Source organism: Danio aesculapii, chromosome 8 (genome assembly GCF_903798145.1).
Source record: "Danio aesculapii chromosome 8, fDanAes4.1, whole genome shotgun sequence".
NCBI classification, from domain to species: Eukaryota; Metazoa; Chordata; class Actinopteri; order Cypriniformes; family Danionidae; genus Danio; species Danio aesculapii.
In genome coordinates this window covers 45,119,058-45,180,005 of record NC_079442.1, presented here as the reverse complement: position 1 = coordinate 45,180,005, position 60,948 = coordinate 45,119,058, and the positions used below count along the sequence as shown (strand labels likewise).

The window sequence follows — 60,948 nt, the reverse complement described above, 5'->3', positions numbered from 1 at the left end:
ATAACAGAGCAAGGAAATTTTCACAGTAATTCCTATAATATTTTTTTAACTTATTTGTTTTATTTCGGCTAGAATAAAAGCAGTTTTTAATTTATTTAAAGACATTTTAAGGTCAATATTATTAGCTCCCTTAAGAAGTTGTATATACAATGGCTTGAAAACTAGTGTCTTGAAAAATATCTAGTAAAATATTATATACTGCCATCATGGCAAAGATAAAAGAAATCGGTTATTAGAAATAGGTTATTAAAATTATTATTCTTTACAATGTGTTGTAAAAAGATCTCTCCGTAAAACAGAAATGTACAGTAAGACTAATAGTTCTGACTTCAACTGTATATCTCTTTCCACATTAGCCTCTATCGTGACCCATGACCATACATGTCTTTCAGCCCATATTGAAGCAAACCAGCCGAACAGGTTAGAAAGAGCCAACAGAAGAGGGAGGGCAGAGAGAGAGAGAGAGAGAAAAAAAAGAGAGAGAGAGTGGTGAGAGAGAGCAAGGCCATTGGGAAACCCTTTGTGAGAGAAAGGCATAAAGGCAGCGGAGTGAAAAGAAAAGGGAAGCTCATCTCTGTGTGTGTTTTGGTGAAGACGTCCACAAAAAAGGAAGTAAGATTATGGAAATCTTGTTTGGCACAATATTGCAACAGATTGTTCTTATGCTGGGCTTATGAAATTCAAAGCAACGCATGCTGTATTGTAAATATGTGTGTGCTTTCTTGCTTGCCGTCACACGTTGTGTTTATGTAACTGCATGCATCGAGCAATATTGTTTCACACTTCAATATTTATTCATAAGCAAAATCAGACTTGACACATCCCGCACATGGCATGCAAATGTGTGAATACTGTGCCTCGGTGTTAAAGGGACAGTTCACCCAAAATTGAAAATCATTTACTCAATCATTTACTTGTTCCAAAGCCTGTTTGAGTTTCTTTCTTCTGTTGAACACAAAAGAAGATATTTTGAAGAATGCTGAATGCCCTTGATGTCCATAGTGTTTGTTTTTCCTACTATGGAAGTTCAGCATTCTTTAAAATATCTTCTTTTCTTTCCTCTGTTGAACACAAAAGAAGATATTTTGAAGAATGCTGAATGCCACTGATGTCCACTGTATTTGTTTTTCCTACTATAAAAGTTAATGGTATTTAGCATTCTTCAAAATATCTTCTTCTTTTCTTTTCTCTGTTGAACACAAAAGAAGATATTTTGAAAAATGCTGAATACCACTGACGTCTATAGTATTATAGTACTATAGTGTTTTTCCTACTTTGGAAGTCAATGATATTCAGCATTTTTTAAAATATCTTTTTATTCATCTTCTACTTTACTTCTGTCAAACACAAAAGAAAATAGTTTAAAGAATGCTGAATGCCATTGACGTTCATTGTATTTGTTTTTCCTACTATGGAAGTTCAGCATTATTCAAAATATCTTATTTTTTAATCCTTTTCTTTCTTCTGTTGAACACAAAAGAAGACATTTTGAAGAATGCTGAATGCCACTGACGTCTATCGTATTTGTTTTCCCTACTATGGAAGCTAACGGTATTCAACATTCTTCAAAATATCTTCTTTTTATTTATCTTTTTATTTTCTTCTGTTGAACACAAAAGAAGATATTTCTAAGAATGCTGAATGTGATTGACGTCTTTCGTATTTGTTTTTCCTAGTATGGAAGTTCAGCATTCTTTAAAATATCTTCTTTTTTATTTTCTTCTTTTCTTTCCCTGTTGAACACAAAATAAGATATTTTAAAGAATGCTGAATGCCACTGACGTCTATCGTATTTGTTTTTTCTACTATGGAAGTTAATGGTATTCAACATACTTCAAAATATATTCTTTTTATTTATCTTTTTCTTTCCTTTCTACTGTTAAACACAAAGAAAGATATTTCGAAGAATGCTGAATGCCATTGACATCCATCGTATTTGTTTTTCCAGTTAATGGTATTCAGCATTCTTCAAAATATCTTCTTTTTCAAATGTTTTTCTTTTTTTTCCTCTGTTAAACGCAAAAGAAGATATTTTAAAGAATGCTGAATGCCATTGAGGTCCATCGTATTTGTTTTTCCTATTATGGAAGTTAATGATATTCAGCATTCTTCAAAATATCTTATTTTTATCTTTTTGTTTTCTTTCTTCTGTTAAACACAAAAGAAGATATTTTGAAGAATGCCACTGATGTCCACTGTATTTGTTTTTCCTACTATAAAAGTTAATGGTATTTAGCATTCTTCAAAATATCTTCTTCTTTTCTTTTCTCTGTTGAACACAAAAGAAGATATTTTGAAAAATGCTGAATACCACTGACGTCTATAGTATTATAGTACAATAGTGTTTTTCCTACTATGGAAGTCAATGGTATTCAGCATTTTTCAAAATATCTTTTTATTCATCTTCTACTTTACTTCTGTCAAACACAAAAGAAAATAGTTTGAAGAATGCTGAATGCTATTGACGTTCATTGTATTTGTTTTTCCTACTATGGAAGTTCAGCATTATTCAAAATATCCTATTTTTTAATCCTTTTCTTTCTTCTATTGAACACAAAAGAAGAAATTTTAAAGAATGCTGAATGCCATTGACGTCCATTGTATTTGTTTTTCCTACTATGGAAGTTAACGGTATTCAACATTCTTCAAAATATCTTCTTTTTATGTATCTTTTTCTTTTCTTCTGTTGAACACAAAAGAAGATATTTCTAAGAATGCTGAATGTGATTGACGTCTTTCGTATTTGTTTTTCCTACTATGGAAGTTCAGCATTCTTTAAAATATCTTCTTTTTTATTTTCTTCTTTTCTTTCCCTGTTGAACACAAAATAAGATATTTTAAAGAATGCTGAATGCCACTGACGTCTATCGTATTTGTTTTTCCTACTATGGAAGTTAATGGTATTCAGCATTCTTCAAAATATATTCTTTTTATTTATCTTTTTCTTTCCTTTCTACTGTTAAACACAAAGAAAGATATTTTGAAGAATGCTGAATGCCATTGACATCCATCGTATTTGTTTTTCCAGTTAATGGTATTCAACATTCTTCAAAATATCTTCTTTTTATTTTCTTCTTTTCTTTCCCTGTTGAACACATAATAAGATATTTTAAAGAATGCTGAATGCCATTGAGATCCATCGTATTTGTTTTTCCTACTATGGAAGTTAATGGTATTCAGCATTCTTCAAAATATCTTATTTTTATCTTTTTCTTTTCTTTCTTCTGTTAAACACAAAAGAAGATTTTTTGAAGAATGCTGAATGCCATTGACATCCATATTTGTTTTTCCAGTTAAAGGTATTCAGCATTCTTCAAAATATCTTCTTTTTATCTTCTTCTTTTCTTTCCTCTGTTGAACACAAAAGAAGATATTTCAATAAATGCTGAAGACCACTGATGTCCATAGATTTTGTTTTTTCTATTATGGAAGTCAATAGTTACCGGTTTCTAACATTCTTCAAAATATCTTCTTTAGTGCTCAACAACAAAAAACAAAAACAAACTAATAACTGTCTGAAAAAACTTGAGGGTGAGTAACTGTAGTAAACAGTAAGTGAGTAAATAAATGTTGAATTTTGGGTGAACTGTCCCTTTAAAGGCGCCCTCAGTTTACTCAAGTCTGACTGCAATCTATAATTAAGCAGTGACTTAAGTATTCATGTGGCCTAGTAAATGAGCGTTGAGTTTTCTGGCATGCCACGCGGTCGATAACACGTGTGGAGGAGAAAAAGAGAAGCTGTAAAACTGTCTGCTGAAGAGACACACTTGTGTTTTTAGTCTGGTTGTTGCACTTAAAAAAATGATTCATTGGATTTATTCAATTTTTTTAAGGTTAGTGGTTACAAGCAATTTAAATAGGTTGAATTTAAACAAACAAATTAAGTTGATCGTTACTAAATTGAATTTGTTTGTTTAAATTCAGCTCATATCAATTGTTTGCACCCATTTACTTTAAAAACATTGAGTAAATACAAAGAATCCAGTGTGCTTTTAAGATTTTTTTACGTTCAGCTGGAGATACCATCTTTAATTAAAGCTTGCTCTGACAGCGCACAGACTCTGACTGTCAGTGTGTGAGTCTCCAGTGGATCGTGCCTGGAGTTTATTATGAGCATCTCATTGTGTTCGCGCGGAGTCCTTTTCTGAGCTTCAGTAGTAGGAATGGATTAAGATTAACGTCATTTTGGCAGCTATATCCCCTACTTGGCAAAAAAATAAATAAATAAAAAATTGGAGAAAAGGTTTTTCGGTCAAAGTTCAGGAGATATTTTTTTCAACCCTTGCAATAAATATGAAATTCTGTCAGTATTTATTCCCCTTAGGATATTCTAAACCTGTATGACATTATCCCCCTTTTACAGCAGTAAATATCTGTAAAATTACCAGCACTGGTATTTTAAAAAAAGGCCTGTTCATGCTTGATCTTTTTTTCTGAGAACTTACTTATAATTTCTTTCTGGAAAGGTCTGTGTGTGAAAGGGGCTTTTATTTCTGTAGACCAAAGAGATGATATGTCCCTTTATTCATTCACTCATTCATTTAGCTTAGCCCCTTTATTCATCAGGGATCGCCACAGCGGAATGAACTGCCAACTTATCCAGCATATGTTTTACACAGCGGATGCCCTTCCAGCTGCAACCCTGTACTGGGAAACACCCATACACACTCTCATTCACACACATACACTACGAACAATTTAGTTTAGCCAATTCACCTATAGCGCATGTCTTTGGACTGTGGGGGAAACCGGAGCACCCGGAGGAAACTCCTCACAGAAATGCCAACTGACTCAGTCTGGACTCGAACCAGTGACCTTCTTGCTGTGAGGCTACAGTGCTAACCACTGAGCCACTGTGCGGCCTGTTTGAGAACATGTTTATTTATATTTAGATATAAATTTAAATATCTATCTAAATAATTTTGTTTTGTATAGATTTGGGTTTTATGGATGAGTGTGTATTAAATGTTTACAGTGCTGGACAGTTATGACAGTGCTAACCACTGAGCCACCGTGTCACCGGTGTGTGTGTTTTGTAAAAGAAATAATTTAGTAAATAAGTTTCGAATAAGGGGTTAAATAATTAAACAATTTTCATTGAGGGTTAAACTATCCCTTTAAAATCTTATTTTGACTGTGTTCTTAAGTTGCACTGTCACCTCAAAGAAAAAGGTTGCTGGTTTGAGTCTCGGCTGGGCAAGTTGGCATTTCTGTGTGGAGTTTGCATGTTCCCGTGTTGGCGTGGTTTTCCTCCGGGTGCTCCGGTGTCCCCCACAGTCCAAAGACATGCGCTATAGGTGAATTGAATAAACTAAATTGGCTGTAGTGTGTGTGTGAGTGTGTGAATGTAAGCATGTATGGATGCTTCCCAGAACTGGTTTGTAGCTGGAAGGGCATCCGCTGATTGAATAAAGGGACTAAGCCGAAGGAAAATTAATGAATGAATAATTAATTTCTATTCTATTTAGTATTTTAATAAAATTCCTAATGTCACTGTTGAAAATGTATAGGGTCAGTATAAGATTTTAAACAGTTTTAGTCAGAAATGTTGCATTAAACTGTTTAAAATTGAAAGTAAACGTCAAATAAATGCTGTTCTTTTTGAACTTTCAGATTTTCTGAGAATTTATATTAATATTGATATTGATTTTGATCATTGATATGCTTCATGAGCATTAAATCAGCATATAAGAGTGATTTCTGAAGGATTTTGTGACACTGAAGACTGAAGAAATAACATTCATTCATTCATTCATTCATTCATTCATTCAATCATTTTTCTTTCGGCATAGTCCCTTTTATTATCAGGGGTCGCCACAGCGGAATGAACCGCCAACTTATCCAGCATATGTTTTACACAGCGGATGCCCTTCCAGCTGCAACCCATTACTGGGAAACATCCATACACACTCATTCACACACATACGGCCTATTTAGTTTATTCAATTCACCTGTACCGCATGTGTTTGGACAGTGGGGGAAACCGGAGCACCCGCAGGAAACCCAGTACTGGGAAACACTCATACTCTCTCATTCACACACACACTCAAACACTATGGCCAATTTAGTTACCCAATTCACCTATAGCGCATGTCTTTGGAACCCAGCCAGGACTCGAACCAGTGACCTTCTTGCTGTGAGGCGACAGTGCTAACAACTGAGCCACCGTGTCACCAGGAGAAATAACAACTACAGAAATAAACACTTAAGAGTATATTAAAATAGAAGATGGTCATTTTAAATGCTATTTACATTCTATAATTATAAAATTTTTGCAAATACATGCAGTCATTAAAATGTCTTACCAACTGCAAGTGATTGCCACTGTGTAATAAGTTCTTTAGAGCAGTGTTTTGGTTCCTATAGAAAAGTTAAAAAGTTGTTTGTAATGCGCTACAGAATAAGTAATTTACAACACCAACCCACACAAAATATCACTTTAAACTATTAAAAATGTTAATAAAAGTTACTATTTACAATATTTTAACAATTAAAAGATGTTGTAACAAAGATCAAGGTCCTATAATGCAATTCAAAAGCATAAATAAATGGGGGAAAATAAAAAAACTGCTAATTTACCGATATTTTTTACAGTCTATATTTATGTATAAATCATTATAAACTTATAGGTATATGCTGACACGATACTAAAGCCTGAAAGACTATCAGAGTAAGAGCTGAACACAAACATCCAGCCAAAGAAAGCTGGCAGTTAAAAGAAAAACATAAAAAAGCTTCTGAATCACCATTCTGCAAGCCATTACAAGGCAAACTCTGTTCATGCAAGTGATAAATCAGCTGTGGCGATGAAGCTGCGCTAATTCATCTCCTTCTCCAGGCGTTTGGCCAAATCTTGCTCAGCACTGAAAAAGGAGCTCTGGCTGTTTTCTAGCACCACAGGACTGAAACAGGAGAGGCAATGAAGAGTTTGGCTTTCGACAGCAATGAAAGTCAACTTTTTTTAAAGTCGTGAACTATCTTTTGTCCTTTTTTTCCACATACTTCATGCAATATTTATAAGTGAGCAAACTGAATATTGCGGATCATTTGTGAACAATGTTGCAATGCTTCTGCACATGCACATCATGTGATCTTGCATCATTATATTGCTGCTAGAGCTGCTGTATTTGCTCAGGTGTGACCGAATGTCATAAAACACACAAGATAATCAATCATTTAGTCCAAAGGTGGCATCGCTTTGGGGTGAAAAGATAGTGAGTTTTGAGAAAAGTCTCATAAAGCCTGTTGAGTTTCTCTACAAAGATATATCGGTAAATGTTTATTAAAACTGAATATACAGTTGAAGTCAGAATTATTGACCCCCCTGTTTTGTTTTTCTCCAATATTGTTTAACGGAGAGAATCGTTCAACACATTTCTAAACATAATAGTTTTAATAACTCATTTCTAATAACTGATTTATTTTATCTTTGCCATGATGACAGTAAATAATATTTGACTAGCTATTTTTCAAGACACTTCTATACAGCTTAAAGTGACATTTAAAGGCTTAACTAGGTTAATTAGGTTAACTAGGCAGGTTAGGGTAATTAGGCAAGTCATTGTACAGTATAATGATGGTTTGTTCTGTAAACAGTCAAAAAAAATAGCTTGAAGGGCTAATAATTTTGACCTTAAAATGGATTTAAAAAAAAAGTAAAACATCATTTAACATCATATTCTATTTTGATTTATATATTTTTAATACAATAAATAAAATTAAGTAAAATCATAAATATATATATATATATATATATATATATATATATATATATATATATATATATATATATATATAATTACATTTCTTTTTATTATATATATATATATATATATATATATATATATATATATATATATATATATATATATATATATATATATATATATATATATATATATGTATATATATATACATACATGTAACTAAACCAAAGATTTAGAAAAATGAAAAATATATAAATAAAAATATATATTTTGAAATCATCAGTGGGATTATTTTGATCATAAAAGCATTTTTTATTACAGTCATATGAAAAATTGCATCCATGCAAATGGAAATTTACATTATAATATGAAAGAAAAAAATATATAATTTAGATTAAATTTATATTAGTTTATATTAATCAAAATAATATTTGTTGTGCTGCTTTTATGTTTTTTTTATAGAAATGGTTTATGTTAATGTTAATTGTTAATTAACATCTCAAGTCTAATAGGAATAATTATTTAGGCTACAATAAGGAGAAAAGGTGGCGCAGTTGGAAGCGCTGTTGCCTCACAGCAAGAAGGTCGCTGGTTTGAGTCCCGGCTGAGTTTGCATGTTCATGTGAGTTTCCTCGGGGTGCTCCGGTTTCCCCCACAAGTCCAAATGAGAGTGTATGGGTGTTTCCCAGTGATGAGTTGCAGCTGGAAGGGCATCCGCTGCGTAAAACATATGCTGGATAAGTTGGCAGTTCATCCCACTGTGCAATCCCTGATTAATAAAGGGATTAAGCTGAAAAGAAGAATAAGGAGAACACAAACATAACCAATGAATGAATGAATGACTAAATAAATAAAGAATAAAATATGTAAATGGAAATCTTACAGAGTTTAGAAAAATATTAATGAATGAAAATTATAACATTTATTCATTCATTTTCTTTCGGCTTAGTCCCTTTATTCATCAGGGGTCGCGAAAGCGGAATGAACCGCCAACTCGTCCAGTAAATGTTTTACACAGCGGATGCCCTTACAGCTGCAACTCAATACTGGGAATACGCATTCACACACATATACGGCCAATTACTTAATTCACCTATAGAGCATGTCTTTGGACTGTGGTTGAAACCGGAGCACCAAAAGGAAACCCACAAGAACACAGGGAGAACATGTAAACTCCACACAGAAATGCCAACTAAGCCAACTGGAGCTCGAACCAGCGAACTTATTGCTGTGAGGCGACAGTGCTGAGCCACCGTGTCACCATGAGCATTATAACACAAATACATAAATAAATAGATTTAAGATAGGCCTAGAATAGATGTTACCTTGTCATCATCCCCGTTTCAGTTATACGTTGTCAGTCGTTAATGTTGGGTCTGATTTTCCTGTTTCTGTGCTTTCTTTTTGTTCATCACTGCTTAATAAACCACACACAGCACTCTGATCCACACACAGCAACTCTTCCTGTTGTATTTCTCTCGAACCATTTCAAGCATGCAAACAGACAGACAGATAGATGGATAGTCACGAAAATCGATTTATTTCAACATGTAATAATTCACTCACTCACAAAATCGATTTATACAAATACACAATAATCCACTCACTCGCTATCCTTCAGCGTAGTCCCTGATTTATGCAGGGGTCCCCACATCAGAATGAACCGCCAAACCTGGTTATATGTTTTATGTGGCGGATGCCCTTCCAGTCGCAACCTAGGCCTAGTAATTAAATATTCAATGTTTCATTATCTTCCATAAGAATAATTTTTGATTAAACACGCTTTTCCTTGTGACTTTTAACCTGTGTTTTCCACTGACTGACACTGACGACGTCTTTAGTTTTCCTGTGAGGCAGCTTCCTGAATCGCGGTGCTGTCAGAGCTGTTGTCACTGCACTGGTTCATCTTCTGTGTCCATCAGGATGCTGTGGGTTGTGTTGGCAGCAGTGGTGGTGTTGGCATCTGTCCTGCTCCTCCTCCGCCAGAGCAGTGGTTTTCTGGCGCTTCTCTGGCACGATGTGGTCCATCAGCGGCTCCTGAACTTCATCACAGGACTATCACGACCACAGGTGACCCGCGCACTTTACTGCACTGTAAAAAATATCCGTAAATTCGCAGTTTTCCGGATTTTTAAATTCATTTTTAAATGTTTTTCCTGTTTATTTATGCTTTTGAATTGCATTATGAGATCCTGATCTTTCTTCCAACAGCTTTTAAACGGGAAAAGTAAAAAAAAAGTGACTTTTATTAATATTTTTAATAGTCTAAAGTGGTGTGTTGTATATTATGGTACAAAAACCTGCAAGTATAGGCCTGTTTTCTGTTATTTTACAGACTTATTTCTCACTATATATAATTTCTTATACATTATATTATTTTAACTAACTAAAATGTTAATAAACGTCACTTTGTTTTTTAATATTTGAAAACCTTAGGTCTATTAACCCTAGAGCTTTTGTTCATGATTTATTATTAAAAGCTAACCTTAACCAACAGTGTGATATATTTTGCTGACTTATTACGTTACCCTAAATGTTTCAAATGCCCAAATTCCAGAAAAATTTGCCATTTTACCACACACTCTAAAGGATTTTTGTAAATTACAGTGTATTTAACTGTAAAATGAACTGTATTTTACTGTAAGATTGTTATCCGGTATGTTACTGCATTTTTAAGTTGGATTGTGAAAATGACTATTTTACAGTAAAGAAAAACAATACTGTAAATGCATAGAGCAAGATAAATGATGCTATAAATGTAAACATTATAAAAGTATTCTTGCTGATTTGCAGTAAGTTACTTTAGATTCTACAGGAAAGTTTTAACAGTGTAACACAATTTAACCATAGAAATTAGTTAAGAGAGCACAAACTCTCACATAAGTGTGAATGGTCTTCATCCATGCTTCTTTTGAACATGTATTTCTGTCGTCGCTGTGCTGAAATTTGTTGCTTATGTGTTATCTGTGTTAACGCAGCGCATATTGAAAGCAGTCCAGAAAAACGCCACTAAAGGAAACCCAGAGAGCGTCATCTCCGCCATTGACCACTATTGCAGACACAGCGAATGGGCCATGAATGTGGGAGACGAGAAAGGTATAGTAGGTCTGCTTTTCATTTTCTTGTCATTTGCTTGATTTTCCTCATCATTATTCTCTCGCTCTCCTTTTTTTGAGTAAATGGCCTTAAGGCTGCTCACGGTTGCCTGTTCTGAATGAGAAGTGATGGCAGTTTCCTGTCTACTGGCTCAATAGACATGTTCTGCATGGCTGCACACTAGTTGCACATACAGTCGAAGACAAAATTATTAGCCCTTCAGTAACATTTCTATTCTTTTTAATTCTTGCAGTATTTTCACAGTATTTCCTTTTCTTTCTCCTCCTGGGGAACATCTTATTTCTTTTAGTTTGGCTGGAATAAAAGGAGTCTTTAATTCTTTAACAATCATTTTTAAGGTCAATATTATTAGCCTCCTATAAGATTATTTTTTGTATTGGTCACAGAACAGACGACACGGTGGCTCAGTGGTTAGCACTGTCACCTCACAGCAAGAAGGTCACTGGTTCAAGTCCCAGGCCAGTTGGCACTTCTGTGTGAAGTTTGCATGCACTCCCTGTGTTGGCGTGGTTTTTCTCCGGGTGCTCCAGTTTCCCCCACAAGTCCAAAGACATGCGCTATAGGTCAATTGAATAAACTAAATTGGCCATAGTGTATGTGTGTGAATGAGTGTGTATCGGTGTTTCCCAGTACCGGGTTGCAGCTTGAGGGGTATCCGCTATGTAAAACATATGCTGGATAAGTTGGCAGTTCAATCCACTGTGGCGACCCCTGATGAATAAAGAGACTAAGCCAAAGGAAGATGGATGAATGAATGAATGGTTATAGTAATTAACTTCTAACAATTTCCTGTATAAACTACAGTAACTTACTGTAAATCCTTTACGCAAAAACACTGTATTTACATTTAGTTTATTTGTATAGTGCTTTTTATAATAATTATTCATTCAAAGGAGCTTCACAAAAGGTGCACATTATTGTATTACAGTCACATTTTGAAAAGTTAAGGTTATTATATAATTTTTTTAGTAACTAATAACTAACTAATTAACTAGTAACTAATAACTTTTAACAGTTAAAGTTATTTTATATATATATATATATATATATATATATATATATATATATATATATATATATATATATATATATATATATATATATATATATACATGCATACACACACAGTTAAGGTGCAGTTATATTTACAGCACCATTTATCTGGTTGTATATGTATTTACAGTTTCTTTACTGTAAAATATACAGTCATGTTCACAATGCAACGTTAGAATACAGTAACATACTTCCTTACTGTCCTACAGTAAAGTACTGTTTATATTACAGTTAAATATTATGTCATTAACAAAAATAGTTAATAGTGTAGTTAAGTTTAAATTACTATTTATATATATAAATATATATATGTTTTTTTTTTTTTACATTAATGGAAGTTTATGATTTCAAGTAATAAATATATTAATTACAAATATCACGCTGTATACATAATGCAAATAAAGCAAAAATGTAATAAGAAATATAAACAATTTAGATTAAAAACATTTTTGACTTATTTCTGTAAACAAAACATTATTTTTTACTATTTTTTTATCTATAAAATGCTTCTCGATAGAGGAATTTTTAGATGTTTGGACTAGAAACATTTTTTTCAGTGAGGGTGGATTATTGGCTAAATTTTTCTTTTTCAGTGTATAAATAAATATATATATATATATATATATATATATATATATATATATATATATATATATATATATATATATATTTTTTTTTTTTTTTCGTTTTCTTAAAGCAAGAAAAATGTCTGCCAATGGCAAAAGAAATATAAACATAATTTTGAAGATGTTTTTCCCCTATTGGCAGATATTTTCTCATTTTAAGCAAATTTTAAAACTTTAAGTTTTTAAGTTTTTGTTCAAATTCAAATTACGGACATACAGTTGAAGTCAGAATTATTAGCCCCCCTTTTGAATTTTTTTTCTTTTTCAAATATTTCCCAAATGATGTTTAACAAAGCAAGGACATTTACACAGTATGTCTGATAATATTTTTTCTTCTGGAGAAAGTCTTATTTCGGCTAGAATAAAATCAGTTTTTAATTTAAAAAAAAAACATTTTAAGATCAATATTATTAGCCCCTTTAAGCTATATATATTTTTCAACTGTCTACAGAACAAACCATCGTTATACAATAACTTGCCTAATTACCCTAACCTGCCTAGCTACCCTAATTAAGCCTTTAAATGTCACTTTAAGCTGTATAGAAGTGTCTTGAATATCTAGTCAAATATTATTTACTCTCATCATGGCAAAGATAAAAGAAATCAGTTATTAGAAATGAGTTATTGAAACTATTATGTTTAGAAATGTGTTGAAATAATCAGCATTGTTGCCAGTAACTGCCCCTTTACAGTAACCTACATGTAGCAGGGTCCTACCACAATTTCATTTGATAGTGAAACAGCTATACCACAAAATATTTTATGGCAAATTTCCTTTTACCCCATTTTAATTTTATAGTATGAACATTTTTTGACAGTTCTTTCACTGTAATTTATTAACACTACACTAGCAGTACAACACCTTTAATTATAGTACTTACTACTGAATTTAATATTATTCATTGTTATTATATCCATTTGAAATGGTTTACAAAAGTAATTTTCATTCATCAGTCGATTTTGATTTCATTTTGTGATACAAGATGTTAAATATTTTTTTCATTACCTGTCATTTTTGTCTTCAACTACAGTAAGAGCCCTTGATTACTATCATTACAGTAGAGTACCGCAAATTCCTATTATGCCAAAGTTTTAAATTACCCATAATGCAGCGCATATTACAGCGGTGAACCGAAAAGAATGTATATGTGGCATTTTACTGGCCATTTTTGCAGTAAATAACAGTAAAATTGCAGCAAAGTTTAACAGTGTGTGTTATTGTGCCTATTAGCAGCTCAATTTCGTGTGACAACAGAACTGATGCATAAACGATAGCACAGAGCTGCTAATGAGGCATTATGGATTTTTTCTCCAGTCATTATCCACCTCATTGCGTGTCACTGTGTGTATCTGAAGGACTCATACTGGATTCAGTCGTGACTGAGGTGAATCCCAGCACGGCTCTGGAGCTCGGCACATACTGCGGATACTCTACTGTTCGCATCGCTCGCCTGCTCTCTCCTGGAGCGAAACTCATCACACTCGAATTCAACCCAGACTATGCTGCTATTGCACGTCAGATCATCGCCTATGCTGGCCTTCAGGACAAGGTGAGGAAAGTATTAGTAGTGAACATTTGGATCAAAATAAATAAAAAGTACTATGGAGCTAATAATATGCCAAAACAATCACAATTTCAATTGTGTTAATTTGAATTATTGACAATTGTATTGTAATAAATCAGAATTTTTACATAAATTAAAAATTGTTTGAATTAGAATTTCTTATTTTGAATTTGAATTTCTTGTTTTGAATATTGAACATCTGAAATTTAGACAACTGAATTTTTCAAGGCTGAATTTTTATAGACATATTTTCAAACTTCAGATTGGTTCTGATTTCCTAGACTGCAGAAGTTTTCAAGATGAAGAAATTCAGAACATCAAATTCAATATTTTAAAATTCAAAGCTAGAAATTCAGATCGTGAAATTCAGATTTAGCAGAAAGTAGACCAGGGGTGATCAACAGGTGAGAGTAGACGATCACCGAAAAGCGATGGAAATGGTCTGGTCTGGAAATACATATAGCCTAATGAAAAATTAAACTATGTTTTTTTTTTTTGTGTAGGAAGGCTGCTATCGGTTTCGGGTCACATAATACAAACATTGTGTTGAAAACTCATCAAGTGGCTTTCCCTGTACTCCATTCACAACAATATACACTTTTAACACCTCTTATGTTGTTACCATTTGAAACAAAGTTAAGCACTTAAACGAGGTTAACAAGAAATATCTGAGCGAGTCATTCATAGTGAGTCACTTAATTCAAATGAGCCGATTCGAACGAATCTGAATGAACAATTAAGTGACAAAGATAGAGATTTGGTGCCACCTGATGGACACCTGTTTTGTTTTCAATGTATTTTAGCCAAAAATAATGTTTATATATATATATATATATATATATATATATATATATATATATATATATATATATATATATATATATATATATATATATATATATATATATATATATATGGCAAATCAGATCATTCAAATAAATATAACTGTAAGGTTAAATATGACATCTTATATGTGAATAGATATATATTTAAAAGAGGCAGCATTTCAGCGTTGATAATGAGCTTTGGGCAAACATAATTAAACGTTTCCTTAAAATACTATACTATATGCTATGCTGTACTATAGAATATAGTAATAAATAGCATCTTGCATAATTTGATGAAGAAGTGTGTGCATGCAAATGTCATTTACCACAGTTGTAAAATGCTGGGACGGTTGAAAATGCACCTGGAAAGAGCTTGAAAAGTAGTCCTTAAATGTGACTTTGGTAAAGGTGTAAGAGGCCTGTTTCTGCTGAAATAACCCATTAGAGGTTACAGGTCAGAATCAGCTCTTTATCCCTCAAAACACCAAAAACATAAATAAAATTGATTTCATGAACCAAATAGACAAATTAATCAATGAGATGTAACTGAATTAAACATATGAATTTGGTTCACTGAAGCATGTATACATTTATTACACATACTACTGAAAATAGCTGACCCCCGATAGTCAGTTTGCAGAAGAACTCTTCCTGAGCCCTACATACGCCAGTAAACTCACGCAGCTCTGTGATTGGGCAAAATGCTTGGTTTGACTTTTCGGTGATCGTCTACTTTTTGCTGAATCTGAATTTCTGGTTTTGAATTTTAGAATATTGAATTTGATGTTGTCAATTTCTTCATCTTGAAAACTTGACACTGTATTTTTACAAACTTGATATCTGCAACTTAGGAATTCAGAACACAAAAATCTGAAGTTTGATTCAGTGGTCTTAAATTTCAGATGTTCAATATTCAGGTTATGAAATTCAAATTTAAAACGATTTTTAACATATAAATGTTCGCATATAAAAATTCAGATTTATTAAATTACAATTGTCAATAATTCAAATGAACACAATTCAAATTCAGATTGTTTTAAGGGTGTTGCTAAAAGTCAACACGAAATCAAAACTAACCATATTGATTTTGTTAGCTCACATCGCTATTTTTGTGGTGAACAATTCATCTGTGCATGTCATTAAGAAACAAATATTGTTCGCACTTGTAATCTTTAATAGGGTATATGTCGAAGCATGCTAGTAGGACTTTGAATTAGCCAGTAACCTGGGTTAAGCGCTTCCGGTCAACTGTATGCCAATGCAAAAATCGGCGCATTTAAGGTCAGTTTTCTTTAAAAATCAGCGATCTCCACTGGCTTAGCGATATCCGATATTAAGTGGGTCTCAGATTGTACAAGAAGCACTGCATTAAATTACATTCCCCCCACCATGTCTTTTTAATATGAGCATTTATTTTACTCCATTATATTCAATAGAGCTTCTGCGCTAGCCTGCCGATTCTGACGGGCGCATGCGAGTAAACGGCTTTTTGTCTCGTTTTACGCTTGAACAACTAAATGAATGCCAAAGTTTATTTAACTGATTGTATTTTAATTACATTACAACATCGATGCTGTAAAAGGAACCGTATAAAATGGAAAAAAAAAAAAATCACAATAACAGGTCACTGGAAATTTATCAGTATGGGAACAACACTAGCTCAGCATATACCCTATTGAAGTCTGAAATTGCACTTCCTGTTTGTTTTAAGATAAATTCAAAGATTACATCTGTCTAAGGTATTGGGCGTGGCTAACATATGTAACCACGCCCCTCTAATGGTCAGTGTTGACAACAAACAGAAATGGTGAGGAGGAATCTGTAATGACTCTCCCCAAACCCATTTCCCGATCTTTCTGAATGAAATGCCTACTTTACTACATCCAATCAGCTTGCAGTATAAAAAACAAGCCACGCCCACTGTTCTCATTTAATATTCCATTTCACTAGGAACTGCGTGATAATACCAAGAAAAATTACGGTCGTCGTTTCTGGTTCATGAGAATTTCAATAGTTTTAGGACAACTTTCCTAAAAAGTTCAAATTTTAATGACTGTATAGTCAAATCAAAAATGGTTTCCCCCACAGTCCAAAGATGTGCTATAGGTGAACTGAGTAAACAAAATTGGCCGTAGTGTTTGTGTGTGAATAAACGAGTGTATTGGTGTTTCCCAGTGCTGGGTTGCGGCTGGAAGGGCATTCACTGTGTAAACCTAATATGCCGGAATAGTTGGCGGTTCATTCCGCTGTGGCGACCCCTGATAAATTAGGGACTGAGCTGAAGGAAAATGAATGAATGAAATTTCTTCATACAGTGGACTAAAAATCAAAAAGAAAGGAACTGAAGGAGCTGCTGAAGTGAGTCAGGGAAAATAAATACTGAAGTGAATCTGGCCGACAGCAGAAACCACAGGCTGTTATTGACGCCCAACAAAGTACTGATAGTTGTGAAATATTATCAGACCAACTGTTGTCTGAATTATTTTTGGTTGACTGTAATCCATTACATGCTGTGCCTTTCTGTCATTTGACATTGATATCAATATATTTTTTGTCATTAAAATTATAAAAGTCTTGTATGAACGCCACCACAAAGTCCTTATTAAGAGTGGGAAACTCGATATTTTCTTCAAACTGTGTTTCAGAGTGTTTACTATTTAAATAAATAAATAAATAAATATGACAATTCATATTTAGCGATTTATTTATTCCATATTATAATTCTCTATAATAGAGAATTATATATCATAATTACATGTATATATAGATCAGTAGGTGGAATTTTAGATGAATATAATTTGTCTGGCTTAATAAAATAAACTTATTTCAAACCTAAAACATGACTATTTTACTTACCCCTCTGGCAGATTGTTTTGATTGTTTTAAGGAAAAACTCACTTAATTTCGACATTTCTGAAAACAAAAATATATATATTTTACTCGTCTATAAAATGCATCTTCATTTACATTTTTTTAGATATTTGGACTAGTAACAAGACAAAAACTTTAAGCAGGATAAGCATTTTGTTTGGACAATTTCTTTGTAATTAATTATGAAATTCACTAGCAAGTTTTAAAAGTATATATATTGCAGTGTATAAACTGAACACATGAAAAATAACAATTTTGTCAGAGTTAAATTTGGTCACATGAGCAACCTAATTTCTCAATTGTGCGACTAAAAAAAAAATCTGAGGTCACACCAGTGTGACCAGTCATTTGAGGGGAAATAAGGCCCATGGCATGGTTTAACCAATCAGAGATTGTGCAGGGCAATAGTAAGTAACATTTCTTGTAGACTTGTCCTTTAAATAAAGAACTTTGTTGACCAGATAGTAGGTTAATCATTTACAAGTCAATATTGAGACAACACGGTGGCTCAGTGGTTAGCACAGTCGCCTCACAGCAAGAAGGTCGCTGGTTCGAGTCCTGGCTGGGTTAGTTGGCATTTCTGTGTGGAGTTTGCATGTTCTCCCCATGTTGCCGTGGGTTTCTTCCGGGTGCTCCAGTTTTCAGTACAAGACATGCGCTATAGGTGAATTGTATAAACTGAATTATAGTGTGTGAATATGAGAGTGTATGGATGTTTCCCAGTACTGGGTTGCAGCTGGAAGGGCATCTGCTGTGTAAAACATGCTGGATGAGTTGGCGGTTCATTCCACTGTGGCGACTTTTGAAATAGAGACTAAGCAGAAGGAAAATGAATGAACGAATGAAAAAAAAAATCTCTCAACACGCATTAGGCCCATGTCATGGTTTAACCCAGGGGTCACCAATCTCAGTCCTGGAGGGCCGGTGTCCCTGCAGGGTTTAGCTCTAACTTGCCTCAACACACCTGGCTGGGTGTTTCAAGTATACCTAGTAAGACCTTGATTAGCTCATTCAGGTGTGTTTGATTAGGGTTGGAGCTAAAATCTGCAGGACACCGGCCCTCCAGGAACAAGTTTGGTGACCCCTGGTTTAACCAATCAGAGATAGTGAAGGGTGGTAGTTTGTTACCTTTCATGTAGAATTGTGCTTTAAATAAAGAACTTTGTTCGTCAGATTGTTAGTTAATCAGTTCTAAGGCAATACTGCCGACATGGATGCCTATTTTAAAAAAAATTGTAAAATTGCAGCGTTAAATGCAACGTGGTCGAAAATTTGGGGGCACATAACTTGTTTTGGCACACCACTGCAAAAAGTTAGTCTAGAGCCATGTTGGTTGTAGGCATGGGCCGGTATAAAAACTAAAACCAAATAAAATGGTTGCAAAAAAACATGTAAAAAAAACCTGTACATATACCATAGGAACAGTATATCAGAAAATTCTGGCAGTTTTAAAACCTTGACTTTTCAAAAACCGTGGTAAACCTTGAAACTAATTGTTTAGTATGCTTGTCACTAATCAAATTTCACAGGACTAAAGATGTATTTTGAAGGTAAATGTTGTTGTTTTTTGTTCTTTTTCTAAAGGTTATTCTAGTTGAGGGACCCTCAGGTGACTTGATCCCCAAAATGAAGCAACAACATGGAATAAAATCTTTCGATTTTGTGTTTTTGGATCACTGGAAAGACCGTTACGTTCCAGACACCAAACTTCTTGAGGTAAAAACCCCAAAATACACATACTGTTAACTTTAACTCAAGGAATGTTTCTAACACAAGAAACGTTTTCAAAAATTGCAGGACTGTGGTTTACTCAGAAAAGGCACCGTCCTTTTGGCAGATAACGTCATTTGTCCTGGAACTCCAGAGTATCTGAAATACGTAAGAAACGACCCACGCTATGAAAGCCGATACTTCAAGTCCAACCTGGAGTACACCAAAGTAGAAGACGGCCTGGAGAAATCAGTCTTCTTAGGATGAACATCTCACTTCATGAAGCTGATGCAATGAATGGCTCTGTAAAACTGGGTTGACACCAGCAAAAGAGGAACATGCAGATTCCTCCAAAACGTTTGTGTCTCAAGATGCCAAGTATCAAACAAACTGATCTCTTTGTCCTTAACACGCAGTCACAATAATCAACATATCGACTTATCGTGCAATACTTGGAGATGACCTTAATCATTTTTACCATTGAAATATATATTTACAAATTACAAACAACATTAAAGCCATTATAGCAATGACATTTACATTCTACCTCATCGGTGTCAAAGTTTATAATTGAACATTTACCTAATAGGACATTTAATAGTACATATAAGAAGACATTTACCTAATATCAAATTATAGAATCTAAATAATCTTAAGAATGAGGTTATTATTATAAGGTTAAGGTTAAATAGTCATTATATAATCAGCGGCATAAAATGATCAAGTTAATAATATCGCTTATTGACAATATATTGCACAACAAAAATCTCCCTTTACACCATATCTGCTGTGCTGTGTTTGAAGATATTTGATATGTTTTACAAAATGATGTGCCGATATCTTATACAATTCAAGAAAGATTGTTTGATAAAGCTGCAAAGCACTTCTTTTTCTATTCAGTGTTTATAAAAAAGCATTCACTGCAAATTATTTAATCAACTTGAGTTTAGCCCCTAACTGAGCCAATTGAAAATTGAAAATAGTTTGTCAAGGTAAGTTCAGGTTTAGACAAAATGTACTGAAAAACGTCCCACATTCGGGGAAGTTAAACACTCAATAGCGGAGTGTGTGAATGTGCAATTTAAAGTAGCACATAAAAACGAGTGATGGAAAAATGCCCAATTTGAAATAAACATCCCCTAATTTCATTTTAAAAGAAAGTTTTTACACTCACTTCAGTTTGGTTTTAATCTTTTATGAAACAGTGTTAATTTCAATAATTTAATAGGAGACAAAAATGCATTTGCTGAATAAACACTGATGTAGTAAAAATTACTGGTAACACTTTATTTTGATGGTCCATTTGAGTATTAGACTGTCTGCTTAATATCTGTTGATACTGCTCCTTTAACAGACATTTAACTGACTATAAGAAACTTTGCAAGTATGTCAACTTTCCCTAATCCTAACCTAACAGTCTACTTATAATCAAATGAGAATTCGTTGCAATGTAACTTAAATTCAACAAACGGACCATCAAAATAAAGTCTGACCAAAAACTCCCATCTGACCAACCAGCCGTCTCCATTATGCCTGCATTGTTTACTGTCGGTTGCTAGGTTACCAATACTACAGTGAGCCACTCTAAAGGCCCGTACACACAAAGCATGATAACGATAAATATAACCAGTGCTGGGCGTACTGTTATACTGGGCGTACTGTCAGGATACTGGAATTCCGATACCAATTGGTACTGAAATTTCCCGCTAACATTTGAGTGCTGTTGGGCGCATTCTTAAACAGCTCTGATTTGCTATTGTGTTCACATGCTCAACAGAAATTACTGTGAATGGCCGTGAAGGTCATTAGTTTACCGAACTCATCGCTGTTACTCAGTGCTTCATTTGTGAATTGCGAGGTCCCGGAACATCGTCGGTTGTCGCGGACGATAGTGAAGAGCAGGGGGACGGGGGATTTGTTTGTTTAAATTCAGCCCAAATAAATTGTTTAAAACCACTTAACGTAAAAAAATTGAGTAAATCCAAGGAGTCATCTTTGAAATTTTTATTTCAGTGTATGTCTTTATCATTATATTTATAGTGATCATGCTTGGTGTGAACGGGCCTAAACAACTTGATGAAAACCCACTTAATTCATAATTGGGATTTTAGTAATTTTTTAAATAATGATGAAAATTTAGCCTTGTTTATCCACACAATTACTTTGGCATGACAGAATCAGTGTATAAAATTATGAATGAACAATCTAATATTCCTTCAGAAGACATTAAACCTTTTTTCATGGGAAAATAAAGACTTTTCCAGAATGATGGTGCAGCGTTTTTACTGTTAAGATATGAAATCAGAACAATCTCCATGTGGTTTATGTCTGTTCGGTCAAAAATGCAGCAAAACATTGGTTCAGAATCTGTACGTTGCAAAATCTCCCCAAAAAGTCTGAAAAATGCAATGCTGCTAATGACAGATATTTAGCTTTGTTTATCAACACAATTACTTTGTGTGAAACAGGCATGAAACATAACCAGTGTAGAAATTCATGAACGAGCAATCTATTATTCTTTCAGAATACATTAAGCCTGTTTTCAAGGGGAAATAAAGACTTTTCCAGAATGATGGTCCAGCGTTTTTTACTGTTAAGCTATGAAATCAGAACAATCTACATGTGATTTAAATCTGTTCTGTCAAAAATACTGCAAAACAGTTCAGAATCTGTATGTTGCCAAATAACCTGAAAAATGCATCTGCTATAGACAAGAAAACTCCCGGATTATGCTATGTTGTGTCAAAAAAAAAAGCTGAAAGCAACCTGAATGTTCTGAGCGCATCAATCCCGGGCTTTACCACTGAAGATCTTGGCCAGGAGGGAGACGTTGGATTGCGCTTTGTCCTGGATGCTTTTGCTCTTCTCTTGCGCCTTCTGGAGGCTCTTCTTGGAAATGCCTTTGCTCTTAAAGCGTTTCAGGTGGATCTCCTCCTCTGTGGGATGCTGTTTGTAGTCCCACATCTTCTCCTCCACGACCTCTCCCTTCTTCGCCCTCTTCTTCCGGAGTTTCTCCAGGCTCTGGCTCTTTTCCACGCTGGCCAGGTAGAAGTTGGTCTCCTTCTTGGCCTGGGAGATTTCGGTCCTCATGCGCTGGTGATAAACAGTCTGTTCGTAGGCCAAACGCTCGCTGAGATGACACCACTGGAAACGGTGCAGATACTTGACGGAAAAGAAAGAGAGCGAGAGACACCACTGTTAGATAACATCATAAGTTTTTGAAAGAAGTGTCTTTTGCTCAGGATGAGTGCATTTAATTGTTCGGAAATGCAGTGAAAACATTAAAACTGTGAATTGTGTTAATTTTCAAAGGATTCTGACGGGCTTTTGGGATTTTATTATTCATTAGCTAGGAAAAATCATTGTGAAAATGATCCCAAAGATATGATTGCTCTACCTTTTTTGTTGAAGTTGTGGTGCACTGTAAAAAATGCAAGGTTCCACACACACTTCATTCATGTTGTCCTAACACAAATCTTTTAAGTTTTGACAAATTTAAGTAAATTGAACAAAGCAATTAAGTTGTCCCAAAAAATTGTGTTATTTCAGCTCATTCTAAATACATAGTTTTAACAATTGTTTTTTTTTTTTTAAACGACTTTTAGGACGAGATGTTTATTGTTATATTTGTAGTTATAATATGTTTTAGAAACAAGTGTGTTTTACTCAGCATGGGTGCATTTAATTGCCACAAGGTTGCCACAGCCAAATCACCCTGCAGCTCAAGACCGGTTACTCATTGAAGCTAAGCAGGGCTGAGCCTGGTTAGTACCTTATTATAATATGTTTTTAAAGTTCAAGATGAGTGCATTTTATTGGTCGAAAATGCAGTATAAAACATAAAAATTGTGAAATGTATTAATTTTCAATAGATTCTGACTGGCTGTGAGGATGTTATCGTTCATTAGCTAGGAAAAATCGTTATGAAGGTGATCCTGATGATCTCATTCCTCTTTACTGTTGTGGAGTAAACTAAGCTATTCTTGAACACTGTGAACAATTCTTTATTTTTATATTTATAGTTTTAAAATGTTTTTGTAAACAAGTGTGTTTTACTCCACATTGGTGCATTTAATTGCCACAAGGTTGCCACAGCCAAATCACCCTGCAGCTTAAGACCGGTTACCCACTGAAGCTAAGCAGAGCTGAGCCTGGTCAGTACCTGGATGGGAGACCACATGGGAAAACTAGTTTGCTGTTGGAAAAGGTCTCAAGAATGATCAGGGGAAACAGAATGTACCTGAGCTCAATTTAGAGCTTCACGGCAAAGGCTGTGAATACTGATGTACATGTGATTTCTCAGCTTTTTTATTTTTAATAAATTTGCAATCTTTTTTCACATTGTCATTATGGGGTCTCGTGTGTAGAATTTTGATCTGCATCTTCTTATAAATAAATGCATCTTTGAGAATTAAAGTGTTAATTTCCTTTAAAAGACTTCTGAACAATATGGTATCTCTTGCGTACTTTGATGGACCACAGGTCACTGCTGAAGCGGCTCCTCTTCCGGTTGGCCATGGGTGTGTTGTGAAGACTGGCTGCAACTCTCTTAGCGACCCGTTTGTCTCTGAACTCCACCCAGCCCTCTGTAAAACTGGATGATTTGCAGCCGGCCTTCTTTTTCTTTCTTTTCACACATCGATCTAGAAAGAGAGTCACAAATAAATAGCTGGACGGAAAGTTGGTCAAACATTAAAACCACGCAAAAAACAAAAAAAAAAAAAAAAAAAATTTTCACCCAAAAGTGAAAATTCTGTCGTGTTGTTTACTCAACTTTTAAACATTTCAAACCCATCTTCTATTGAACACGAAAGAAGACATTTTAAAGAAACCTGTAACCATTGACTTCCATAGTATTTGTTTTTCTTATGGAGGTCAATGGTTACAGCTTTCTTCAAAATATCTTCTTTTGTGTTCGACAGAATAAAGAAACTCATGCAGGTTTGGAACCACTGGATGACTTTAAAGAGTAAACCGTGAGTAAATTTTCATTTTTGAGTGAACTATCCATTTAACTTCAGCTCATGTATGTGTTTTTATATTGCTGCATATGCCAAAATTAACTGCACATTTCATTTAATGAAATGCTTTAAGGGATAGTTCACCCAAACATGAAACAATAATCACCATTTACTCACACTCAAGTGGTTCCTCTGTTGAAGACAAAACAAGATATTCTGAAAATGCTGGAGGGAAACAAATCTGCCATAGATATAATATATAGAAGGAGAATATATAGGATATAGTATTTATAGTAGGAACAAAAATGTTTTTCTTCAGTATATCTTCCTTTGTGTTCAATATAAGAAAGAAACTGGATAAGATGAGACTGAGTAAATGATGAGAATTTTCGCTTTTAGGGAAACCTTCCCTTTAAAACACTTATATTTTTTTGAAAAATAACATGTAAATAGTTCTGGTTATATACACACTATACAATTTAAAATGTGAAGTTTGAATAAACTTTTTTTACAATGTGTTTGAATAAAATGTCTTATTTTATTCTGTAAAGTACTGAAATTATTTCTTCTGATTTTAAAACACAAATGTCATTTTGAAAAATGTTTGCATATAGGTTTTTACAAAAAATGTTTTCAAAACTCATTCATTTTTTTAAAGAGAATATTAATGTTTTAACTTTACAATTCATAATTTTATCAAACAGTTTCACATCAAATGAAAACATTTGTAATACTGACAAATTTTCATTTTGATGGAAAAATAAAAAAATAAGGTAATACTTTGCAATAAGGTTGTATTGGTTGTATTTACTAACATGAACAAACAATGAACAGTACATTTATTACAGTATATATTCATGCAAGTCAACAGAAATAAAGTTATTCATTCAAGTCGTTAGTTCATGTTATCTCATGGTGCATTAACTAATGTTAACGATGTATTTGGATTTTAATAATGTATGAGTAAATGTTGAACGATGGTTAACAAATGATGTACAAGTATTGATTATTATTAGTTCATGCCAGTATAAAATATATTAACTAGTATTAACAAATGAAACCTTATTGTATAGTGCACAGGTGTCAAACTCAGTACTTCAGTCTTCTTTGAAACCTGCAGGTAAGTGAGTTGAAGCAGGGTTGGAACTAAGCTGTGCAGAGCTACGGCCCCTCGAGCAACAGAGTTTGACACCCCTGGTATGGTGTGACCGAAAATAAAATCCATTACTAAATGTCTAGCAGAAGGGGCAGATTTAACCAATAAGGGAGGTAAGTGGCCTCCTAGCACCACAGTTGTACCTATAAACTATATATATAACATCATTTTCTATCATATTTTGTATGTTAAGGGTCAAATTAATAAAATATTATTGTAATTAAATATTTATTATACAATAAAATATAATATTATTTTAATAATGTAATGTTATGTAATAATAATAATAATATTATTATAAAATAAAATATTTTTATTGTTACATCTGCACAAATTTGTCTGTCCTCCTAATCATGGAGTAGTCAAATTTATGAAAAAAAAAACATACATTTTAAAATAATTTCTTATTGTAGATTAATTTTTCGAAAACTAATAATTTAAAATGTAAAAAAAAAAAAAGATTGAGTGATATTTTAACAGCAAAATAATACTTAAATAAATAATAATTAAGTAAAAGTAGAAAGGGTGCATTTTAGGACTGTTGGGCCCAAAACTTGAATTGTCCAAATCCGCCCCTGATTATCAGTCAGATTCACAAGCCATTCTGTATTCGTTTCTGCGGTTTTACCTTCAGGCTGTAAGAAGATCCTCCCGATCTCTCCATACGCACTCAGGATATTCCGCATGTGTTTCGGTCTCATCCTGGGAGGAATGTGTCCCAAATACACGATACCTGGAAGACATTTCTTGCCCTTTGGCTTCTCAGACTCTTCTTCTTCATCATCTTCAATCTCCAAGTGAAAAGCTTCACCATCATTACTGTCATCCTCAGAGTTCATCTCCTGCTCATCATCTTCTTCAGCACTGTCTGCTTTCTTCTCTTCGTGTTTCTCTGGTTTACAGTCTTTTAACCTGTCTTCACTGACCACAGGTTGTGTTTTACCTTCATTCGTCTCCGGAAGAGACATTATTGGATGTAGCAACGATTAGAGACTGAAATAATGAAGGAAGGATGTTAAAAAGCCATTAAAATCTCACATAACCGAGAGTTCCGCTTATAAAATAATGTAAATAAGAGGTAATATCTGCGCGCGTACTTCTCAAATCAATAACTTTTCAAAAACACTTGTATTTAAAGTGGTTCTTACTTTAAAAATGTAACCAGGCTATTTCCATTCACAAAGCTTTCTTCGTCCATAAAGAAGTCAATCCTTTCTCAGATGTTTTATAGGGAAATTGTTGCGATAAATCGACTCTTTCAACACATGTGGCAGTGGTACTGAAAGCGGCTGTGACGTCAAAATCAAGCGTCAAGGCTTTCTTAAAGAGACAGAACTGAGAAGGTGCTCGTCAAATCCGTTGTACTATAATTCGTTAATATCGAAACATATATATTTGTTTTACTAATCTGCCAAGTTGACTTGTATATTTAAACATGCTTAAATAGAATATATATATCAATTTATTTCTAAAATGCACGATTATTTAAAACACTTTAATTATAGTCTTTGTTTTGAACAGCAGAGGACGACAAAACACAAGGAACAATTTGAGCACTTTGAACTGAATTGTTTTACAGTTTTTCTTTATTGGTTTGGCTCATTTCTTGAAACAGGAATTACATTCTCAAAACAACATGGACAAACCTCCAAACCACTTGGCAATTGTTCACAACAGACTTGATTTTCTCATTCATTTAATCAAAATGCAAATGTCTAAGTACATCTTTGCAAATGATTAAGTACAAGTAGCCGACATTAAGCACAATTTCCAAGTGAATAGATTTGGTTGATCTAAACTGATTGTTAATTTTCAGTTCAATGGTTGTTCGCGCCAAAATATGTCAGCGTCATTTCGTTGTATAAGTCATCACATGCACAATAGTCTGTTCAATAGTCAAAATTAGTCAAGAACATAATACCATGAATACCATATATGAATCCGTGGAACATTTGATATATTTATTACAGCAATTGACAGTCAGGTGAAACTATAACTTGACTAACAAAGGAGGAATTTCACACACCTCAGGTGACCAATCAAGCACTGTAGGCTGCATATAATTTTCATTGTTTTTTATTTGTGTGTTTATATTACAGTATATTTTGTTTTATTCTGATGTATGGAAATTACTGTATGTGTGTGATTGACAATGGTTACAATTTCCTTGGCAGTATGAGTGTAATGTGTGATGTCAAACCTTGAAGGCTACTCAAACTAAAATCCTTTTTATAAATTTTATAAATCTTATAAATTTATTTTATTTAGTTTTATACACAATTGCAGTCTGTCAAAAGACAAAAAGCAGTAGAGTAACCATTTTCAAACACTGGGCTAAGACTGAAAGGTGGACATGAGGGATATTTCAATGGTCCTCAACTAAACATTTTGACTTGCAGTGCTTACATAATGCCAAAGGGACAAAGGATTTTGGGGGCACTGACTGTTTAATGAGAAGGAAATTTAGTTTTGACACACGAGTGAACAGTTTTGGGAAATATATGAGCTTTTGCAAGTGAGCTATAGTGTTGTGCTGAACTGTAAGACTGTTTTACAAAACAACCTTATAGTGTTGAGACTGTAATTCCTGTTGCAAGAAATGAGCCAAACCAAATGAGAAAAACTGTAAAAGGTACCACATTCATTCATTTTCTTTTCGGCTTAGTCCCTTTATTAATCAGGGGTCGCCAAAGTGGAATAAACCGCCAATTTATCCAGCATATGTTTTGCACAGTGGATGCCCTTCCAGCTGTAACCCATCACTAGGGAACACCCATACGCTCCCATTCAAACACATACACTACAGACAGTTTTAGCGTACCCAACTCACCTACAGCGCATGTCTTTGGACTGTGGGGGAAACTGGAGCACCCGGAGGAAACCCACGCCAACACGGGGAGAACATGCAAACTCCACACAGAAATGCCAGCTGACCCAGCCGAGGCTCGAATCAGCGACCTTCTTGCTGTGAGGCGATTGTACTACCCACTGCGCCACCGTGTCGCCCAACATACAAACAAAGAAAAACTGTTAAAGCGTTATGTCCATGGCATGAACACACAATCTATGAAGAGATTTACAGCATTACAAACCTGGAAAGAGAAGGGAAATGAATAACAATCATTGTGAATGCTTTTTTATATTTTTTTTACTGTTTTTATTATTATTTACATTCTATCACCCTGGCATTACAGTATATTGTTTGTTCTATTGTCGTGCATCTGTTGTTTAATGCATAATAACAATTTTATCAGTCATTGTGAATTACAATAAATTAAGTTTTTCTAATGAAGCAGCAATCATATTTCCTTTTTAGACACTGAGAAGTCTTAACAGGTGTCATGACATTTTATCCTGCCCATCAGATTATGCTACCAACACTGTAATTGGATGGTTCTGAGGTTGGGGTTAGGGATTAGGTATGTTATGGCGATATTACAGCTTCATATCACACTACTCCACATTAAAACGTACACTGGTAGCAAAATCTGATAGGTTGTATTTATTTCGGCATCAAATTGTGCTACCTACTTTTTGCATGGGGGGTACAACAATCTGACAAAGTAGGCCAAATCGACAGAACACCGGGCCTCTGCTGAATAATAGTAAACACATTGTATTTCTACATCATGCTCTAACATAAGAAGAGAGATTTTCAATTCTTTTTTGTAATTAATTTTTCAGCTGTTGGAATGGCTAAATCTCTCCATAATAGCAAACCCTGAGAACTGTTATGGAATTTCATGATACAAGACCAGAAGAATTGCTATGCAATAACACAATAAACTTTCTAGTCTGAGTAGCAGACCTGCAAAAGAGCAAGTTGCCTCAGTTACCCATCATGTGCCCCTCTCTCTGCCACCCCCTTAACTTCTTCACTCAGAGCTCAGGTCACTGACATTCCACACCTAATCTTCATCCTCTTCATATGGTGTATCTTGCGTGTTTGGTATCATTAGTAAATAGTCTCAATTTTGCAGTAGTCACTTGTATTGTGATAATTATTCTCTGAGTTTGGGAAAAGTCCTACTGAAGTGTGAAATTGTCTGTCAATTATGAACTTTCTACTCCAGGTGTTGATTAGTTTTTAGGTTAACATATGACCAGACAGAAGTCCCGGTGAATCTTTTATTACCTTTTATTTATGGTTCTTTGTTCTGAGTTGAGTGTTTACAGGAAATGTGCAAACATATTATTGGGATCTTGTAGCCAAGACTCCCTGTTGCAGCATCTCTGAGACTTATATGCTGCAACGTACTTCTCGGGTCAGGTATGCATCTCTAACTCTTTGATTTATCTTAGAGAAATGGATGTTGTATTTGAACAATATCACCTCTGATTTGGCTTTCTGATTGTTTTATTGTGTAATTGGCATTATACAGTTTTACCTGACAAATAAAATGTTATATTTGATTTATTCAGAATTCTCCTGAAAACTTTTATATCCACTAGATTAAGTGGAGTCTGCGGTACCATTATGATGCAACATAGTTAGATTTGAATAAAGACGCATTTGACTGTATGGAACTGTTTTGGCACGACAGCATGAAAATCTTTTAATCATCTAATCACCAGAGATGTATAAAGTACTAGAGACCCAGACTTGAGTAGAAGTACAAGTGCTCTATCAAAAAAGTGACTTAAGTAAAAGTTGAAGTGCTCTTTAAGCACCATACGTAAGTGGAAGTACTAGAGTTTTCAACATGTTTTGTACTTAAGTATTGCAAGTAGTTTATTTAAAAATTGACTACTCAAATACTGAAAGTAAAAAGTACAAGTGTTGTGTAATGTAGTTATTAAAGAAAGCAGTCAAAAGACATCATATTGTATTGTTTATTTTAAATATCTTTTTGGGGGCACGTGATTAAGCAGAACAAAAAAAAAAAAAAAAAAACGGTTTACGATATATATATATATAAAACACCATGAATTTTTGAAGGCCATTATTTCGCAATCTTTCGGGAGGCTGAGTATGCACTTCATTCTATATGAATTGTCTTTCACTCCGATAAATGCAAACATGGACTCTAAATAGGGCCATGGGTGGTCTTCTTTCTCATTGCCATGAACAGTTGAAAATAAAGGAGTTGAAGGTGGAATTTCTTAATTTTCCATGTCAAAAACAAACTAAAGTGCTCTCCATGCAGGCAGGCAGGCAGCATAGTCTACTTTGATCGTCTGAATGATGACTAGCCAGCTTATTCAAACCTGTGAGAGCCATCTACTGCTCTGGTACCTATTGATAATGTGGGTTTGGAATGATTCGTTACATTTTTATAATTGTAACGAGTACCTAGCAGCACATAAAAAATCTATTGGTGTAAAAGTATTAAACTCATCGAAAATATGTATTGAAATAAAGCCCTAGTAGGAGAAAAAAAACTATACTCCAGTAGAGTACAGATACAGCCTTTTAGTACTTAAGTACAGTAGTGAAGTAGCTCTACTTCGTTACTATACATCCCTGCTAATCACTGATATTAGCAAGTTGTATGGAAATGACTAAATCAACTACTCTTTTAGGATGAGTGAGCAGTTGGCAACCAGACTATTTGAGTATTAGTTAACCCTGCACCCTCTGACTAATATTAGAATGTCGAGATGATGTCCGTGAGAAGACATGCAAACCTGAGGCGAGACAACTCTGAGCAGAGTCTGGTAACTAATGAACGTATAACTGAAGAATATGGGATCAGATATAAACCAAACTCTAATTTGAGTCATAAATGATAAATGTGATCCGTTCTTACAATTAGAAATGCATAAATTTGACGCTTAAAATTGGAGTCAGATTAAATTCGGAGCTGAAAAACAAATATAAATAAATTCTAATAAATAACACAATTCTTTTCAGAAGCACTAGAATTAGGCTAATAGATGGACTTCTACACAGCTATTGGTCACGATGTGGGCTACATGACATCATCCTGAAATGTATGCTAAAAAGTGCGTTCTACATTTTAGGATTAACAGTTACTAATTTTAGTTGGTAATAGAGCTGAAACATACAGACCTATTTGATTCCAATCAAATAGAAAAATAAAATCCAATCCAATAGTAGCACTGCCACCTCACAGCAAGAAGGTTGCTGGTTCGAGTCCCAGCTGGGCCACTTGGCGTTTCTGTGTGGAGTTTGCATGTTCTCCCTATGTTGGTGTGGGTTTCCTCCTGGTGCTTCGGTTTCTCCCACAGTCTAAAGACATGCGCTATAGGTGAATTGAATAAACTAAATTGGCTGTAGTTTATGAGTATGTGTATAAATGCAAGAGCGTATGTGTTTCCCAGTACTGGGGTGCAGCTGGAAGGGCATCTTCTGCTTAAAACATATGCTGGAATATTTGGTGGCACGTTCCACTGTGGAGACCCCTGATAAATACTATGTGATGCAATGTCAGACACAATGCACTCATTGGAGTGAGTGACCTCACTGTGATAGGGTTAGGGGTGGGGTTAGGTGAGCGCATGAAAAATCATTGGATGCAGCTCAGATTGCACTGCACCAGGTCTGCATCCAGAGCGTTCTCGATAAATAAGGGACTAAGCCGAAGGAATGAAGGAACTTTTCTAGTCATCTCAACTTACATCAATCAAGCTGACTAGAAATATTAAGTTAAACTTTGCATAACTTATGAAATTGAGTTAAATTCATTAACGTATTAAAATAAGTTAAAGCAGCAAACAAATATTGTGTTGTCTTAATTACATTTTTTACATTGTAGAAAACGTGTTTATGAAAAAAAGTATAAAGATGCCACAGTTGCCTCAGGTCTCATCTACTAATTTATCTTTTAACCACAGCAAACTTCAAACCAATCATCAAATATTCATAAGTGCATGGCTGATCTAAATAAAGATGTTTAATAAAGGCTTGATTTAAAAAAAACGGCATTCAGAGGCATTCAGAGGACATGTAGACAGGCTCGTCCTCCATTATTATCCCCAGGAGTGTTTGTTGGTGTGTGTCGGTCCTGCAGGAACGCTCTGCTGTTTGCGTGGCCATGTGCATGTGGGCTCCTGCATTATTGAAGAGGAGGACTTGGGTTTACAGCGAGCTCTGCAGCAGCATCTGTCTATTCACATTTAACCCTGAACACCAGGGCCACAGAAGCTCAAGGGGTTCAGGAGATCACAGGCTCAAGGGACTCACAAATAGCATCCTGGCTGAGCAGAGGAAGAGCACATTTCTTCTTCTAAACACACACACTTCCTGTCTGAACTTTGATTCTGTGCCCACAAGGAGAGGAGAATTTATTTTTGCTTGAGTATGTGGAAGACACAGGGTCAGGGTGGATTGAGTCTTGATGGACAAAGACACAGTAAATCTATCTATCTATCTATCTATCTATCTATCTATCTATCTATCTATCTATCTATCTATCTATCTATCTATCTATCTATCTATCTATCTATCTATCTATCTATCTATCTATCTATCTATCTATCTATCTATCTATCTATCTATCTATCTATCTATCTATCTATCCCATCATTCCACCCGTCATTCCATTCCATCATTCCATCCATCATTCCCACCATAAATTTAATCATTCCATCCTTCATTCCATCAATCCTTTCATTGTCCCATCAATCATTTCATCATCCCATCCATCATTCCATCCATCATTCCATCATTCCAACCATCATTTCATCATCCCATCTATCATTTCATCATCCCATCCATCATTCCATCCATAAATTTACCATTCCTTTCATCATTTCATCATTCCATCCATCATTTCATCATCCCATCCACCATTTCACCCATCATTTCATTGTCCCATCCATCATTCCATCATTCCAACCATCATTTCATCATACCATCCATCATTCCGTCCATCATTCCATTCTATTATCCCATCCATTATTCCATCCATAATTCCACCATTTCATCATTCTAACCATCATTTTATCATCCCATCTATCATTCCATCCATCATTCCATTCCATCATTCCATCCATCATTCCCATCCCACATTCCATCCATAATTCCATCATTACATCAATTATTCCATCCATCATCCCATTATTCCAACCATCATTTCATCATCCCATCCATCATTCCATCCATCTATCCATTCCATTCCATCATTCCATCCATCCATTCATCGTCTTATCCATCATTCCACCATTATTTAGTCATCCCATCTATCATTCCATCCATCATTCCATCAATCCCGTCATTCCCATCCATCATTCCATCCATCATTCCATCAATCCCATCATTCCATCCATCATTCCAACCATCATTTCATCCATCATTCCATCCATCATTCCATCAATCCCATCATTCCATCAATCCCATCATTCCATCAATCCAACCATCATTTCATCCATCATTCCATCCATCATTCCATCAATCCCATCATTCCCATCCATCATTACATCCATCATTCCATCATTCCAACCATCATTTCATCATCCCAGGCATCATTCCATCCATCATTCTATCCATCTCATCATTCCCATCCATTATTCCATTCCATCATTCCCATCCATTATTCCATCCATAATTCCATCATTCCATCCATCATTCCATTACATTTCATCATTCCATCCATAATTCCATCATTCCATCATTCCATCCTTCCAACCATTATTTCATCATCCCATCCATTATTGCATCCATCATTCTATCCATCATTCCATCCATCTCTTAATTCCATTCCATCATTCCATCCATCATCCCATCCATCATCCCATTCATCATCCCATCCATCATTCCGTCCATCATTCCCATCCATCATTCTATCCATCATTCCATCAATCTTTCCATTCCATTCCATCATTCCATCCATCATTCCAACCATCATCCCGTCCATCATTCCGTCTATCATTCCCATCCATCATTCTATCATTCCATCCATCATTTCATCATCTTATCCATCATTCCATCATTCCAACCATCATTTCATCATCCCATTTATCATTCCATCCATCATTCCATCCATCATTTCATCATTTTATCCATCATTCCATAATTACAACACTCATTTCATCATCCCATCTATCATTCCATCCATCATTTCATTCCATCATTCCCATCCATCACTCCATCCATCATTTCATCCATCATTCCATCATCATTCTATCCATCATTTCATTGTTTCATCATTTTATCTGTCTATCCATCTTTCCAACCATCATTTCATCATCCCATCCATCATTCCATCCATCATTTCATTCCATCATTCCCATCCATCACTCCATCCATCATTTCATCCATCATTCCATCATCATTCTATCCATCATTTCATTGTTTCATCATTCTATCTGTCTATCCATCTTTCCAACCATCATTTCATCATCCCATCCATCATTCCATCCATCATTTCATTCCATCATTCCCATCCATCACTCCATCCATCATTTCATCCATCATTCCATCATTCCATCATCATTCTATCCATCATTTCATTGTTTCATCATTCTATCTATCATTCCATCCATCATTCCCTCCATAATTCCATCCATCATTCCATTGTTTTATCTTTCTAACTATCATTCCGTCCATTATTCCCTCTATCATTTATTTGTCCCATCCATCATTCCATCATTCCATCCATCATTCCAACCATCCTTTCATCATCTCATCAATCATTCCATTGTTTCATTGTTCTATCTATCATTCCATCCATCATTCTATCCATCATCCCATCCATCATTCCATCCCTATTTCAATCATTGTTTTATCATTATATCTATCATTCCATCATTCCATCACTATATCTATCCTTTTATCCATCCATCCATCTATCTATCTTTTTCTGAGGTAAAAAACTTTCATTCGTCAATAAAAAAGTAGGTGTAGACTTTCATCCTATTCCTTTTGAAATCCTTTGATTCTGCAACTTTTTAGCCCCAAACCTAACTGCTATAATTTATACTGCTTTGCTCATAAAAACAGCTGGATATTTTGATGAATATTCCAGACTCTGTCAATTGTTTCGAGTGCAGGTATTGAGGAAACGATATAATGTACAGAGTGGAGAGTCTGCATTGTTTGATCAAACCATTGCACATGAGGATCACTAATATGGGGAAGCAGATTAATAGAGAGGATGCGACACTCAAAAGGACAAAATAAATAACCTAACCTGACATTTTCAAAGTTTGATTTTATATAACACGTCATCTTCATGATCCGTTTGGGTCCTGGCCACCTGAAACACAAAGAGCTGCATGACAGATGTGAAATCCTTTGAGGACCCTATTTGCGCGTGTTTGTTTTACGCCAAGGTTGACTGACAACTAAAGACATGTTTCTGACAGTACACTGTCCGCCAGATTTACACGCACACAAACCGGCTCATGGTTCATGATGGTGTGGACAGATTGCGACGGGCAACAAAAACAACAACGCTGAACAAAGAAAATAATATTTGCAGCTCCATCCCCCAGTGTTTGTTTGATACATCATGTATAAAAGTCCTGCTTCTGTTGCACGAATGAAAAATACAACAAACGGTTTAGGTCAATTTGTCAAAGACATTTCTTTTAGTATATTATGCCCGTTTAATAGGTCTATCTTCAGAACATGGTCTTGTAAATGTCCCAAAGAAACCAAAGTAGAACATGTTATTTTTGGGAAAGGCTAATGAAACAGGCTATGATTTTGTTACCACAAACTTCAAACAGCATCCATTCAGAACCACAGGGAATAAAAAACATATTGTATGATACCTCATGTATAAAAGTCCTCTTTCCTGTTTTACATCATATACATATAAACCCAGCAGACACACAATTTCATAAGATGTTAACCTAAGAATAGGTTAGATTTAGGTCATCAGTGTCTAAGGAAAATGTTATTTTGACATCCAACAACGACATGAAATGACGTTGATATTTTATTGATTTTAGGTTATGTTGGAAAGTGACCAAAATCTAACGTCGAGCCACCCAAAGAAATGTCCCAAAGAAACCAAAGTAAAACATGTCATTTTTTGAAGGGTTAATGAAATGGGAAGGCTGCAAACTTTAAACAGCATCCATAAACATAATAAAACATGATATATCATACATAAAAGGCCAATTTCAGTTGCATGGATTAATTTTACATCATCGGTTTAGGCCAATTTGTCAAAGACATTTATTTTTGTAATGTAATGTAATGTGTATTTATATAGCGCATTTATTGTCTATGGCCATACACCAAAAGAGCTTTACAATCATGAGGAGGGTCTCTCCACGCATCTACTTGGATGACGTGACAGCACCCACAGGACAACGGCGCCAGTGCGCTCACCACACCCCATCTATTGGTGGAGTGGAGAGACAGTGGTAGAGCCAATTCAGTGCATGGGATGATTGGGAGGCCATGATGGTTAAGGGCAGAGAGGCAATTTAGCCAGGACACTGGGGCTGCATCCCTACTCCTTACAAGAAGTGCCATGGGATTTTTAATGACCACAGAGAGTCAGGACCTCGGTTTAACGTCTCATCAGAAACACTGCACCCACTGACAGAAAAGTGCCCCCTTTATTTTACTGGGGCATTAGGACAGATTGCATACACAGATTGCAGGTTGAGCCCCCCTTGCTGGCCTCACTAATACCACTTCCAACAACAACCTAGTTTTCCCATGTGGTCTCCCATTCAGGTACTGACAAGGCTCAGCCCTGCTTAGCTTCAGTGAGTAAGCGGTCCTGGGCTGCAGGGTGATATGGCTGTGGCGCAGGGTGATATAGCTGGGGCCATGTTTTTGTATATTACAATCATCTAATAGGTCTATCTTCTTTACAGTGTCATGTAAAAGTCCCCAAACCCCAAAAGTAGATGATGTAGTTTTTTGGGAAGGTTAATGAAACAGTATACGCAAACTAAAATGTTATTACCTTAAACCTCTAACAGCATGCATAACTGCATTTAGAGCCACAGATAATAAAACACATAGTGTATGATACATAATATTTACAGTAAAAACCCTCTTCCTTGTTTTAAATAATATATAAAAGTACCATTTCTGTTGCACAAATGAAAAATACAACAAACGGTTTAGGCTAATTTGCCAAAAACATTTATTTTTGTACAGTATACTCAACTAATATGTATATCTACTGTACAATGTCATGTAAATGTCCTAAAACCCCAAAGTAGACCATGTCATTTTTGAGAAGGTTAATGAAATTGGAATGCAAGCTACAAATTAGATACCGCAAACTTCAAACTGCACCCATAATCATATAAAACATACGATAAATCATGTATAAGAGTCCTGTTTCCTGTTTTACATAATATAAAAGTCCCATTTCTGTTGCACAAATGAAAAATACAACTAATGCTTTAGGATAATTAGACAAAGACATTTCTTCTCATGTATTATTCTAATCTAATATGTCGATCTTCTGTACAAGGTCTTGTAAACGTCTCAAAGAAACCATAGTAGATCATGTTATGTTTGGGAAGGTTAATAAAATGGGATTTGCAAGCTATAGGTTTGTTACCTCAACAGCATCCATAACTGCATTCAAAACGACAGAGAATAAAACACATACTCTATGATAACATACTCTCGTTTCTGTTGCACGAATGAAAAATACAACAAACGGTTTAGGCCAATTTGCCAAAAACATTTATTTTTGTACAGTATACTCAACTAATATGTATATCTACTGTACAATGTCATGTAAATGTCCTAAAACCCCAAAGCAGACCATGTCATTTTTGGGAAGGTTAATGAAATTGGAATGCAAGCTACAAATTAGATACCACAAACTTCAAACTGCACCCATAATCATAAAGAAACATATGATAAATCATCTATAAGAGTCCTGTTTCCTGTTTTACATAATATAAAAGTCCCATTTCTGTTGCATGAATGAAAAATACAACTAATGCTTTAGGATAATTAGACAAAGACATTTCTTCTTATGTATTATTCTCATCTAATATGTCGATCTTCTGTACAAGGTCTTGTAAACGTCTCAAAGAAACCAAAGTAGATCATGTTATGTTTGGGAAGGTTAATAAAATGGGATTTGCAAGCTATGGGTTTGTTACTTCAACAGCATCCATAACTGCATTCAAAACGACAGAGAAAAAAACACATACTCTATGATAACATACTCTCGTTTCTGTTGCACGAATGAAAAATACAACAAACGGTTTAGGCCAATCTGTCAAAGACATTTCTTTTTGTATATTATATTCTGATTGGTCTATCTTCTCTACAAATTCTTGTAATTGTCCCGAAATCCCAAAGTAGACCATGTTATTTTTGGGGGAAGGCTAATGAAATGGAATTGCGAGCGATGACTTTGTTACCGCAAACTTCAAACAGCATCCATAACTGCATTGAGAAGCAGAGAGAATAAAACACAGAGCCATCTGTCTGGGCCCCAGTGACAACACTAGTTAGAGTCACACACAATAATCAAAGCCCCGGCGCACGGCACATACCTCAAGGTGCATTAACCTTTTAAACACACGCAAAGGTAAAAGTCGTGAAGCAGCACAAACACAAACGCGGACAATAACAACATGACTAAATGAACTCTCCCTTACCTGAGGGGCTTCGTACGGTAATGATTTATTTACACATTTTAAATATTGATCAGGCGGAGGGGGGAAAGCAAATGTGCAATTGAACTGCAGGAGACTCTGTTCACTCTGAGATAAATGCGAAATGTGGCACGACATGAGGTTTTATCTCAGTGTGGGTCGAACTCGCATGCTTTAAATGGCAGCTGATCGCAGGCCTCGCATGCTTTGCATTTTTAATAGGCTCAAATAATGTGCTGTGTCTTAGTTGTTCCTTTATTAAACGCAATTGAGAAACCAACAAATGCATCGCCTGCGGGCTACAGCTGGTCATTCTTGTGGCACTCATTGATTTCTCAACATTGGTTTGTGATTTATTTAGTTAGTTCTGTGCAATGAACAAAAGTCAGAGAGAATGCAATCCTAGGCTACATGCAAAAGAATACATTAACCCAGCTATTAGTGTAATTAGGCTATGTGTTGTTAGGATTGCAAATAAATATTGATTTTCCCATACTGTTTTCCAATTTGGCTCATTCTTTTCCACACTGAGTGCTTGAGAATTAACGATTGATAATGAAAGCATTGATGATTATTATTGGATGTTTGTCAAGATGCAGTCACAAAAAGCACATGGAATAAACAGCTAGTGAAAGGCTCTTTTAACTCTTTAACAGGAATATTAACTGCTTGGTTGACCTTTTGTGCATTGGCTCAATCATTTGTCCAATCATTAAAGGGGTGGTCCACTACAATATCATATTTTAAACTTTAGTTCATGTGCAGGGACAGATTAAGAACACATTGGGCTGTGGGGCTAAAGCAAATCCAAGGGCCCCCTTTTATTTTTTTACCTCCCAAAAGTACATATATCTATATGTTGTTGTTGTTGTTGTTGTTAATTATTTACAAATTAAAATTATTAATTATAAATTAAGAATTATTATTATCATTTGATTTATATTTGATTATTATATATTTAATAGTGCTAATAGAGGAGTGAAGCTTTTCCTGGTGACGTGGAGCCGATCCACAAATCACAGCACATTATGTTAGCTGACCAATCAGAGCCTCTTGAGGGCGGGAGATTCTTTGTTTCAAATTAAGATGCTGAGTTTCACAATATATTTATCTAAAAAGTCAACATCTTAAGTTGAAACAAAGAATCTTTCTTAAGTTGAGTTGACTCACATTTTCAAGGCAGCTGGTGAACTTGAGTTTGTAAGTTTAACCAAGGGAAACGTTTACAGATATTTCTGTCCAAACAGCTTCCAAAAGTTGATTTTCATCATAGGTGCCCTTTAATAAAGCCCTGTAGACAAAGGTCAGTAACGACTGCTGTAAGGTGTACATCATGGATTACATCACAAAAAGTGTCTGCTACTGGCAGACATTTGAATGGGTTTAAATGGAATGCCCTAAATCCCCAAACTCTTTAAATCTACTCTACACTGTGAAAGCAGTTCTGTTGTGATATCAAAATCGCATTGCATTGTGGGACACTGAAGTGTACATCTGTAGTAAAGTTGAAATCGAGGGGTGGAGGGTATGTCCATGTAAGCTTTCTTTATTTACTTGACGTCCCATTTATTATGCCACAGTCCACTATTCTGTTTTTTTGTTCATCATCACACAGAGAAAAAGCCAACACAGGTTCATTGTGGATACGTACCCCGTCTACATTTCTGGAGAGTGCGTATTATGTAGCCAGATTATGTAGTAAAGTTGAAATCGAGGGATGGAGGGTATGCACATGTAGGTTTTCTTCATTTACTTGACGTCACATTTGTTATGCCACAGTCCACTATTCTCTTTTTTCTGTTCATCATCACACAGAGAAAAAGCCAACACAGGTTCATTGTGGATAGGTACCCCGTCTACATTTCTGGAGAGTGCGTATTATGTAGTCAGAGGTATGTGTGGCTGCATTTCATTTTTAAAATGGTAGTACGACACCACCGATGACTTCTGTTCCTTTTTCGTGTTACGTGCTGACCGCTTACCTCTGTTTGGACAGCTTTTCTGCTGTTATTAGTTTGCCCAGTAACTCGCCGTGATTTGAAATGCAGAATGGAGATGACTGTGACAATGGGGTTCGAGTCCAGTGAAGAATGGTTTCAGAAATGAGGTCAAATAAAATAAATAAACATAAAATAATGCAGCCACGACAGCAATTTTTTTTTAGATTGCTTTTGAAAACTGTTGGGTTTAGGAACGAGGGTGGGTGGGTCAGTTGGTCAGTCACTCAGTTAACAGCAAGTTGACCTGGTTGGCTGAAGTGTATAGTGCGCCCTCTAGTGGATTTACAGGAGAAAAGGAAGTGTGAGAAAAATTTGAGATCATCAATAAACACAAACAGTGAAAAGAAAAGAAAAACTGCAAGCAGACGCACCTCCAGTTACATATTTTGCTGTTCCCAGAAATGTAGACAGGGGTACGTATCCACAATGAGCCTGGGTTCCAATAAGATATTTATCATACTAAGATTTTAGGCTTTTGTTATAATGCTGTTATAAATAAGTTAAACTGTTATCTGTTATAATGCTGCGCTGTTTTCTTTAAAATCAAACCGTAAATAAAGGGTGTGTGACGTTAACATGAACACACATGACATGCTCAACATAGGCTCATTCTGAAAATGTAGCCCTATATACGTTTCTGAAGATCGCAAATTATGTAGCCAGAGCTACGTATGGCTGCATTTCATCTTTAAAATGAACACTACAGGGCGGTATGATGTTGTTTCTTTTCTCACTTACCAGCTGACCGATTACCTGTATGTGGTCGGCTTTTCAGCTGTTACCAGTTTGTCCGTTAGCTCAACACGTATGTCGGCATACTTGAGAAGCAGAGAGAAGTTGACCGTGATGACTGAGCTCGGTGAAGAACGGGGGCAGAAAGCAGGTAAGACAAAAATAGAATCCAAAAAATAAAATAAACAAGTAAATAACAGGATCAGAATGTGGTAAAATCTGAAAATGCGATAAAATTCAGGTGAGGGTCTTTTTCTGCATTGCTTCTCAAAACACTGCGGTTGCGTTTAGGTTGGGTTTAGGGATAGGGGTGAGCGGGTGAATCGGTGCTTTTTAAAATACTAGTAGTTGGGTTTAGGGAAGGAGGAGGGTAGGGGATCGATAGGATGGTCAGTCAGTCAGTCAGTGGACAGCGGCCTCTGGTGGACTTATGCGAGGAGAGCAGGCACAAATGGCACTCGCAAGAGAAATTTGAGATCTGAAAAAGCGTACGCAGTGGCTTCTGGCCATACCTGTCAACATTCGGATGTGAAAATAAGGGATATGCCAACCATAATAAGGGATACCCCCCTCTCCTGAAAAAAACCTTCCAAGATCTTTAGATGTTATTATTATTAATTATGTGTATATGTCTGTTCAAGCATGCACCCAAAACCCAGACTTTCTCTCCGCTTCAAATCACGTGTACAGAATCCGTTTGGGAAACAGCGTGTCTTCTGACAGTCACGCACCGCTATATGACTATTTTGAGGATTGCACAGAAGGGGCGATGACACCTGTAATGAAAAGGAAAGGGAATCCTGCCGTTTACATGTTTATTTCAAAGTGTTTTCATGCCTAAATGAAATATAAACACAGAACAGACTCACATTTAAGAGCAAGGGGCGGCCCCTGGTGGTTCGGCGGTATGGGTTGCACATAGGGAGGATCATCTCTCTAATTTCTATTGCCACCCTTCTGAGAAAGACTGAAAATACGGAAAATACCTTTATAGGATGATAGCAGGATAGGACTGTAAAATATGGGAGAATCATGGAAAAAATGGGAGAGTTGACAGCAAAAAAAAAAACGTAGCTTCTGGGATGTATTTGGTGCTCTCCAGAAATGTATATAGGGGTACGTAATCAAAATGAGCCTAGGATAGACATGCTTCGTCTCACTAGTTAAAATTGATTATTATTTTTATGAACTTTTCGAACAATGTCAATACATAAGTCAGCTGAATATTTAACACTGTTCTAGTGTTTTTTTTCTGTGGAAATTTAAGCTATAATATAGAGAATTTCCCTAGCTGGTCTCAAAGCTTTTAGCAGCATGCCAGATGTTGTGTAAATGGGATCTGTTTTTTTTATTTCAGGCACTGGTTATCAATGAAAATAAAGAGCGTGAACTGAGCCTGCTCTTTTTCAGCACTGGTTTGATGCTCTAATCGTCACTGAATAATTAAGACACTTCTAGCTGGCTGTTCAGAGAGATGAAGGTTAACGTCTTGAGCCCTAAACTGAACCCAGTGCCTCGCCATTTGCTGGAATGGCCACATTTTAGATTCAGAAGATGTTCCTTTAAACACACTTCATGTGCTCATTCATTAGGTCTGATGCACAGCAGCCTCAAAACATTTCTGGACACTGAAGCCGCATGTTTAAAAATGTATAAATGTTAAATTATTCTGCTAGAACTTTCCTCAGAAGAGTTTTCTCTTTTTGTTTTTACCATAATTGTTCGCTTGTTTTTAAGGCATGAATGAATTCGGTTCCCCTCAAGTTTAGACAGTTGCAGAGGAAGCACAGGTGTTGTTCATCACATTACACAAACACATTTGAAATCTTTTTAAATCTATTTTTGGACATATATTTGCTTGAAAAGTGTGTGTGCTATATTACAGCAATGTTTTTATTCATTGAGAACAATGATCAGATGCTTCCGTGTTAAGCAGGCGGTTCCAGGTCTTTGAACATCCCCCAGGAGTTTATGCAACTTTAATGTTTTTAAACCTGCACAGTTTCCCTATTGCACTAAAAATACAATGCTTGAATCACTTATGCATGGACTCACAGAGGACTGCTGATCTCTGCTTTAACCCTAAAATGCATGCATGATCTTTCACTGTAAATTTTCATATGTGGATATGAAATCATATATATATATATATATATATATAGTATTTATATTATATATTCATTCATTCATTTTCTTGTCGGCTTAGTCCCTTTGTTAATCTGGGGTCGCCACAGCAGAATGAACCGCCAACTTATCCAGCATTTGTTTTACGCAGCGGATGCCCTTCCAGCTGCAACCGATCTCTGGGAAACATCCACACACACTTATACACTACAGACAATTTAGCCTACCCAATTCACCTGTACCACATGTCTTTGGACTGTGGGGGAAACCGGAGCACCCGGAGGAAACCCACGCAAATGCAGGGAGAACATGGAAACTCCACACAGAAATGCCAACTGACCCAGCCGAGACTCGAACCAGCAACCTTCTTGCTGTGAGGCGACAGCACTACCTACTGCGCCACTGCGTCGCTTATATTATATATATATTGTTTTTTATTTTTAGATTATATTTAACTATTATATATGTACACTTTACTAGTACCGAGTTGGACCCACTTTTGCCTTCAGAGCTGCCTTAGTCCTTCGTGGCATAGATTCAACAAGGTACTGGAAATATTCCTTATAGATTTTGGTCCATATTGACATGATAGCATCACGCAGTTGCTGCAGATTTGTCAGCTGCACATCCATGATGCGAATCTCCCATTCCACCACATCCCAAAGGTGCTCTACTGGATTGAGTTCTGGTGACTGTGGAGGCCATTTGAGTACAGTGAACTCATTGTCATGTTCAAGAAACCAGTCTGAAATGATTTGTGCTTTTTTCTCTTTTTTGGACCATTTTCAGTAAACCCTAAAGATGGTTGTGCATGAAAATCCCAGTAGATTCTGAAATACTCGGATCAGCCCGTCTGGCACCAACAACCATGCCATGTTCAAAGTCACTTAAATCACCTTTCTTCCCCATTCTGATGCTCATTTTGAACTGCAGCAGATCGTCTTGACCATGTCTACATGCCTAAATGCATTGTATTGCTATATATATATATTGCTATATATATATATTGCTATATATATATATTGCTATGTATATATATATATGAAACTGGCAATGCAAGCTACAACTTCTGGGTTAACATTTATATTAGGAAAATAAACAGCAAAAAGCCATTTACAAAGTGTATTTTTCTAAATGGAATTACAGTGAACGTAGCGCAGCAGCCTGAGGTTATACACACCTTCATGTTTTCTTAACAATCTAAATGTGTGTGTGCCACTGGCAAAAAAAATAATGAAAAGAAAACCTTTTGCATTTTTTAAATCTTCAAGAGAATTGTTTAATTTTTAATAATTCTTCCAAACACGTCACAAAATTTTTATTTTATGTATATTTCACATGAAATATCCAAAATTCAGATCTGATTTGTGTCTTTTGCAGAATTTCTACTCAGCATTTACACCTCAAATCAGTTTTTGTAAATCAGTTTTTGCATGACAAAGCAAACATTTCTGTCTGTTTTTGCAGAGCTGTTGTTTTCATTTCAGCATTGATATCGCAATGTGATCATTCGCATTAGTCACATCCAAGATATGCAATGTTCACTTTGTATTGTAATTTATCATTTGCATGTGTTTTTGATGGCTGTTGTATAACGATTTCAAACATTCAGGCATAAGAAAATGAGCCATTTGTGACCTGAAGTACAATTAAATTCATTGAATTATTTTTATCATTCAGTTACTGTACTTGAATATCGTTAGACTCTGGATAAAACACTTTATTTCAGTTGTATCTTTTTCTTGATTGTGTTTAAGATTGTTATGCATGAAAATACTCACAACACATGCAAATACAGAAATTCACTGCAAATAGCAAATGAGAATGTGTCGAGGGACCTCAAAAAGTTTACAGATTGTTTATTAGATTTTATGGAGATGCAAATAGTAAACCTTATTTCATTAGTCCTTGACTAAACACGTGCATGAAAATACTCACAACACATGCAAATACAGAAACGCACTGCAAATACCCCCAAAATATCATAGATTGTTTAATAGATTTTATGGAGATGCACTCACACTGCAGAATCATGCCAGTTGATCTAACATTATAAATTCTTTCCAAAGAGACATTAAATCATCTGGTGAAATTGTATATTGCAATATATATATATATATATATATATATATATATATATATATATATATATATATATATATATATATATATATATATATATATATATATATATATATCGCAAAATAAAAAAATTGCAATGTTAGATTTTTCCAATATTGCGCAGCTCTACTCAAAAGTGATCGATTCAACATTGAGATGCAGAAAACAGATGGCTTTTTCTGTGTATTTGATCAAGCTGGAGCCACTAGGTGAGAGATTTTTCTGTTTCTGACAGGATGTCACACCTGTAAAGTTCAAGCAAACAGAAGGTGTTGTTAAAGCTACTGAATAACAAGAAGAAAATCCCAAGGGGAATACTAATGGAAGTTTTATTTTCATTTGACATGTCAAGTTGCTTCTAATTATAAAATGCTTTTTTGTAATACACATTTTAAAAGCAACATTACAGAGTCTAAAATCCTCCAGTGAAGAAGTCAAAAGTGACAGCAAGGAAAAATCCTCCACTTTCAGATGGAAGAGGAAACATTGAGAGACACAAGACTCTTTCTCCTGTGATTTGCAGATGCACGCTATGCCAAATATTGTCTACTTACATAACGTGCAATATTAGCAGATGTTCATAATTATTAAATAATTTAACATTAGCTATTCTACATCAGGATCCTTTATTATTCTTTAATCCTTTTAGGATTGGTTCTGCTTTTTGGCAAGATATGACTTGCAGAGACTTCATGTGGTCTTTTTATCTTTTCTTGCAAAAAAAGTGGTGAATATATAGTACAATATATTTATTATGCAGCTCATGACATGTTCTGTTGAGATTGACAACAAGCACAGAGATTCCAGAGAAATCCATTCATTCGTTTTTTTTCGGCTTAGTCTCTTTATTCATCAGGGATCGTCACAGTGGAATGAACCTCCATCTTATCCAGAATATGTTTTACGTAGCGCATGCCACTCCAGCTGCAACCCAGTACTGGGAAACATCCATACACACTCATTCACACACATCGACTAAGGCCAATTTAGTTTATTCAATTCACCTATAGCGCATGTGTTTGGACCCATGTGACCACAGAGAGAACATGCAAACTCCACACAGAAATGCCTGCTGACCCAGCTGGCATCGATCCAGCAACCTTCTTGCTGTGAGGCGACAGTGCTAATCACTGAGCCACCATGTTGTCTCCAATGAAATGTGAGTTAAAATAATATATTTTATTATTTGTACCACCGTGACCTTTCTTTCTGAGAGTGTATGTGGCATAAATAATTTGATATAAGCCATTTTGGAAGAAACCAAACAAACTGGAAGAATGAACTTGCTCTAAACAACAGAAAAATAAACATTTTTCACTTGTCTTAAAAGCGTTTTTAACAACGTGACACACACACATACACAAAACAAACACACAAATACACACAAATACACACACACACACACACACACACACATATATATATATATATCTGTCAACATCTCAAAAAATGTGTTTTAGGGTTTCGTGACCCTTTAAATTTTAACAAGCAAACTATTATTACTATTACCATACATACTATTGACTCTAAAAATGCTTGGTTGTTGTAAACTTGGGTGGACAAACCCATCCACTGGATTAAAAAGTTTAATTAAAATGTTTTATTTTAAAAATGGAATTGTTATTTTATGGAATTATTTTGGAATTATGGAATTTATGGAATTATGGAATTATTTTATTATTATGACTAGAAAGTACAACATTGCTCACAGTCAATGAAATTGTTTTGAAGTCATACTTATTTGGTAATTCAGACTGAATATTGAAGTAGTGCGGTAATCAAGATACGGACACAAGTTGTCTGTTCAAAAATGAACAAATGTGCAAATATAAAACCAACTTTACCTCAGTAAAGCTTGTTATGGGTGGAAGAGTACTATTTACTTATGTTTAAAAACATTCATTCATTCATTCAGCTTAGTCTCTCTTTCAGAGGTCGTCACAGCGGAATGAACCGACAACTATTCCAGCATATGTTTTACAAAGCGGATGCCCTTCCAGCTGAAACCTAGTTTTGGGAAACACCCATAAACACTCTCTCACACACACTCATAAATTACAGGCAAGTTTAGTTTATTCAATTCACTCATGTGTTTGGACTGTGGGGGAAACCGAAGCACCCGGTTGGAAAACCCTCGCCAACACGGAGAGAACACGCAAACTCCACACAGAAATGCCAACTGACACAGTGGCGTTCTTGCTGTGAGACGACAGTGCTAACCACAGCATTCAACATTCATACCTGTCTAAAAGAAATACTACAACTATGATGTCATCCTTCAGACTTTGGTTTAAACTGGATATTTTTCTACATTGTGCAAAAGCAACTCTGATATGGATTCAGGATTTAGAAAAGTTTTGATTCAGCATTTTTGGCAGAAGCCCTATCAAAAATAATCTTTCTTTTCATAAATACAAGGCCATGTTGATCTTTCAGAAAGAAGGTCAGGCTGATGTTGTTTGCCCGCCAGTCACAAATGTGGTATATCTGCATGAACAAGGTGCAAATCTACATTTGTTGACAGACAGTCTGAGTTACCTATCGAAATTTTTAGCCTGAATATTTTGATTGGATGACTTTTTTTCCTTTGCCTTACCCAGAATATAAAAATACATATAAAATACTTTTAGATAATTAACATTAATGAATGTGAAGTGACATTCAATCAGGTCAAAAATCAATTACAGGATTTTGATGATTATTTTGACTCCAGCCAGCAGACACACAACATCATAAGATGTTAAAATTAGGTTAGATTTAGGTCGCCAGTGTCTCAGGACAATGTAAACATCTTAAACCAATGACCTATAGACGTAAAATACTGACATTTACTTGTCAAGTATGGCAACCAAAACTCAACGTCTGGTAGACGTCATAGTAACGTCCACAAAATGTCAAGCTGTAACATCGATAGGCGTTGATATTTTGTTGTTTTTAAGTTGCGTTGGTAAGTGACCAAAATGCAACATCTGTTCGACATTGGACATTGCTGTTGGCCTGACGTTGGGTTCTGACGTCAACCTGATTTTCATTTCCCATCAAAATGCAACATCCCACGATGTTGGGGTACAACGTCAATCTGATGTCATGTTGACGTCCTGTGCCTGTTGGGCAATGTTAGTTGTAAAATTTGATGATCAAGGTCATTTACTTGCATTTTAGGCATATAAACAGCAGTGTAAATGTGTTATTTGTATGCTTTTATAAACTGTCTCTTTATCATTTTTGTGTTGTCATTTTGGTGGGCATCAAAGTGTAGATGCCAAATGGACGTCAAGGATTTGACGTTAAATCGATTAGCATATTTGACGTGTTTTTGACGTCATGCCTGATGTCTATTTGATGTCGTTTTGACATCAAGGTGCCCGCTGAGAAGTTTATTAAAGCTTTAAAGCTCTGTTCACCACAAAGGCACTGTTCAGAAATACTCCTCCAATAAAAGGATTGTTCTTGAAGTCCCCAGGAAAATGGACTTCAGAAAAGTCTAATAAAAGACGAAAATAAACAGCAACCCCCCTAAACAGAACATGAGGGGCAGAGTGACCAAAACAGAGTGACAGAATACGAGGAGTGAGAAAAGAGAGAGAGAGAGAGAGAGAGAGAGAGAGAGAGAGAGAGAGAGAGAGAGAGAGAGAGAGAGAGAGAGAGAGTCACACACACACATACTGAGGGAGTGAGAGCAAGAGAGGGAGGGGAATCGAGCTTTTAACAAATTTGATAGAGATTAGAAGCGGCACAGTGTTGAGAAATATTGTTATGTTCGATATGAATCTCATTTCATGGGGAAAACGCGGTGAGCGCGCGCGGGGACGCGGACTGAACGGATCTCCACGCTGAATGAATAAAAGAAAGCATGAAGAAAAACCCCGCGCTTTCCTTAAACAGGTCATAGGTGATTTGTTTTTAAGGTAACAGCTGAATTTAACAACTGGAAAAGTCTGCTGGTGGTTTGAGAGAGTCGTGATGTTTTCGAGGGATTGATGAGAGGATGTCTCGACTGACTCCTGGAGAAAGTTCCACATCAGGATGAACAGGTAAATAAATGGGCGCTCAATAATTGGATTATAAGTTTCGGTTTTCGTCGCCTATCGTGTGTTTATGATTATCTATATCGTTTGTGTCCACTTTTTAGTAAGTTATTTGATGTCTGTGTGAAAGTGTCATTCTTGTTCTCGTGTTTCTGTTGCGTTTCCCAATTTCTTTGTTAATAATGTGGTTGTCTACTTCAAAAACTATTCCTTACCAAAATTAACCATGTTTTTATTATGGTATAGGTGTATTAGCCATGTTTATTTGGCGTATTAACTAATTTGTATAACTACAGTCTTACCATACCATGGTGAAACTCGTTTTTTTAAATTGTGGTCATCATTAACTACAATAGGTTTTTATTTGTAGTAAAACCATGAAGTACTATATGTGTTAAATGTTGGTTATCGATAATATCAATAGGGTCGTTATAGAGTTACCATATTATAACCATGGTTTTGCACACTGTTATGATGATAGCTTATGATTTAGGACCATTGCGTACCATGGATATGCCTTCTGATAAGATCATTTTACCATGGTAATTGATTTTGGGGAGAAAAAGTAGTAATGTCATATTTTGGGACACTATTTTTTGTTTATATATGGTATTCTGTTAAATAATTTTATGTAAATACCTTAAGTTTGGTAAATGTTTATGTAATCATTCCGAACTATATGGTGGGCTATAGGCTATTTACAATATTTTTAAATGTGCATAGGCATGACACATTAATTCATAAAAATTACGGTACATATTACATTTTATTGTCATATATTATATTATATCATATTATATATTTTTATATGAATGTTGAGCACCCTCACAGTCCAAAGACATGTTGTACAGATTGTTAATGCGAGAGTGTTGTATGGATGTTCTCAGTACTGGGTTACAGCTGAAAGGGCATTCGCAGTGTAAAACATATGCTGGATAAGTTGGCAGTTCATTCCGCTGTGGTGACCCCTGATGGAAAAAGGGTTTAAGCCAAAGGAAAATGAATGATTGTTGAGCATTATACAACATGATGTTGTTTGTGTTCACTTTTTTATAAGTTATGTGATATCCATGCATTCTTGTTATCGTGTTTCTGTTGCGTTTCCCAATTTCAATGTTATTAATGCGGTTGTCTAGTTCAAAAACTATTCCTTATGAGAATGAAGCATGGTTTTATTATAGTATAAGTGTATTAACCATGTTCATTTGGCATATTAACCAACTTGTATAACTACAGTTTTACAATACCATGGTTAAACTAGGTTTTTAACTTGTGGACACCATTAACTACAATAGGTTTTTGATTTTATTTGTAGTAAAACCATGAAGTACTGTAAGTGTTAAATGGTGGTTTTCGAAAATATCACATGGATATATCTGTAGGGACCTTATAGTTACCATATTATAACCATGGTTTTGCACACTGTTATGATGATAGCTTATGATTTAGGACCATTGCTGCGTACCATATGCCTTCTGAAAAGATAATTGTACAATGGTAATTGATTTTGGGGGAAAAATGTAGTAATTACATCTTTTGGGACATTATTTTGTTGTTATATGTGGTATTATATTAAATACTTTGATGTAAATACCTTGAGTTTGGTAAATGTTTATGAAATCATTCAATACTATATGGTGGGCTATAGGCTAATAACAATAATTGCATAGGTGTGACACATTAATTCATAAAAATTACCTGAACATAATACTTTTTAATTGTCATATATTATATTATATTATATTATATTATATTATAATATATTATATTCTATTATATTATATTATATTATATTATATATTTTTATATAAATGTTAAGCACCCACGCAACCACCCCAGCACCCCCCCCCCCAAGACGTGTGGTACAGGTGAATCGAATAAACTAAATTGACCGTAGTGTATGTGTGTGAATGAGTGAATGTGTATGGGTTTTTCTTTGCTCTGGGTTACAGCTGAAAGGGCATCCACTGTGTAAAACATATGCTGAAGATAAGTTGGCGGTTCATTCCGCTGTGGTGACCCCTGATGGAAAAAGGCACTAAGCCGAAGGAAAATGAATGAATGTTGAGCATTATACAACATGATGTTGTTTGTTATCATGATTGATGCACATCATTATAAAGTGTTTAGCTTTATTCAGCTGTATTCAAATTTCTGGCATTCCCATCATGCTTTGAATGTATTTTATGTTAAAATGTGACACTTACCTGTCTTAATAGTGACTGTAAATGAAACTGTCAGTCAAATACTGCTGAAAATGCACATTTTCCACAATGTCTGCATATAATACACAAAGAGCAATCTCAAGACAAACATAAAGGAAAGAAATGGGATTGAGAATTGCTTTACAAAGTAGCAGAGAAAAAGATTCACACATTTATTAACATATGATTTATCGATGCATGCTGTACAGCCTTTGTCAACTTACCTGCCTCTATTAAGCATTGTTTAGAAGAGAGCGAGCACATGATAACACATATCATACATATGGGACTACACTGACTTATGGAACTAATGGATAATGCAGATTTCATAATGAAGGGTATTATTATAGGCCTTGATGTGTCCATCATGACTACACAAAAGAGGAGTTAAGTAGATCTTGTTAGACTCTGACATGCATTGTAATATAGATGACTTCTGCATGTGTCTCGAAGCTCTTTTGATCCGCTTTCCGTTGCCTGTAGGATGAATTCCTAGTTTTTTAATCCATGCTATGAGGTCTCTGGAGTCTCTTTGAATTATCATTGCAACAGTGAACCCCCTGTCGGCTGCGTCATGCTGCTGTGCATGAGAGGTCAGCATTTAAAAGTCTAACGTTTGTGTGAACAATGTCATATGTCGTCAGGGATGTTTGCAAAAGCGGTGTAGCTGCTCGCTGTGCCCTCTCGTATAATGTCAGGGATTCACAGTGTGTGATCTCTCGTCTGATAACGTGTGCTATGTGAGACGGCCCTCGAAAAATCAGCAAGAGCTCATGGAAAATCTTTTATGACAGAAGTGATTTTATTTATTTTTTTGCACATCATGACAGCTTGAAACTTTTTAAGGCATACACCATGGCCATAAAAGCCAGGCAATGATTAAAAAATTAAGCAATGATAGCTCTGATTGGGCCCAAAAATGCACATATTTACAGACTTAAAAGGACAAATATGTAAAAAAACGACCCAAAAATGTATACATAGGATTTAATTTTTTTTAATACTTAATTTAAAATCCTTAAAATAATTTATTAAATCAAAATCCTTAAATTGAGTTTTCAGTGTATATATATATATATATATATATATATATATATATATATATATATATATATATATATATATATATATATATATATATATATATATATATATACACACTCACTGGCCACTTGATTAGGTACCCCTAAATAGAACCAGGTTGGACCTCCTTTTGCCTTCAGAATTGCCTTAATCCTTCGTGGCATAGATTCAACAAGATACTGGAAATATTATATGCGAATTTCCCGTTCCACCACATTGCAAAGGTGCTCTATTAGAGTTCTGGTGACTGTGGTGGCTATTTGAGTATTGTGAACTCATTGCCATGCTCAAGAAACCAGTCTGAGATGATTGGTGCTTTATGACAGGGCGCGTTATCCTGCTGGAAGAAGCCATCAGAAGATGGGTACACAGTGGTAATAAAGGGATGGACATGGTCAGCAACAATACTCAGGTAGGTTGTGGTGTTGACACGATGCTCAATTGGTACCAATAGGCCCAAAGTGTGGCAAGAAAATATCCCCCACACTATTACATCACTACCACCAGCCTGAACACTTGAAACAAGGCATGATGGATCCATCATGTTGTTGATGCCAAATTCTGGCACTACCATCCGATTGTCACAGCAGAAATTGAGACTCATCAGACCAGGCAACGTGCTGTGTGTTCAGAGATGCTCTTCTGCATTCCTCGATTGTAACAAGTGTTTATTTGTGTTACTGTTGCCTTTCTATCAGCTCGAACCAGTCTGGCCATTCTCCTCTGTCCTGGCATCAACAAGGCATTTGTGCCCACAGAACTGCCACTCACTGGATATTTTCTCTTTTTCGAATCATTCTTTGAAAACCCTAGAGATGGTTGTGTGTGAAAATCCCAGTAGATCAGCAGTTTATGAAATACTTAGACCAACCTATCTGGCACCAACGACCATGCCACAATTCAAAGACACTTAAATCACCTTTCTTCCCCATTCTGATGCTGTTTGAACTGCAGCAGATCGTCTTGACCAGTCAGTCATTCAGTCAGTCGAAAGCGGCCTCTGGTGGATTTACGCGAGAACAGCAGACGCAAATGACACTCACGAGAGAAATGTGAGATCTGAAAAAGCATACACAGCGGCCTCTGGTGGATTCACGAAAACAAAAACTGCAAATAAGAACCTCCTGGGAAATATTTAGCACTTTTTCTGAAATGTGTGCAGGGGCACATATCAATAATGAGCCTGGATTGCTTTTAAGAGTTCTGCAAAAATGCTATTAGTAAATAATTTAAAATGCTGCTTTGAAATAATTACTATGAATGAAGAATGTCATTTAGAAACAAAACAGATGTAAATAAAGTTTCTTTTTGATAATGGGAATATGCTTGAAAAAGCAAATATTCCATAAAAAGTTTATTGTAATTGGTAAACATCTGCCATTGGTCAGATGTATTTATTTAATGTTTGTCTGCTTAAAGGGGGTCACACACCAGAAGCGCCGCATAGTGCCACACAGCGCCATACATTTCAGAATTCAAAACATAGGTTTCTATCAGGGTACACACACCGGCGTCGCAAGTCGGCAGCTGTCTGCGGCGCCCAGCCACGACTCAGGACACTGTTCATATTTCTGCCGCGCCACAGAGCGTCATCTGAATAATTTAGTTTAAAATAGCATACGAATGAGGGTGTCTGGTGTGCAATACTTTCAACTATTATCTGCGCGCCGTGGCGCATCCGGTGTGTGACAGCCTATAGATTATATAAAGTACTGCATAAATAAATGCAACATGAATCGACTAGATCAGGGATTCTTAACTAGTGGGCCTCAGCGATCCTGCAGGTGGGCCGCGAGATAGCTTAAAATAAACTCTCAATATTATAGTATAGTTTTTGGATTTCATTATTAATATGCTAAATTAAAATTATCGAAATAAAGCACTTTCTTCTGTTCTCTGATTAATTACTTCAAACCCGACACAAAAACAGCCTCATGATCGCATCTGCAACTAGTACATGTAAGTCTGCTCATTCACTAACTAATATTATGCGTGAAGTGAAAGGCTGTCTTTGTGTATTTTTCTGGAAACTATTTAAAATATCCACATAGTTGTCCAAATTAATGTCCTGTGAGTGTTTTATAACGGACGCATGCCCATACAGGAGGATCTAGCAAGGCTCAATGGTGTTTCTGTCATAGAATGTAAAATAAACTTGCATATGAGCTTCAGACGCGCTCTGGCAGAGCTGTTCATGGTTCCTGTCAGCGATCTTCCAATAATATCCAGTCAACCGCCATCAGATCGACACGTTTCAAAAGATTTAGAGAGTTTCACTGTATTTTACATTTTCTGTATATTTTTTAATAGGAGATATTTTAATAGTAGATATTCAGTCAGTCCGGTTTAAAGAAAGCAGAAGCTAGCCTTTAACAATGTCCCTGTTGACTTGTGGTTCTTTTTGAATCTGTGTTAAAAAAATAAAATAAAAAATAATATATATATATATATATATATATATATATATTGATTTTTTTTGTTTTATATATAATTATACATAATTTACATACACACATACACAAAAAAATTTATCTGGGAAAAAAGTGGGCCCCAAAGTGAAAAGGTTGAGAACCCCTGGACTATAGATTGTCAAATTCCAGAGCTTGTGCAAACATCCATATCTCAATCAGATGCTTTTTAACAGCTGTTTTCTCACCAGTTTTATTAGTGAGAGGAAAGCATGCAATCAGGCAACCCCAATACTGCATATCATTATAGCATAGTCTCAATGCAATTCAACAGAAAGTTTCTGAAAGGTTGTGAATCTAACACTTCATATGCTTTTTTACTTATCAGTGAATTCTGCAAGACCATAGTGTATTTCATTTTATGATTCTGAAGGGACCCATGGTGCATTCTAGATTCACCCTTTTGTCTGATACGGACTGTTACTTGTCTTTTTATGCATCATTATGTCACCAAAGAGTGCACACATTGAAAATGGTCCATATTTTGATGTGGCTTTGTCTTGATTTCTATACAATGGAAAATTTGCTGAATTTTCTTTCGTCTATTACATCCCGATTGCGACCTCATATCAAGGGTAACAAGAAGATGAATGAGGTTTCAAAAGTCTCCACGACTGTTGCAGAGTACAGTCTATTGGAAGAACCTGAGCTTATATATCTGAACTGCTGACCTCATTATCACAGAGTGGTCCATCTTAATCCAGGTACAATTCCTGCATGCGACACCCTCTTTTTGTGTGTGCGAGGTCACTTTGACTCCATCAAGACTGTCATTTCACAATGAGTTCTCTCAAACTTCTCTCCAACGGCTCCTAATGGGTATCAGCTGTAAGATTTAGGTCTAATATGAAGGGAAAAAAGCCCCTGGTGATTTGTTGTATTATCCATTATTCCAGCCCTTCATTTCTGAAGAGTGATCACATTATTTTGAGTAAGTGTGTCACGCTGGGAATGACCTCACCATTTGTCACAAGCCCAGACACCCGAATGGGCATTAATAGTTTCAGCTGATGAATTTTAAAAAGCATTAACAGAGCCTCTGTTCACAGACAACGAAATGGAATTGAGATTTTAGTCGAACATGATATGAAAATACAATCGCAAATGTTTTTTTGGTGCAGGGATTAAAGAAATTGTGATAAGGAATGAATGATTATTCTTTTAAAAAATGTTTTTTGTGGACCCAAATCCTAATAATTGGGTTTCTACTTAAATCCTTTAGAGTCGTATAATACTTAATTTAAATACATGTACTAAAGGCAAAGTTAAACTCACAGTGGATGACTGAAATCCAGTATAATGGTCTCTGTACTGCTGTTATTGACTACAACCTCGTCATATTAGCTGCCTCTGATGTGCAAATGATTTAGAAAGCATTTTATTTTCCCTTTGAAATGCCTCATAAACATGCTGCTTTTTATCATTCAGATGCTGCTGTGGGCTTTTGCATAGGTTGCTTTTTAAGGGATAGTTCACTCAAAAATGAAAATGTACTCACCATCTACGTACCTTTAAGTTTTTCCAAACCAGTTTTTTTTCTCTCTGTTGAACACAGAAGAAAATACTTTAAATAAACTGACATGAATAGTAGAAAAATATTACTAGCTACTATGGAATATTAAAGCCAATGGTTACCAGATTCAAATGTTATGTAGGTCTTTGAAACCTTCAAAATTTAAAGGTAGGGTAGGCAATTTCAGAGTGGCTAGCAGTTGCCAAAAGCTAAAGATACTGCCTGCCCTGGATAATCACTGTTCAAACCCATGTCTCCTTCAAAAAACATAAACTTGCACATGCAAATGTGACCTGAGACCAAAAGTGACAAGACAAAGGAGATTACAGCATGTCTCATTCACCAGTGAGAAAACATTATAGATGTGTGTCCAACAAAATGTTTTGTCCTGAGTTTTCAATGAGAGTGCGACTTTTGTGGAACGCCAGAAGCGTGACCAGGAGCTGTTTGTCCAACATTTTTAAATGTGCTGGCAGTAGGAGGCTATTCGACTCTAAATTAAACAAATTTCAAGAGTTCACACTTAGCTGATGACTGATTATAAAGCGTGTTTGGCATGCTGTGCCGGGAGAGAGCCCTGAGCTCATAAGATCCTTGAGACTGGGGCTCCCTCTCGTTTTCAGGGAAAGAGGGGAGTTTGAGCTCAGGTAGATCTTGATGAACTCCCCCCTTATTTAGGGCTGATGACAGATTATAAATTGCTATATAGAGATATTCTGCTGGAGAAGAGCTCGACTATAGTGCTAATTTAGATTGATCAAATCACTTATGACGCATGTTTTTGGACTGTGGGTGGAAACTGGAGAACCGGGGGAGAAACCCACGCGAGCACGGGGAGAACATGAAGACTCCGCACAGAAATTACAACTAGCCTGTTAAGGACTTGAACCGGTGACGTTCTTGCTGTGACATGTTTTTGCAGTGAAACGTGCCATTTTTAAATGTTTTATTGGCAGCAAATGTTTGCTTGCTTTTTTTTTCGCCTGGGGTGCTTTGCTTTCTAACCATCTGCTGCACCTTACTTTTTTTGATAGAGTGCCTTGTTAACATGCAGTTAAAAATAAGTCAACTCTGTTTGGAAAAATTTCCCGATGTCATGCGCAACAGCACTAAGATTGCTGATACTGTGGTTGCCTAGCAACATAAAAAGCGCAGCTCACTTGGATTTTCAAAAGTCAACAAAGATGCAGTCCCGTGTGCTTCTTGTTTTCAGAACTGGAAAGATGGCCTGACCGTTTCGCGTGAGTAGGGCGTGCAGCGGTGTGCAAATCCACATTGACAGGAAAGTAGGACAGCCTACTGTAATGTTTGGACCAAACATTTTGATAAAATGAAGTTTGTCTGGTCATATGCCTTTCACATACAATATAAATACATATAATTACATTTAGATTAAAGGTTTAGTTCACCCAAAAAGGAAATTTCTACAAATAATTATACAACCTCATTTCGGTCAAATCCCCTGTTATCTTCCTTCGTTATCAGAATACAAATGAAGATCTGAGAGCTCCCTCATCCTCCATATATCAATGTGACCATTTGCCTATATTTTCTGCATCAGTTCAATGTGCGGTTTCACTATGAGCAACAAGATGCTTGTGTTTTACACTGTTGACTCTAGGGTTGGGCGATGTTGACCAATTTGGCATCGTACAGTGTCTAATGTGCAGCGGTGAATTAATTATTAATGAATAAATCATAAAGAATTAATTATTTGTAACCTACCGTTTCAACTACCTGACCCGTTTTACCCATAAACAAATCATAAATATATAAAGATAAGTTACACACAAATTACCACCTGTCAATCACTTTTTCCACGGGACTCTGGTATGAATAGGCAGAGTGATCTGTGTCGTTATAATGGCGTCGACAAAACTTGGTTGGTAAAAAAGGTGCACAACCAACAGCAACCAACCAACAGTATCTGAGATTTTTACTAAAATTACCAAGTACAAGCGCGGAAGGGAAAGATTGAAGCAGTGTACTGACACTGTGACACGTTACCTGATAGATTCAAAAGACAGAAGAGTCGTTAGATAGAGACAAGATTAAATATCAGGTTTAACAACTATAGTGAGATGCGATCCAGCAGTACATCCTTGATAAACTGTACGACGTGCACTGCTCTCTGGGGTTTTGTGCTCAAAGCACCCGCTGACTGCTGGAGCTCAGACGTGCACATATGCTGCATTGCATGCCATAGTGTGTGTGTGTGTGTGGCCACGTGATGTGCGTTTTCAGCGGTATAGTGTCGAGAGAGGGCTTTTCAGAAATGCTTAGTGAAACGCCAGTGTGGACGTGGATTGTTTTCGTTTTAAAATGCTATTTTAAAACTAAGTTGTATACGTGTAAACAGGGCCTAAATGTGTAATTTTTAAGTGTGAAGGATGGCGATGCTGGCTCAGCATCGTGATGTCTATTGGCCAATTGCATCGTCTATCGACTCAACCCTAGTTGACTCCTAATAGCAATACATTATACTGCCCAAGTGCCTATAGTAAACGTGCATCCTGACTGGAACATGGACAATATAGAAAGACAATATAGGTGAACAAAATAGTATTTTAAGTTTTTTTGGCACACAAACACATTCTTGGAGCTTTATATGATTAAATTTAAATCAATGAACTGTTTTGACAATGTTTTGGTTTCCTTTTATGGAAATTGAACATCTCAGGATTGTTGGCCTCATCTATCGATTTCATCTAAAATATCTTCATTTACCTTAATGATTGCTTTTGCGATGTGAAGACATTTTCAACAAAAACCAATTTACCTTTAAACAGGTTTAGAACAAATGGAGGGTGAGTAATTTATGACACAATGCTCATTTTTGGTTGAACTCTCACTTTAATGCTTGTTTGCAGGTTTGCTGTTTGAGTGTAGATGGGATAACCATTGGGAAGTGTCCTGTGAAAACCGTTTGCCCTATCTGAAAGCACAAAGCGGTCTTAATGCCACATTTCCGCATGCATCCGAACGCCATCCATGCGCAGCCCTTCACAAACAGTGATTACTGTGATTAGATGATGCCACCATGGATTATTGAAACAGCCCATTATGTTTAACAGCTCCGAATGATGTTTTATCACCGTGAAAATGATATTTACCAGAGAGAGTGCAGGGAAGAGCTTGTCTCCTTCGATTACCATCTGACGTCGTGCCTTTTTAGTGCCAGCCCGGAATCAAATGACTCCTCATGAGGAAATGAACCCACTTACCGTACAATTAGTTTGCAATATTAAATATGTCTTTTAATTTCGGATGTAGCAGCGGGGTGCTTTGAACACACGCATTTCTTCAGGAAAGATATTTGCGATAACAGTAAGGGAGGGTTATTCCTTTGTTGGAGATATTCAGTCTGATTTCATGTAAGCTAAAATGAATTTAAAGAAATCCGTGAGGAAAAATCCTTCTGGGCAAGCCAAAAAAACGGTTCAGAATTTGATTAGGCTATTCGAAGCAAATGCAATATCCAGTTCCTACTGTAAATGCAATCCAGGCTCATAAGGAACTGTAGCAGCAGCGTTCGATATCTGGAGTTCCCGCTGAACACCTGTCACTGTGTAGATGTGCAGTT

The 60,948-nt window shown here is 35.7% G+C and overlaps 3 protein-coding genes across 3 annotated transcripts in view; 2 read left to right on the top strand and 1 right to left on the bottom strand.

Moving 5' to 3' along the window:
- The first annotated feature begins 481 nt into the window (after positions 1-481).
- comta (catechol-O-methyltransferase a) lies at positions 482-21,741 on the top strand. The gene is made up of 6 exons (XM_056464051.1): positions 482-612; positions 9,629-9,776; positions 10,685-10,802; positions 13,859-14,052; positions 19,350-19,481; positions 19,563-21,741. Exons 2-6 carry the CDS (start codon positions 9,630-9,632, stop codon positions 19,740-19,742), a joined length of 771 nt encoding a protein of 256 aa, XP_056320026.1. The 5' UTR covers positions 482-612; position 9,629; the 3' UTR covers positions 19,743-21,741.
- Positions 21,742-26,883, bottom strand: abt1 (activator of basal transcription 1). The gene is made up of 4 exons (XM_056464050.1): positions 26,741-26,883; positions 26,221-26,585; positions 23,943-24,118; positions 21,742-22,637 (listed from the first exon to the last, which is right to left on the bottom strand). The coding sequence occupies exons 2-4, from the start codon at positions 26,558-26,560 to the stop codon at positions 22,260-22,262; spliced, it is 894 nt and encodes a 297-aa protein (XP_056320025.1). The 5' UTR covers positions 26,561-26,585; positions 26,741-26,883; the 3' UTR covers positions 21,742-22,259.
- Positions 26,884-49,828: 22,945 nt separating this feature from the next.
- The window catches only part of grm6a (glutamate receptor, metabotropic 6a), a 167,174-nt gene continuing 156,054 nt past the window's right edge, over positions 49,829-60,948 (top strand). The window contains exon 1 of the mRNA XM_056464049.1: positions 49,829-50,103. The gene's annotated coding sequence lies outside the window, so the exon portion shown is untranslated. The remainder of the gene's footprint in view (positions 50,104-60,948) is intronic.

Excerpts from the sequence above, each read along its gene's own strand:
- comta (XM_056464051.1), top strand. The coding sequence starts at position 9,630 with ATGCTGTGGGTTGTGTTGGCAGCAGTGGTGGTGTTGGCATCTGTCCTG. Across the intron at positions 9,777-10,684 it reads CAGGACTATCACGACCACAG|CGCATATTGAAAGCAGTCCA; the intron begins GTGACCCGCGCA and ends GTGTTAACGCAG. Across the intron at positions 14,053-19,349 it reads ATGCTGGCCTTCAGGACAAG|GTTATTCTAGTTGAGGGACC; the intron begins GTGAGGAAAGTA and ends CTTTTTCTAAAG.
- abt1 (XM_056464050.1), bottom strand. The coding sequence starts at position 26,560 with ATGTCTCTTCCGGAGACGAATGAAGGTAAAACACAACCTGTGGTCAGT. Across the intron at positions 24,119-26,220 it reads GATCTTCTTACAGCCTGAAG|ATCGATGTGTGAAAAGAAAG; the intron begins GTAAAACCGCAG and ends CTCTCTTTCTAG. Across the intron at positions 22,638-23,942 it reads GTGACCTGTGGTCCATCAAA|TATCTGCACCGTTTCCAGTG; the intron begins GTACGCAAGAGA and ends TTTTCCGTCAAG.